We start from the raw sequence: 72,089 nt of genomic DNA, 5'->3' as shown, positions 1-72,089 counted from the left end.
TCTTAAAGTCTAGTTCAAGCCTTTCAAATTTATTAGTTAAATTTATAATCTCTAACTTAGAGGCTTCCAATTCAGCAGTTAACTCAGCAATTTTCTGTTTGGCATCAAGGTGGTGACAACATTTTATGCTAAAATCAGATTGAAGTTTAGAAAAATCTTTTTTCTGTGCCTCAATTTTATATTTGAAAGCTTTCTCATTCTTCTTAAGAGTAAAATTTTCAGATTTTATTCCTTCCATTTCTCTAAACAAGTTACTATTATGAGATTTGTATAAATATACTTTTTTAATACAAGCTTGAGAACATAACTGGGAACATACCTCGGATGAGCTGGAAGAAGTGAAGGCCATGAAAGCAAATTAAAGTTCCTTTACTTGTTCCTCAGCAACATTCTCTTCTTCAGCGACTTTAATTCTAGCAAAGTTTGCAGTTTGATTATTGATGCTGAGAGTTGTTATCTGATCATTCCAAGAGAATTGTTGAGTTGCTAAACCTCTCACCTTCACCTGCACTTGCAGCATTTTCTCCTCTTGCATTTCCCACTAGAACCATTGTCCTTTCTCTATTTCCTTCCTTAGATGGGTTAGTACACTCACGAGCAAAGTGACCCGGCTCGTGACAGTTGTAGCACCTCAGAGTATCTTTGTTAAATCCCACCTAATGATTTGCTGGCACATTCCAGTTGTTTCTGCTGTTCTCTTATTAAATTTCTTTGCGCGAAACACTGCCATGGAGATTTGCTAAGAGATGTCCATTTCCTCTACATCATCAGGATGGATTTGATCCAGCTCAGCAGCTACAAATGGTTGAACTAGATCTCCAGCGAGAAAAGCGTTGTAACAATTAATGAACCCTGCCATTAAGGCGATGTTTTCCTGAGTCTCCTTTGAAATAGAGGGAATCTGACTGGGAGATTGACTGGAAGAGGCAGCAGATGATTGGGGCTTAACAACATAAGCAAATGGGTGAGCAGGTTGAGGAAAGAACACGGGAGTTGGTTGTGGTGGTACCTGTGAGAATTGACTCTGAGCAGACTTAAACATGGAGAAATTGTTCTGAGGTTGATACTGTGGAGTGTACTGCCCTTGAGAATACTTAAACGTTGATAAGTTGTCTTGCGAGATGAGTGCATTGTTAGAAGCAGCACTATAGCCGGCTGCATTGTAGGAGTTTGCATGGTTTATGGTACGCTGCTTTTCATCCATGTCACAAGCCTTGATGATTGCCATGACTTCTGATAGAGTTAACCTGTTGAGATCCTTCGTCTTCTTAATCACTGCAACATTCATATCCCAGCTTTGAGGCAAGGAATTGACCAGTTTATTGTTTGTCTCAGCAGCGGTCAGATTAATATTAGCAGATCTCATCTCAGTCACTAGAGATATAAATCTCTATAGCTGTGTTTCCAAAGATTCTCCCAGAACGTGATTAAACATATTGAACTTTTGTCACAAAAGATCTTGACGGCTTCTCCTCATGTCCTCATTAGCCTCATACACTTCAATCAGGGCTTCCCACGATGCCTTAGCAGACTGTAATTCTCTAAAACCCAAGGCAATTTCGAGTGAAAGTGACATAGTTAAAGTAGCAAGCGCCTTTTCGTCCTCTTCAACCTTTTCAAAGTCTGCATCATCATACAGTTCAACAGGCTTCACAGCTACTTCCTCAGAGTTTTCATGTTGATAAGTGATAGCTTGAGGGCCTCTAACAATACTTCTCCAAATCTTGGCATCTTTCATTTTCACATACTTTTCAAACCTAAACTTCCACTCAACAAACTCACATAAAACAGAAAACGGGGTACACGAGTAGCAGTTCCCATTATGGAATCCAGGTCTTGATGCAGTGCAACATTTGATGAACTATTAGCTACTTGGTCCATTTTGGATAAATAATTAATAGTCTGGTCCAGTACTTAAGTCCAAATAATATATCAGTTATCCTAAAGCCCAATAAGATCAAGCCCAGATTTATAATTACAGCCGAGAACTAACGTTGGCCAAGAACTAAGAAAGTCAACCGAAAACACTCTTAGTTGACCGAGAACAGCCAAAAGTCAACAGAAACCATTAAATTCTGACCGAGAACTGTCCGAAAACACTTGAATTCTGTCGAGAACACACAAATTTCACCGAAAACGACCAGATTGTGGCCGAAAACGATGAGATCTTCCCGAGAACTTCCAAGAATCCCAAAGAGGCTTTGACCCGGTAACTTTGGTAACAGATTAAATCCCGAAATCTCTGGGATTTGAATTTAAAGCATAAATCAAATCAAATCATTCCCAAAATCTTCAATCACTTAACAACCAAAAACTACCTATTGAATCAATGATATCACCAATGTTTTAAAAACCGGTATTTTACTTGTATCGGATTTGGCTAAAAATGGTACAACCGGTTGAGCCGGGTTATACCGGAAGGTTCAACCGGTTGAATAAATTACCTTATAATTTCCTATAAATGTAACTTCAATAAAAAAATATCCCAAAAGTGAATGATTCCATAACAAAAGTTAATTCATATTAAAAAAAATAATGTAAAAACACTAAATTTTTTTAAAAAATAGTCATAAAGTTTTCACGTTTGAGTGTTAATTGTTGAGTTAAAAGTATTTTTGAAAAAATATGGTCCGCAAATATCAATAATTTCTCGGACATAAAACCGGTTTGCCGGTAAAAACCAGTATTTTAGACAAAACCGCCGGTAAGATGTTCAAGCAAATCGGCCAAAAATACCGGACTCAAAATACCAGTCTGCTATGCGAAATCCGATTTAACCGGTTCAACCGGCCAATTTGAACCGGTTTTTAAAACACTGGATATCACCTTAACCGAGCCTAGAATAGGTTAATAGGCTCTGATACCAATTGTAAGTTCTTTAGACGGATCTTTCAATGTGATATTACATAATCTCGTTGTTTTGCGGAAACTAACAAGAGATGACTTGATATTATGCAAGCAAACACACGAAGAACACAAATAAACTGCTTCAAAACACACGTGTATTACGTCTGGTGCTTAAGCACAATGGTTACACCAACTACACCGATATCTCGTTCTCTATATTATGAACGGCCCAACCAATAATAACCTAGATACATTTTATATATAGGCATTACATTCAAGCCCAAAACAACCCAAAAGCCCACCGAAATTCAAGAGATCCAAGAGATCTCGGTTTACAATATAGCCCAATAACAAGTACAAACCATACTAATAGCTAACCCAACACAACTTGCAAAGTGATGGTTGGTTTCTTTCTAGATGTATAATGTGTTTAATTTGATGTTATTGTATTTAGTTGTTGAATGTCTTTTACTTGAGAGTGATTATGTTATGCAGATCTAAATTAACATCCTAATGTGCATTTTGGGGTTTCTGGGATATTAACGGGTGGAAAGAATGAAGCGAAATAGGGCAGAAGCGAAGTCGGCGTCCTGAACATCAGTTTTGGCGTCTTCAATGTCGACAGACGTTCTAACGAGAGATCACACGACATCCACCAGACCAAGATGGATACTCTGGAAGGCCGACGTCATAGACTTCAAAAGTGGCATCCTAGATGCCGTTGGTCAAACTCTTGAACTTAAACATAGAAACAACACTTTAACATATTTTAATTGGTTGTTTCAACTCAATTTCGAAATGTTGCCTTGGATCAATTTATAAAGGGAAGAACACCCTTGTTACATCTATATATCATTCTCTTTGGAGATTCACCGCCATGCATTTGTGAAGATTATGAGTCAGGAATTAAGAACTAAAGAACACATGGAGATGAGTGGATAATGCACCATTGATCAACCCTAGGTCTAGGGTTTGGTTTGTAAGTTGCATTCAATCATTTGAGTTCTATATGCTAAACATGAATTGTTATCTTGCTTGTCTTATTTTGTAATTTGATAGTTTGTCTAAACGATTTGGTGAACAAAGAGCGCCAAAGACTTAATAGTAAATTATAGCGTAACTTTAACCAAATTAATGATTACCTAAAATTGGAAATATAATAAACAAAAATTGCAACGGTCAGTGTCTCAACTTTTAATGTGAAAAGTTTATGTTTAAATTAACAAGTTTCTATAACATTTCATTTAATTTGTGTGAAAAGTATTAACATTTAGATTTTTCTCGAGATTTTACAAGCCGATCTCTAGTTCAGGCATTTCATCTCGTTAGAATAAACAAGCCAAGCCAAACCGGCTTATTTAACTTTGATCCCAAGCTAGCTAGAGCCCACCTAATCTACTCGGCTCAGCCCTAAACATATTGAAATTATGGAAGGGAGCTACAGTTGATACTCTGCAAGCGCACGCTTGGTTGGGCCCATTACACAGGCATCCAACTGTCCCTTTGGTCCTTTTGTTTTCTGACTCTTGTCCTTTTTCAAAACCTGACCATTGATCTGGAAGCTATATGGTATGGTACTCGATCTATTCACCCACACCGTATCTTCACTTCTAGAAATAAATACATTGTGTAAATAGCGAGCTTTATGCCACTAGAATTAATAAATACAATATATGTGTAAATAGTTAGGTTTTATTTGTCACATGCTCACATATTAATAAACGCATTATGTCTGAATTAAGAATTCATATTCAATTAAACGGGTCGTGACCCGTGTTTTTGTTTAATTAAATTGATTGGCCTATCAACACGTTTAGTTAAATGGTTAACCATTTGACATGTTTAATTTAAAAGGCCAACCTGCTTAGTTAGTCATTCGAGTGGATTGCATAATTTATTTGTGGTGTATAAATCAAATGTTATTGTATTTTTATGAGGCTATTTGTAGTGAAGGGAAAAAAAATAGGGGGCGATTTTTAACATGTGACGTCCAATCAGCATATGAAAGATTTTTGTATTAGAGGTGTAGTGGTGTTGTAGCCAATACACACACACATATATATGTATTATATATCACACATACTATATATAATAATATCTTCAAACAAAGCCGACGACAAAAACACGCCCCCCACCTGGTCGCCCCTGTTATCGCCGGGGGAGGGGCGTTCCTCTTATCGCCCCCTTCTCGTCTCATTTGTCGCTCATTACACACGACCTGATATGTTTATGTTGAATTAATATAGGAAATTATTAAACAATGAGTAAATGCGTCGTACGTTTGATCTAAGCTATATATCTTTTTGTGCAAAATTAAGGCTGCATGTCCCTCCCATGTTACTTCCTAGAGTGTTCCTCCCCTCACACCGTATCAATGTCCTACTACCCTATCCTCCCGGTCACGGACGTAAGATCGTCTGAATCTGTGAATCATTCGTATCCCACACAACTATATATTATTTTCCATTTTCAATTAAAAGAATATTAAATTCGTTATTTCTCATTATCACAACCGTTCTTTCCGTTATCAATATATTTTAGCTTGAAGTTTTATACAGATAAATATGCACGGATTAGTTTTTTTTTTTACGACTTTCTTTTTTGTGTTTAGGCAACCACACTCTCCAATTTGGAGAGCCCCGGTTGCCTCACTCTAACCAAATTATGTTGTTTTAACTGCGTCCACGCTGGTTTCAGAGTTTGGCTTAGGCGTTCTCTTAGAAATTATACCGCCGGCTACCACTTGCCGGTCGTTGTGCCGTCACAAGAGCATAACTCTCTGGTTTAACACACGGTGGGACAAAATCCCGAGTGACCGGGATCTGAACTGATAACCTCGCAAGGCCTAGCTCAAATCATTAATTGTCAATATCCGCCCAAAGTAACACGGGTGATGATCGAACTTAGGTCTTATTTGGAGAACCTAAGTCTTTCTACCACCAGGCCATGAGAAAAATATATATATATGCATGGATAAGTACTGTTGCTACAAATATCATATCAAGTTATAAATCTACAAATAAATTATTTAAAACCACTTTCAATAAACTCTTAGGTAAGATAAATATATGTGAATTTCTAAATCGGCATAATTGTAATACGAATCCAGTCAAGATTAAACTTAAAAGTGCACCAACTTGGCTTGTTTAGAGATATATAACTACATTTAGTCCCGTAAGACTGGTCAAGCTCATTATTAAATGACCCTCAATGGTCGAGTGTGTGTTCATCTTGGCTCAAGGAATTGTTTTTAGTATAAATTAACGGGTTCTTGATAGATAATAGGCGCAGTCGAACCATTAATGTTTAGTTATGTGGGTCATGCTTGAATTGACTTCTTTCCCTTTTTGTTTTGTGTTTTACTCCATTAGAAAGCTATAACGATTGGTTATACTAAAATTTAAAAGACATTAGAGAAACGGACATCTATAGTTAAATGTGTTTATTTTTTTTACTGTGTTATGTGCGTTATATACCTTTTGAGTAAACTGCGATTTTCTTCCATGTGGTTTGTTCAAATCTACGGTTTTAGTCCAATAGTTTCAAATTTGCAATTTTCGTTCTTGTGGTTTTATTTTACCTGCAATTAAACCCGACCCCAGTAACCTCATTAAGACTTGTTGTTAAATCCATCAGTGTGCCATTCACGTATAGGGCAGTTTTGTCCTTTTTTTCCCCAAATACACCTCAGCCCCTCACGTAAGAGAGGCCTGCAAATTAGGACTGAGGTTTATTTGGTCAAAAAAGGGACAAAACTGCCCTCACGTGAGGGGCACACCAATGGGTTTAACGATCAGACTTAACGAGGTTAGTGGGTTCATGTTTAATTGCAAGTGAAATGAAACCACATAGACGAAAATCGCAAATTTAAAACTATTGGACTAAACCCGCAGATTTGGACGAAAACCGCAGTTTACTATATACTTTTTGTTATAAATTTGTAATTTTAGAATACTAATATGTAAAAATATAAAACAAAATTTTGGATTAACCAGATCGATCGTATTTGAATTAATCAGAGAAAGCTCTTGTGTTTGTGTTAGACACAATTTTTAGATTCATATCAACGTCATATTGTCGGGTTTAATTAAACACCCTTTTGTCAAATTTACTACCACTTTTAAGTTACTTGGCACATAGAGAACTATCGATCATCAAAATGTTTGTAACAATAAATAGATATGTTTTTAAAAGTGTCAATAATTAAGTATTTTCATAAACATATTTTGATCAAATGTCTGTTACCATGATTTTCCCTTAAAAAATGCTCGGTAAGTTTTGATGTTCTTTGATTTACCTGTAAGAATAACCCATTATATATGTACATCACCTAGCTATCAAAGTAACATGATATCACTATCTCTCTCAACCTTATCTCCCTCATCCTCTCTCTCTCTCTCTCTAAATATATGTATATGTATATGTATACATATCTTGATGAAGGTAGAAGATGTATATGCAAAGTATACAAGTCCTGGTCATGTTTTTCCACAGCTTTCTTGAACTTTTGGATGACATTGTCATATCTAGCTTCAGATTGAATCAAAAGTTCAAGAAAGTTGTGGGAGGACATGGCGGTTCTGGACTTACAAAAGTCATCAGACTAGGTTTACAGATTTATTGGATGACTGCATTTGTATCAGAAATGGAGGATACACAGTGGCTCCCGCGATGATGCGCGGATTCCTACACGACTTACTTTAGCTCTGTAAATTTGTTATTATTTAGATCTTACACATTATTGCTAACAACTGTAAGTTTCCAATCTGTTATGTGTTTTACAGCCGTTTAGGTGTGGTCTGAAAATTTTGAAACCGACCTAACCAAAAACAAAAATACAAAGTGTGTTTTATTATAATTAGAAGATATGGTAAAGTAAATTAAGTTTACATTGTAATTATTTTTCCATTCACACATTTCTTTGTCGGTTTTGCCATTGGGTATTGGTTGATTGTCGGCAAGTCCTAGCTAGCTAGCTAATCTAATCATATCTAGCCTAATTATTGTAGAGGTAATTACGTACTATAAACCCTAAATATCTTCTGACATTGTGAAATCAAAACCGATGACATGTTTGAATGGTTTCACGATTTCAATCCGAACCATGGAAGTGTGAACACCCCTACGTGTTGGAGAAAGAGAAAGAGAGAAAAGACTGTAGGTGGCTTAGGGTGTGTAGTGGTAAGGAGAAGGGGGCGACAAAGTGGAGTTTTGGGGCGATAAGGGGCTACAACACCTCCCCCGGGCTACAAATGGGCGATTTGTTTGGGGGGAGACAACTGCTTCTCGTCTGTTCTTCCCTTTCTTTTATTATTATTATTATATTCTAATGTGTCTTATATATATACATATATATATAGGGGCTACAACACCATTACACCCCAAAAACAAAAATGTATCCTTTGCTGACTAGACGTCACATGGCGCAAAATGCCTCATTTTGTAGCCCCTCCACTACACATAGCCTTTGTGAGGAGAGGTACCGGAGCTGTATGTAGTAATAACTAGGGTTTTAAATGAGGACTTTTAATTTTTTTACCAGGTCTATGTTAGATTAATTTGTTGCATTTGACTTTACTTTTAGTTACTTCATTTGCAATTAAAAAAAAATGCATTACTGATGATCACTGTCTAACTTCAAGAGCGGGTCTATTGTTGTTTAGAAAAGCAAGGATTAATTAAGTATTGACGTGGATTTTTTTACAGCTTTATTTCCTTGTACATGACGATCAATTGCAGGAGGTAAAAGTCTCTTGTATCAAGAAGTTGAAAGGGAAAATACATAGGCTAATTAAAAACAACTAATTTTTGTAAAAATATTGTGGTAACCAAAAGAATTTGAACACGTATATAGTTTTTCATTTTCCTTGGGTAAAACCGGTTCAGAGTTTTAATTGATTTGTTGTCGGCGTGGAGCTAGAAAATGTACATAACGGCTGGGGTTAACGACCCTAAATTCATATATAGTGTGCCGGTCAAAACCATGATTAGAGATCGACTGCAGATTCTCGCCTTGCAGTCAAATAGGGAAAAGGAAAACAAGCTTATTAGAGCCGGGATGAGATATTTACGCAAACAAGGAGCTGAAGATGGTGGCAGTAGTACCGTTGTGAAAATAGAGGCTTTAAAACATTGAAGTTGTATAGGGTGCAATAACCTTTTTTTTGTTTGCCTCAAAATAATTGCATCAATTTCAGGAGGCCGGTTGCAAATAGGACGGGCCTAAATAGTATCCTAATGTACTTATTTCATTAGGCCAAAATATACAGTCACCATTTACAACATTTTTTGCATCTAAAGGTTTAAGTGAAATGCAAATTAATGTGTTCAAAATCACTTGTTTGTAGGGAAGTAAGCAAAATAAGTAGATTCTGGCAATTTGCTATTGCTATATATGTATGGATGAAATTGGTAAATTGATTTGTTGAGGGATGACATTATTTCAACCTCACCCGTACTCCAAAACTATCCTCCACGTTAGTATCGTTTCATTGCATCACTTGTTTTTCATCTCAAAACCATGAAAATACATTCACTTTTCATCCTATCCATCTAAATACTATTTTTCAGTTACATAATAAAAATAAATAAACCTAATACTGATAGTAATATATATAAAATTTATAATAAGTATAATATCAATGATAAAATTATGTTATAACAATAAAATATAATAATATTGACAAAATAAAATTAATACTCCGTAATATACTAATTGTATATATGAATTTATAACGATAATAGTATACTTATTATTTGAATAAAATGACAATAATGATAATAATATAATTTATTTTTTTTTGAAAAGTGAAGTTTTAATCCTTGTTGTCTATAGGACTTGAATCCAAGACCTTCTATTCTCAAACCTAGATGTTTAAAGGTTTTGTCATTGCCAATGCACCAACACCCCATTGATAATATACTAAAGTAGTATACTAATTAAAGTAATAATTATATAGTAATATAAAGTAATAATGATAGTAGTATACTAAAGTAATAATTATACAGTAATATAAATTAAAATATAATAATAATATTGTGTTGAGATGAACGGTAAAGTTCTGTTGATCAGGATCATCGATCTGATTCCATACAAAAGGAGACGGGTGATCCCCTTGATACTAGAATTTTATCTAATCCCATCTAATCCATTCCGACTCCACTCTATGCATCCTATTAAGTAAACAATATGTACGAATCACAACTATGGTGCTGTTTAGAAATAAAGTGTAAGAATGTATGGCCAATATTCTATATTATTTTTAGGATTGTGTATGTCTTTATATTTGCTTAGAGTCGGTGTAATATATACCTCGGTACGTTTATTTTGTATCATATTATGTAAACTTGGAGAAATGAGGGACCCTATATAAAGGGTCATTTAACCCATTTTTTCAACAACCTTTTTGAATAAACCCTTTGCAAAACAATACTTTTCATACTCTAAAACTCTCTCTTCTCACCCTCTCCTCTAACTTTCGGCCTCCCCTTCACCACCACAAGATCCGAGATCTCGGTCCTTGCTATTTGTTTCCGCCAACTAGTAGAGAGGTTGATCCAAGACAATTAGTTCTTAGTTTGTTGTGTTGTTTGATCTGGTCACGAGACTTACAATTGGTATCAGAGCTTTCGAGCTCTACTAGTTATAGATCTTGGGTCACAACTTTGGATTTTGGTCTTGTGTGTGTGAAAAGACGGATTTTCAAGAAAATAAGTGGTTTTCGGGTTCATAAGTTCTTCAAGCTTCAAGAAAATAAGTTGGTTCATGTTCAAGGATTTTTAAAGTTTGTGAAAAAGTGTGTTATCATGGTGTAAAGTCTCAAAGATTTGGTGTTTGTGTTGGTTTTTTTGTAGATTCAAAATTGTTTACTACAAAATTTGTGATAAACATGCATATGTGTGTGTTTGAAAAAGGTGATGAAAAGTGAGTTGGTGACTTTCCTTGCTTAATTGGATTTGAATACAAGTAGAAAATTTGAATACGATAGAAGGACCAATTACATTCTACTTATTCGATTACTGGTGGATCAATCTCAAACTCGCATACTTTTCCTCAATTCAATTACAACCAATTCACTCGAATACATTGTATTGACTCGCATACATTTGTGCAAATAGAATCATACACCAACTCGATAACATTGCTCCAGCTTGTTTACAATCTCATTCGATTACAAGGGTTAATCGATTACAATCATCCTATTCAATTACACTATTGTCATTCGATTACAACTCCCCACTCGCATACATCAGTCACTTCGATTACTTTTATCCCAATCGATTACAATTGTTCTACTCGAACACATCATCCCCATTCGAATACAAGCCGTTGATTCGCATACATCTGCTCACTCGATTACAATCCTCATTCGCATACATCATCTCATTCGCATACATCATCTCAATCGCATACATCGTCTCATTCGCATACATCATCTCACTCAAATACATCATTCCACTCGCATACATTCATCCATTCGAATACATTCACCCAACTCGCATACAATCAGTTTCAAATACAATTTCAGTGTGACCCATTTTCATCTAAGGCAATTGTATTCTAATTCCTCCCATTCGAATACATAGGCTTATTCGAATACTCTTGTCTTTAGAATACATTACACTTAGTTTTTGAGCAGTTTTTGTTTCAAGAGTATTTAAAAAATATATATATTTCGGCGGGAAAATTTTTCTTGGATGAATTTTTTCCTGAATACTCCTCATAAGTGAGACTTCATTCTTGAAAATTTTGGCAAAAATATTTATTTTTCGATAATTTTTTGCGGGAAAATCGAAAAAAAAATTTCTTAAACGAAATGTTTATGGGATATTCCTAATGTGTTGGGTACTCTTCTCTTAAATTTTTTTGACATATTTTCTGGTCGACTGTTTACGCGTTTCAGCTGGCCGAGGGGGAGACAACGATTAATTTAAGGAGGAGTTTATTAGTGATACATGTCTTGCAATTCTAAGCTTGAAGGAAGTCTCAACATAAGGGAAGGCCAAAAGGACATGTTAAAAGAAGAATTCAATATGTTTAAATATACTCAAGGAGAATCGGTTGCCTCTCTCATCAACAGATTTGAGTCACTCGTTACTAAATTGAGAAGTGTCGGTATCATCCCTGAATTGTCTGAGATCAACATGAAGTTGTTGGATTCTCTGCCTTACGCATGGAATAGCAGTGTGATTACCATCAAGAGAACGACAAACCTGGATACCTTAACACTCTCAGAGTTGACTTCTACCATCAAGTCTTTTGAATCAATGGATGCCAACCTTCGAATAAACAATCAGTCAAAAGAAAATAGACAAGTGTTACGGTGTAAGCAGTCAAGCAAGTCCTATCATCCCCGAGTGTACTGCAGGTGGAAGTAGTCAAGCAAGCACCTCGTCAAGCTCCACTGATGGAATTCCTACACCTGCCTCACTCATCCCCGAGGTACACAAAATTTGCACACAAGATTGTATTTATAAAGTTCTTCACTATAGAAACCACAATGCTAAAATTCTATAACAAATAGATAACATTAAAGTTCAGAATGAAGATCTTAAAAAGGCTGCAAAGATTTACACTACTAGGATTAACACTCATGGTAATGATATGGCAAAACTTAGGGAAAATGTCACTATTGCTACAAATTTAGCCCAACGTCATGAAAATCATGTAATTGAACTAAACGCTAAAATTTCCAAATTAGAGATTGAGTTAACCTAAAACAAAATTGCCATAGAAAACTTTGAGTTAGCTTCTGAAAAGCTGAACAAATTAATTGGTTCACAAATGGAGTTAAGAATAAAGACAAGAATAGGCTATGATAGTTCTGTAGTTCCACCTCCTTTTAATGATAAATATACTAGCCTTCCTCACTTTAGTTTTAACTCACCACCAAAGGACGAAATGGCCTATGGTATTGGTCATGCTCCAATTTCAAAGACATTTGTTCATGCTGCTCCCAAGACTGTTGATTCAGTTGTTTTTTACAGTTAGTCCTAATGGTAGTTCTTCTTTTTCAGCAGTTTGTGTAGAATAAAGTGGGTCGGTGGAAAAGCCTGTTAAGGTGAACATAACTAGTTGTTCATCATCAAGTTGTGAGACTGAGGATAATTCAAGTAAAAGAAAAGTGTTTGAAAATGAAAATCAACCGAGTACTTCATGTATATACGTGCCACCAAATAAAAGATCATTTTCTCAAACAACTAATCAATCACAAAATCCTCAGTCATACAACTGTTTTCATAACAATTACTATGGTCATTATCAACAAAATTTTGTTGATCCATATTACACTAATGTTTTTGATGATCGGGGTCAATCATCAAATGTATTTTATAATCATGTTCCTTTCCACGGATCACCTTTCCCACCACGCCAACCATTTTATAGTTTTGATGAGTTCTATTGTGCTCCTAGGAGAAAGTGTTGTTTTGTTTGTGGTCATTCTTCTCACCTTGCAAGACATTGCAAGCACCGGTTCAAGCAACAACTTGATATTAAAAGGGCAGTCAGTCAGTCAGTCCCCAAAAGGTGCTTTTAGTAACCCAGATTCAAGGACTGATCAAGCTGATAGTGAAGCCAGTGAAATGGATGTGAGATCCAAAGTCAATAAAGTAAAACGCAAGAGAAAACCATTCTGGACAACTAAAAAGGATAAAATCAAAAAGGATCCTAAGACTGAAAAGTCTAAGGATTCACCAAAAACAGTTTTAAAATCTAGAAACAAAAGTCCAAAATCTTCAAAACCAAGGAACAAGCTTGTGCTTGGACTCCCAAGGCCTATTCTTCAAGCGATGAGTCGCCAAGAAATAAATTGTTTTCAGGAAATAAAATCAAGTTTTGTCGGTTTATAGTCGAATTTCCCGAGACAACTAAGTCTCGGGAACCCATGTCTATTTAAACACTTAGTGCATGTAGGGTTAATCACGGAGGACTATCAAGAGTATTTGGTACTTAGACAGTGGTTGCACCCGACATATGATGGGAGACGAACCCTTGCTATTTGATGCTAAACCATTCGATGGCGAATTCGAGTCTTTCATAAACGATATGGGATGACAAACTTTAGGAAAGGGAAAGTCTCATACTTTGTGCTTCAACAATGCCAACCTTGTTCAAATGGTTTAACCACAAACTTGTCGAGCGTTTCTCAACTGATGGATCCGGCATCAGTTGTTGGGGTTTCGGTTTGAATCTCTTCAACTTTGTTATATGATGTGATAATGCATGTTTAGGATAGTCCATCTGACAACAGCTTTGTTGACCTTTTTACTGAAGCCATTATTCTATTTTGATTAAAACAACCTATCTATATTTTTGTATATAAAATTGTAAATATTTTTCAAATATGTCACATTTTTAGAGGGAGAAAATGAGTTATCTTTAACTCACCAAAAAGATTTTATCCTTGCTTTAAGAAAAACAAAAACTAAGTCACTTGACTTTCCAAAAATATTTTATATTATTATTTTATTTAAGAAAATCATAAAAAGAATTAAAAGTATAATCTCTTGTTTAGAGTGATCTCCTGCTTATAGGGAGTCAGATAATATTAAAAAATCAGAAAATTTTGAGAAATTGATCCGACCTTTAAAAAATGATAAGAAATTGTCTTTAGTGATCCTAGCACATGAAAAGAGTAAATCAAAAGGTAACAAGATCATTGCTTGATGCGTATATAGGCTTGACAAATGAGTAAATATCATAGTAATATAAACTTAAATACTCGCCTATGCTAGTGGTTACACTCTTATGAAGTGGTTGCCGACTCCAATATAAGTCATATCAATTAAGGCAAAAATCCTAATAATCAGTCATACACGAGCCCGTTAGTGATTGATCACAATGAAAACTTATTTCTTGTTTTAGATTCAAATATTGAAATATCAAAAATTACTGAAAAAGTAATCAAATTCAACAACAAAAATGTTGATAATTTTATCAAACAAAAAGGGGTATATTAGAACCACGTAACATGGGGCAAACAAGTAAGTCCTAAACACTTTATATGAAGACATAAGTCAACAAGGCTAGTAAGTCCATGGTTCAACCTTTACATATTGTTTGAAAGAAAAGTTTGCAAAAAGTCTATAAAAGCTCAAAATGTTTTGATCAATCATTAAGGGGTCGGAGTCAATTCGGGTGATACTGATGAACACAAACTATGCCCGAGGTATGATGGAGTTTGTAACATGTCGGATTAACATGGGACCACATAAGTATTGTGCCTAATTAATACCTTAACGTATCACGGTGAAATCATAATACTTGTTAAGTTTAAAGTGGACCAACATATCTACAATCGACTTTAGATTCTTTGCATAATAATATTCAAATAGAAGTGTGATCTAGGACATTATAGAAAATGTGATTCCATGTTGTGATTTTTCTTGCAAAAAAAATTTATTAAACTCATTAAAAAATTATGTAAAGATTATTGTTATATAATATTAAATTCATCTTTACTCCTATCTTTTTTCATTTTTCTTGTTTTATTTTGCATTTCAACTTCAAAACATTATGTGTGTGTGTATATATATATATATATATTCGAAATATTATAATATATGAAAATTCCAAAAAGATTTTAAGTTTTATGTGTTCTTACATATTTTATTAATCTTTGTTTTATTCAAAATCATGTGTTTTGTTGTCAAGGTCGTTTATGCAAAGTTCGTTGGAAACCTGAGACTTAAATAAATCATTTACAAGTTGAGGGACTGAAATTGATATTTTATGAAAAGTCAAGATAAAATAAAATTTCAGAGTAATTCTGCAAATACTTCAAACCAATGGCATGTTTTGAAAAAGAAAATTCTTCTTTGACCCTCGAAAGGGTCTCTAAACGAATCTTATTCGCTCTAAGTTTTGTGCAGCAGTATATGGACAGGTAGATCAAGATCAAGTGTCCTGGGCTGCACAGACTGAAGTTGCCGATGCTGAAGCGTTTAAAAGAAAACGAGAACGTGACAGTTGGCGGTTGAACCCAAAAATAAACTGATCGTGTCTGAAGATCAGTCAAAGGACAAAGCAAATAAACAAGTCGGCATAAGAAAGTCAACAAAGAAAAATTAGATGTTGAGCCTCCCGCATCTGATGTTTCTAAAATTTGCCGTTGCCGATCCTTCCCAGGAAATAATATTGAAGTTCAAGTCTTCAAGATCGGAAAGTAAATAATTGTTCAAGATCCAATCTCGTTCAAGCTCTTGGATCAAGAAAAATACTAATTTTCAAGAAATAAAGACGAAGCAAGGAACTTGATGAAGGTTCCTGGACATACTCAATCCTAGAGGGAGATTGTAGGACCAATATTCTATATTAGTTTTAGGATTGTGTATGTCTTTATATTTTCTTAGAGTCAGTGTAATACATACCTCAGTACGTTTATTTTGTATCATGTTATGTAAACTTGGAGAAATGAGGGATCCTATATAAAGCGTCACTTAACTCATTTCTCCAACAACCTTTGTGAATAAACCCTTTGCAAAACAATAATTTCCATACTCTAAAACTCTTTCTTCCTCACTCTCTCCCCTAACTTTCGGCCTCCCCTTCACCACCACAAGATCCAAGATCTCGGTCCTTGCTAGTTGTTTCCGTCAACTAGTAGAGAGGTTGATCCAAGACAACTAGTTCTTAGTTTGTTGTGTTGTTTAATCCGGTCACGGGACCTACAAAGAACATTTGTTAAAGAATGCACATGCGCACAATAATTCAATTGTAACGTAGTGAATCCATCCTAGTTAGGCCTATGTAACATGAAACACGTACATAACATGTGGAATGATAAATTGATTAAAAAAATTCATGATAAGTAAAATGTGTGTGTAGGGACAAGCTAGGATGGTGTGTATGAGGCAGAGAAGAGGTAATCACGTGGGGTGAATAAAGATGGAGGTTAATGGAGAGACAAACGCATAAGATGTTATGGAAGGTACCATCCCAACATGTTACATACACATACTTTGCATGCATGGATGTAATTCGTACTTTATATTTTTTTTAATACTCGGATGCTATAATGTATTTTCATACATTTATATTCTTAAATTTACACGCTATTGTATTTTTGGCTAATCAATCAATCAATCATACCCAGTGGAGTCCCACCAATAGCAAAGCTATAAGTAGAGTCTGGGGAGGGTGGGATGTAGGCACACCGTACCTCTATCCAACAGGATAGAGAGGTGGCTTTCGGAGAGACCCTCAGCTCTTGACTACATATGTATGCGGCAATATAAAAGGAAATCAAAGTTCAAGTATAGTATAATTGATAGTAGCACGTAGTAAAAATTATAATACTATATAATATACTATATATAGTAGCACGTAGTAAGAAAATATCATAATGGTGTGTGACCAAAAATAAGGTAAATAGAGGCCCCTATGGTATTCATTTCACCCTAAAAATCCTTAACTTTAATTCTACTTCTCCAAGAATTCTTATCCCTAACCATGTCCTCTGAGAGATTTAGGTCTATCAAATCATGCCTAATCCTCTCATCCCACGTCATCTTAGGTCGTCCTCTACCCCTCATCCCCTCTATAGTAATGTTTTCTACGGATCTAACCGGGTTCGTCGCTTGTCTTTTCTTCACATGTCCAAACCATCTCAATCTCCACTCTCTTATCTTGTCTGATATGTTAGCTACTCCTAATTTCTCTCGAAACACAAAGTTTCTTATTCGGTCTAACCTTGTGTGCCCACACATCCAGCGTAGCATTCTCATCTCTGCTACCTCCATCTTCCGCACTTGTGCCTTCTTGATGGCCCAACAATCTGTTCCATATAGCATTGCAGGTCTAACTGCTACCCTATAAATTTTCCCTTTAGTTTAGTTGGGAAACTCTTGTTGAATAATATGCCTGTGGCTGCTTTCCATCTACTCCATCCTACCTGAACTCGATGGGTCACATCACTGTCTAATTCCCCATCGCTCTGAACAAATGATCCCAGATACTTAAACTTCGTTACTCGCGGAACCGGTTGCCCTTCAATGGTGATCTGGGTCCTCATTCAATGGTGATCTGATTTTTGGCTAAATGGATTCTAAATATCCATATTACAAAACATTGGCTGATAATAATTCATACTTAATTTTTAGTCGGTTCTAACTTTCATTTCTTTGTTATCGCTCTGAACAAATGATCCCAGATACTTAAACTTCGTTACCCGCGGAATCGGTTGCCCTTCAATGGTGATCTGGGTGTCCTCATTCAATGGTGATCTGATTTTTGGCTAAATGGATTCTAAATATCCATATTACAAAACATTGGCTGATAATAATTCATACTTAATTTTTAGTCGGTTCTAACTTTCATTTCTTTGCTAGGATAATCCCACTTTATAGGAGAAGTAACTATAATTGCCCCTAATGAGCAACTGACTGATTTTTATTTAAATTAGAATGACAAAAGTTGTTTTGAAATAACGTAAATAAAAGTTAGGGTAAACCGAATGACTTCATTGTTGCATTGGAATTGCTTTTTACAACGAAATTAACTTAAAAGTGTAATGTGTAAAATTATAGTATGGATAACTATCAACCAATGAGTAACAATTTGGATTAAATCCAACTTGCCTGTACTTTTTAGCACCATCAACAGGAAAATAACAAGATTCCCTGAGTGTGACTGTGAGTCCATGAACACCAATCACACTTCTTTTATTATCTACCATTGGTGATCTCAAAATACGTGATGTTCACGTCCGATTCTCATAATGCTAGCATTTTCTTGAGACATGATGTTTAGCTGGTGTTAAGACACTACCATAGAAAAGTATTAGATATAAAAAGAATATCACAAAATTAACATTTGAACTTAAGTTGATTACTAACACTGCGACAGCTTTTAGGTGCTTTTGGAGGGGCATTTTGGACATTTTGCCTTTCTAAAAAGCAATAAATATTTTAAAGAAGCAATCCCAAACACCCTCTTAGTCGGTTGCAAATTCTACTTTTAGGATGTACGTGGTGCTTAACTTAACTCCCACATTTACACAGGGTCCAAGGAGGGGCCAGACCGCTTCGCGATTTGAAGTATGCAACTTACCACACAGTTTGTGCAAAAGGTTGTTTCCTACTGAACCCATCATGTTTTCTAAATTCCACGATTGCTTTATAGTGTTCCAAATCAGCAGCTAAAGTATAATTTTAACACAAAGTTAAACCGGTTTAAATCTCTTCCTGAGTTTACAGCTATATTACGTCCTTGCAAATCGGTAGTTAATTGTGTAAAAAGGGTCAATCGGTTAAAATTCAATCACAAATTGGTTGCTAGTTTTGCAATCATCTTCAATCCGTCCATAGCTAATCGTGTTAAAATTAACTAATTGAAAATACAAATTAAACCTGCTATAATTAAGTCTATTATGTAAAAAGTATAAAAGTTGCTAAATAAGTTATTTGGTTACTTAGACTATGCGTTGCGGTCTTGCGACCAGCAACTTCACCAGGTAAGCCTACAATGCCAACTTAATGCATGCTCAGCAGCTCATGTACACAACGTATGCAATTTAATTCAGAATAATATTGTTTTCGTGACCAATGCTAAATGCGACCACCCATTGGGTTTTAAAACTATTGTTTTAAAGACTGAAACATAACATGTATCATAACAATTTTTTCATGTAACCATATGACCGCATCACTATCTCTCTCACTTTCCCTAACAAGCACATCAACATCATACGAAATTAGATATTAATTAATAACTATATTATGAAAGGGTTCGATAAGAGAACCAATCCTTAGTATCCTAGTTTTAGGCATATTCGTAATCATATTAAGGACTATAACATGATTATGAATTGTAACTAAATATTTACAATTACATCTGTACTCATACTAAGCATTTTTATCCGCAACCAAACGAACCTTGTTCAACGACTCTTTAAACGCTTGCCAAGCGACCGTATAATGTTCTAACGAAGCCATACCTTCCTCGACAACTTGTAAAGCTCGTTTATGCAAATGCTCAAACCGCTGAACCGGATTTGTAACATCAACATTATTAGACCCAAGATCCGGTACATACAGTCGTTTAAAATCTTTCCTCCAACGAGACAAGATATATTGACTCGGGATCTCATCTATACCATTATGATTAAGAACACATAACGCGTGTCGACATAAATACCCTTTAAAGTTAAAACAGCTACATATGCATCGAACCTCGGCTCCTATTTCATCATACATCACTTCTAGGTTCCTAATAATATTCCCCTCGGTTTCTTGCTCCGATACCATGTATGTAACAATTGATCCACTAGTGTTTGTTTGTGATATGTGAAAACATCGTGACATCATCTCGACTTCATATTGGAAAAGCGAGAATACTTCTTTCGTGTATAGTTTGGAAAGCTGTGATTCATATGTGCACATGGTTCTCAACTTCGGGTTTGACTCTTTTGACTCAATATCATCAAACGCTTCTTTTTGGACCTTGCTTTGAAACACCAAGTCGTGCGTTTCAAAAAAATCTTTTAAAGAAGTTTGTTGGCGAACATACCCGTGAAAGAACGGAACCATGTACTCACCAGGTTGAAACGTAAACATACCCATGAAAAATGTGTCTTTTGAGTAAGCCGGGACCCACCGTTCCCGGTCTTCAAACAAGCTGTGTAGATGATCGTTGTCTCGGATCTCGAACCGTCGGATCATATCATCCCATGCTAATTCAAAATCTTCAACTTTTATCGAATCATAAATTATGTTATTGAAAGTCATTCTAAACGCTTCAGTATCCAAATTTCTTGAATTTTGGAAAATGCTTTCGATAACGAGAGGCAAACATAAACGATGGTGGGCCCGCGGAAAGATTTCAGAAATTACACTTTGTAAAGATGTGCACTGATCTGTGATTAGGGTTTGTGGCGGGCGGCCTGCCATACAAGTCAACCATGATCTTAACAACCAGTTATAAGTTTGTTGACTTTCGTCAGCGAGTAACCCGTAACCGAGTGATATAGTTTGACCATGGTGATTGACCCCAACAAACACCACTAATGGGAGTTTATACTTGTTCTTCAAACATGTTGTATCGAGTGCCACCACATCTCCAAAATACCCGTATGAAGCCCGGGCTCGCGAATCGATCCAAAACACGTTTTTTACAAACCCGTCATCCGTAAAATCCATTATATAAAAGAAATTCGGGTTTATTAACTGAACCCGACAAAGATAATCATTCATAACCTGAATATCCTCTTTGTTTAGATTTAAACGTTTGTTTTTCATGATATCGTTATCCGGATCCCGTTCATTTGAGCTTCCATAACACGTATCTGCAACCGGAGTTCGGTAAAGCTTTATCGTTCGCACCTCCACGTCAGCATTCGGTTCTAACTTCCGTTTTGATCTGGGTTCGGTTTTCTTGTGTGATTTGGCATTTTGGGCCCGTTCGAGGTCAAACGAGTGGTTGTGATCAAGTTTAGCTTCGTCAACGCGCCATCGATTAGTTTCAACTAATTTTAAACGAATCATTGCCAAGCAACCGGTTCGTGTTTCTTTTCTTCTACTACTTGCTTCTTTTAAAGTTTTGAAACCTTCACAATTGCAACAAAGAACCGCTCCTCGCTTTTCCTTACTATTCCGTTTAGTCCATGAAGATTTTACTCTAATCGCAAACCCGAGTCCGATAGCGTATAAATTATAGTATTTGTAAGCATCTTCATAGCAATCAAATTCCATTCCCACAACTGGTGGAAAATTGTGCTTGTCTTGTTCATCATTTGCAATTTCAAGCATTTCGGTACCTATGGAAACATGACCTTTGGGTTCAAACTCAAGCATTTGGTCTTTGTTTTCAAACTCTAGAATTTGCTCGCTTTCGTTTTCGTGATCATCGGTTTCAATATCGAGAACCAGCTCACTGTCGTTTTCCATGTCGTCAGGTTCGATCCCGAATAATGACTCGGTTTCCAGTCCTTCGTTTTCAATATTAAACACCTGCTCATTGTTGATGTCATGATTGCCACCATCGTCCTCGAGAAGCTCTTCGCTTTTATCAGAATTATCTTCCATATCGAATGAGAGTTAACCTAAACAAGCAAAAGCTGATTATCTTGTTTTGAAAAACATAATATGGAGTTCCATTATAACATTTAAGGAGCATCATTCATCAGATAAACTACTTCAAGTTCTTAAATTGTAACCTAATATTATTAATAAAAACCAAACTGAAGTTTTACAGCTTTCAAAAAGCATATCCCTAGAAATTGACTAATTTTCACGTTCGAATGTAATGATTGGCCGAATACACAAACAGATGCATGAAAAGACTTAACCTAAATACCTATAGATTGCACATTTTAACAGTATGTTGGTGCATCTCGGCAACAATAGATAGTTGTTCGTAATTGAGTCTGTAACCGTTACGTTTATGTTTTGTGTCGTCTAGTGTTTGGTTTATGTAAAAACGGTTTGTTAACGGCGTGCGAATTTAACAGGCGAACTTGTTTAAGTCAAAGATCGGGTATATAAGACAAGTCGGCCTAGGTTTTGTGATTAGCCATTCCCAGCCGTCTAGCAGTAGTGTTTTAAAAACCGATTCATACCCACCGGTTGAACCGGTTAAACCGGATTTCGCACAACATGCCGGTATTTTGAGCCCGGTATTTTTGACCGCTTTGCTAGAACATCGTACCGGCGGTTTTTACGGGCAAACCGGTTTTAAGCACGAGAAATTTTTGATATTTGTGGCCCATAATTTTCCAAAATTACTTTTAACCCAACAATTAACACTCAAACGTGTAAACTTTAGGACTATTTTTTTAAACTTGAGTGCTTTTGTATTATTTTTTTAATATAGATTAACTTTTGGATTATTTTTTGTTATGAAATCATTAGTTTTGGGTTATTTTTAGAGTTGAAGTTGAATTTATAGGAAATTATAAGGTAACTATTCAAGCGGTTGAACCTCCCGGTATAACCCGGTTCAACCGGTTGCACCATTTTTTAACATAATCCGATACACGTAAAATACCGGTTTTTAAAACATTGTCTAGCACATTTAGAACAAACAAGCGTGTTCGGTTTTGTTCTAGTGTTGATTGTAACAGCGTTAATAATCAATAGAAGAAGTATTAAAGTGATGTGTTTATGTATCTGGTACTCGTTACGTTTGTCCGCAGCCTTAATTGTGCGAATCAGTATCGTGAAGATCCATCTAGGGACCTCCACAGTATAATCCTCAATTATACTTGACAAAGTCCATCCATTGAATTATCAGATTAGCAAAACATAGATTAGGCATTAGCAACTAACTAATCATAAAATGGTTACAATATGTTTTCCTGGTACAGATATTCGTAATCAAGTGAAAATGCGACAGGTGATTGTTGAATATAATAAATTAATAATATAATACAAGCGATGATGAAGTCAAAACACGAGGAATCATCAAGTAATAAAGACATCGGTGAAAGCAAAAGAAAGAAGATGTAAGTAAATAAAAGAAGCATAGCAGACCTGAATGCGGAGACCTAGGGTTCGTCGAAGAAACGGTATAGGGGCAGAATTTGGGAGAATGGGTCTGTGGAACTCGGACTCCCCGTTACTTTGAAGTTTTACCCTAACGCCTGTTCGATAGTTAAAAAATGGGGTATTCTTTTGAGTTTTGTTAGGACGCAAAGCAAAGCAAAGGAGTAGGAGGAGTTAGAAGAATTAAATTAATGTATTTTTTTAATAAGTTATTCTTTATTTAGAAAATGACATGATTACAAGGATAACTATTTTTTAACATAGTTATCCTTTTATTTCCTCTAATTTTCTTCCAACTCAAGAATACACCTAATTAAAAAAAATTTCTTTCCCTTCCCTTCCCTTTCTTATCCTTCCATCTCATTTCCTTTTCTTTCTTTAATTAAAAAACTCAAAAACAAGACGTAAAAATATTCGACCATTATATTTGGGGTCTTGGGGAAGTCGACAGGTGGTAATTATTATTATTAAAAAAAGTACATAAGTTTTAGTATGGGTTCTCCCGTTACGGTTTGGACCGTGAAACTGTTTAAACTGGTTATTGATTTGGTTTCGTTATTGGTTTTTTTATTATTATTTTTGGCTTAACGTGTTCTTGGTTTAGTTTCAAAACTTAATGGTTCGGTTTCAGTTTTCAATAAATAAAAAAAACGTTACCAATAACTTGGCTCACTATTTGACCTAAAGACCATCAAAATCGGACCGTAAACATCTGTAAGTTTTGAAAGCATTCACAAACTTTTTAGATTTCGTAAGTTTTGAAAGCATTCACAAACTTTTCAGATTTTAGTTGTTCGTTTTCAGAAATAACGAACTTTGTATCTTAAAATATAGTATGCTTATTAAGAAAAACCAATTGTTATTAAATTAGATATCAACTTTTTCTACGTTATAAAAAAGTCATAGACAGTGATGAACCGGTAAGAAAAAGACTTTTATGTTTCATGTGATTTAGCAATTCCCTAGGCTACTAGTTGAAGCTAAAATAACAACTAGCCAGTTGCCCGCGCGATGCAGCGGTGTATGCGCAAACACAACCGGTGATAGTACGTTTGTAATCTCGCAACGGTATTTGTGTAACCCGAAGGTGGTATGCATTTAACGTGGCATCGGACGTGTAACGGGTGCTAGTAAGCGCGCCACACAATGCCTATACGCGGGCAACCCGGTATGTATAAGCAATGCCGGTGATAGTACGTTTGTAATCTCGCAACGGTATCTGTGTAACCCGAAGGTGGTATGCGTTTAACGTGGCATCGTACGTGTAACCGGTGCCAGTAAGCGCGCCACACAATGCCTATACGCGAGCAACCCGGTATGTATAAGCAATGTTATCCACGTAACTGATGCTTGAACACTCGTAACCGGTGGCAACAAGCAAGAAGCAAATACGTATACAATAATCTCAGATAAACTGCTTTTTAATCCAATCCGTTTTGACGAACATATTCCGACCTGAAAACGTTTTAACCCGGAGCCCATTTTGACATGAACCCTTTCGATCTAAACTCATCCCGTCATGAACTGAAATAACCCTTTTTGTATTAACCTGTTCCAACTGTAACTTGTTCCGACAACATTAGCCAAACTTGTCTGACCCGTTGCATGTAATAACTGGTAATCACGAAACGTGTTAGTTTTTTAAAATTAATAAACTATAACAATATTATACTCAAATTAAAGATAGTAAAATGCTCATTTTTATGGTGTAACCTTTTAGAAAAAATATTAATGTGTGAAAAAATTATAGCCGTTAAAATGTCGTGGGGGTAGTTGGTTAATAATGAGGGAGAAATGTGTAACTATTTAATGAATTAACAAAATTTGATTAAAGTTGAAGGACTATTATTGTAAATTATTTTTGAATAAGCAAAGACTATATTACCCCTATATTTTTAAAATTTTATGCATTTTTACTTGTAGATTATGCAACAAAAGAGGTACCTCATAAAATTTAAGAGGTCCCTCCCTCCTATATTATATACTAGACGGGTGCCCGCGCGATGCTGTGGGAAACCAAAATCCTAGTAATCATGTAACAATTACGGATGTTCAAAGTTCGTTTGAAATCTTGAAAACGTTTAAACCAATCGCCACTTTTGATTAGCTGGTTTCTGAATGTTCAAACTATAGAAAACAGTTCGGTTTACGGTTTATACCAAAAATAGGCCATATAAAACCGGACCGGACTGTAAACTTATTATTGAAACTCAATGCGTGAAACCAAACCATTAGTAACGATTCAGTTTAAATTTTCGACGCTTTAGTTTTCGTTTTTAATGAAAAAAAATCAAACCAACGGTTTAGCTCACTATTTAACTTAGAAACCGTTAACACTGAATTGTGAACGCCTATATGTAACATGTTAATTTTTTTAATTAAAAAAACTATAGCAATACCATACCCAAATTAAAGACAATAAAATGCTCTTTTTTATGGTGTAATTTTTTAAAAAATGTATTAACGTATGAAAAAGTTACAGCCGTTGGAAAATCGTTGGTGGGAAGTTGGTTACAATTAAAATAAAAAATAATATATTGGTAAAGATGAATGTTCAAAGTTGTAATAATTTTTTAAATTTACAAAGGTTGAGTAAAGATGAGGGGGCAATGTTGTAACTTTTTTCATGTATATTTTTTAATGGACAAGTTTGTCCCTATCTTACATGTTATAGAAGGTGTATCTTAAGCTTTACAAGTTGTGAATTACTTAAAATGTAAGTGTTTTAATTTGCCCATGTTTCATGCATTATATATATATATATATAGGTAGATAAAAGAAACAAAAATATAGGCGAAATAATAAATGTATATTAAAAGATGCGTAAGCGCGCGTGATGAGTTACCTTCACAAACAGAAGTTGAAGTTGTGTAACTGTCGTATCATCCATTTGGTGGTGGTTAATGGCTCTCTCTCTTTCCTCTCCACCACTTCATTTTCCGGCCTCATCCACCGGCAGGAGATTATCACCACTCACACACGGATTTCGTAACGGATAATCCGTCCAGCCGGAGTGCCTGCGGAGGACGGAAACGTCGGCCATGTAAGCTCACTTCATTCTTGTTTTGTGATTCATTCAAAATTAGGAGATCAAATTGTTACTAATCTCTTCTTTATTGAGCTGCAGCTTAATCATGTATGCACTTTCAGATTATATCATATTGTTTTTCTTTTCTAATTTATTAGAAATCGGAGCTCAATGATGTATGCACTTTGAGATTAGGTCAAACTTATTAAGGAAAATCTTCATTTATCCTTTTTAATTATTTAGAGATTGGAGCTCAGTTCTTACTATTTTGTAGTGTTTTGAGTTACTAATGATCTATGCACATTGAGATTAGGGAAAATTTAAGCTGGAAAATAACAGATTTAGGATATTTCTGTTAGAAATTATGCATCTGTTGAGTAGTGATCCTCCGGCTAACAATCTGTCATCTGCTTACACTAATGTTTTGTATAGCGTGCATTAGGTGAATTCTATTATTATGTGAGCATTTAGTGAATTTTTTCACAATTTATGCATAATTGTATCACAATTTCATAATCTTGAATGGCTAGCTAATACAAAGCTGAAACTAGATTAACACAAGGATCAGAATCAGTAGATAACCAAAGAATTCATTTAGGTTAACATTGGATTTCTTTCTTCATAATGTGATTTCTTACAAGTTATCTATTTCTGCAAAGATGCTACAACTTCTGTTAATAGTATGTGATTATGATTGTATAGAGAATAGAAGATAAGGGAAAGGAATATGGCAAAACCATCAAATCTGGAGGCTTTAGATGGTTTGTGAGAGAAACAGGTAAACTGTTCAATATGAAAAATCCTATAATATTTCCGGTATTTTAATTTTAAATCTTACAGGTACATCTGATGCTCGGCTTGGTCCACGTGGAACTGTTGTTTTCCTCCATGGTGCTCCAACACAGTCTTTCAGTTATCGGGTTGTCATGTCTCAGGTTCTGCTTCTGATTCTTCCATTTATATGTTTGATTATTCCAACTATTGTTCAAATATAATTACGGATAACATGTTAGCATAATTGCTGTATGGATGATTAATTTGAATTGAACACGCCTATTCTCTAGTGGTTATTGATATCTTTCATATGAACATTTAGTTGGCGGATGCTGGTTTCCATTGTTTCGCGCCTGATTGGATAGGATTTGGTTTCAGTGACAAGCCACAGGCAGGATATGGCTTTGACTACACTGGTGTGTGATATTTTCGGAGGAGAATTAATATTTGAAGATAAATTCGTATTTTATGATGTGCCATAGATCTAACCAAGTTATCGTTGACAGAGCGTGAGTACCATGAACAACTGGATAAATTATTTGATGTACTGGAGATCAATTCTCCTTTCACATTAGTGGTTCAGGTTTGTACTAATTTCACACATTGGTTTATACATGGTGTGTTTATGTGAATCTGAATTTTTTGGGCTCATGCTGACTTTTGGACTTCAAATCTTTATACCCCAATTTTGTAATAACTATGGTAGACCCCATATACTGAATGGTGTCAGTTTAAAGAAATAAAGGTCTTTTTGTTAGGATAAATTTGAGGAAATATAGTTAAAAAATAGATAGAATGCAACTATTTTTATCTCGTTGTCTATTTTCTGATATTATTTTAGGAGTGATATTTTCTTTATTTTATATGAGTTACTCCTTGCCTATCTGTTAAGTAAAGTCTTTACATTCTTTTGTAGGGATTTCTTGTAGGTTCTTTTGGATTAACATGGGCCTTAAAAAATCCAAGCAGGATATCCAAACTTGTAATAATGAACACTCCTTTGACAGCTTCATCTCCTATCCCAGGACTGTTTCAACAACTCAGGTTCAACTTCTGTGACAGTTATTTTATTTTTACTTATGTAACATCAGTAAGTATATTAATAAGACTTTTTAATTTATGCATGCCCATTTCAACTTATCATACCTTTCATTCTGTTTATCTTACTTTTGACACATGAGCAAATAAAATGTGCATCATATATAAAACACTGACAATATTATTATGACTCCTGTTTATTTACAGAATTCTGCTGCTTGGTGAATTCACTTGCCAAAATGCAATAATGGCTGAGCGGTTTATTGAAGCAGGTAGCGCGTACGTATCCAATAGTGCATTTTATTTACTATGGATTTTATTTTAGTTATTTAAAATGGTTAAAATATACAAAAGACAGGGGAGAGTGCTCAATTAACTTTTAGCATATTTGAGCAAGTGAAAGTTATGTTAAAAAATGTGGAAAACACATTGATTATCAATCTTTATGAATGCTGCTTCACAAAACTAAATCAGTTTTTTTTTTATTTTTTTATAGAGCTTGACTTTTTATTCTGATGAGTTATTTAATTTTAGAGTTTCAAACTGCTATTTTCTTATGTTTACTGTTTCTTGTAACAGTTATGTCCTGAAGGTAGAAAAGGCTGATGTTTATCGGCTACCATATCTGAGAAGCAGTGGACCTGGATTCGGTTTGTAATTTGCCTTCTCCCTTTTCATCTAGTAGGAGTATCATAATGGGCAGGCCGGGCATGTCGGGTAACTCGTCAAAATAGGTTTTTGATGAATATGGGTTGACCCACAAACACTTTTGTTTCTTCGTGAATGTTATATTATTATTGGTTGGTTAAATAAGTGGTTTTAACTTTTATGCATTTGAACTCATTTGGATGATTATCAAACCATTTAACCTGTTTTCTTTATACGTTTTAGCTTGAGCAAATTTAAACCCTTAAAGATATTACTGTATTAAATAAAGTCCTTTTTTTATGTTTTAGCTTTGCTTGAAGCTGCCAAAAGAGCCAACTTTAATGGGACCGCAAGCCAGATAGCCGATGGCTTTGCATCTGGGAGGTAAACTATATTTCAAATATCCAAGTATTAATATTATTTTGTTAAAGTTTTGCCACAGAAACCCATTGTACTTCCCCAATTTTGCAGATAAGTCCTTAAATTAAAACGTGCATGATTCCGGTCCCCAAACTAGTGTTTTTGCCAGATTAACCCATCGTACTTTCCCGTCTTTTGAAGATCAATTCTTGAACAAAACCTCAGTGACTTAACTGTGCAAGACGGGGAAGTACAGTATTTTTTGTTCAGAAACTTACCTGCAAAAAATATACAAAGATTATGGTTTTTTTGTGAAAGAAACATCATGTATTTTCAAGTTATAAAGATTTAGCTTTTTTGGAGACAGGTGGGATAAACCCATATTAGTTGCTTGGGGTATATCGGACAAATATCTTCCTCAATCAATTGCAGAGGAATTTCAAAAAGGAAACCCGTCTGCAGTAACTCTGAAGTTAATTGAAGGGGCTGGTCATATGCCTCAAGAAGACTGGTAAGTTATTTAAACGCTGTTCTTTTAACCTGTTTATACTGAAATGGGTGAAGTCGGTGTATGTATACTGTCATAACAAGTTAAACGGGTCAAAAAACACCTAATGTCTTTTAGAAATGCTTGCAGCGTCCTAAATTGTTTTATTTAAAAGTTACTACATTATTAATTTTTATAATCGCTTAGTAGTCAAGGTGGCAGTCTGTGTATTTTTGAAGAAACATTGATGACGTGACAATACAAAATAAAAATAAAACTCATTTTTTCAAATTTGTGCTCAACCGTACGCATGGACTGCCACCTCTATTTCCATCATAAAATTATTCTTGTAACGCGCGTGCACACGCACCGGCATTGCTCTGATAATAGATTGAATTTGTCACAGGCCGGAGAAAGTTGTTGATGCTCTCAAATACTTCCTTTGATTATGACATGTAGATGAGGGTATGTATTTCACATAATACTTGGTGATTGTTTTGTAAGGGAATGCATATTAATAGTCACTGTATGTATAGTTTCTGCATTTATTATATATATATATATGATATCTTATATGCAAAGCAGATGATGGCAAACAATTCACTACTTTTGTATCAAGGAAAAAAGCAGCAGGTAAACTATAGGGGTTTTAATAACATCTGAAATTTACCAAACCGTCCAAACCAAAGCAATTTCTGTTTTTCATTTTCCAAAACTTGTAGTCATAATCGTGTACGTGCTGTAAATTACATTCATCAACTATCATTTTCATTTTTACATTTTAAATACAATCTAATGATTTTTAAAAAAATGTATTAAAATAACCTGATTCAAAGTGTCAAAATCTAACCCTAACACCGGCAAAATGGCCAATCTGGCTTTGTAGTTTTTTAATACTACACCAAGCAGTGAAACCTTAATTCTTCATGAAAACAACCTAGACGGCTAGACATAAACACCACTTAAAACTGGTTCCCCGTGGTACAAAAACAAGGTTACTAGTTCCTTAGCTGGCAACATACATAATGGTTACAAAAAATAGAAGTCAACACTTGCTCCCTTGCCCTTTCACATGTGTTTCCCCAACCTAAAAACAGAAGCAGTTAAAAGACTATTTTGCCCTCATCCTAGTCGGCCTACCAGTCTGCGCTTTCTTAGCAACCTCCACTTCCGCCTTCACATCATCCTCATCACCATCATCGCTATCACTTTCCTTTGACTTCTTTCTAGCAGTTGACCTTTTATTTCCCGAACTACCCTTTGACTTTTTTTTCGTTGCAGGTTTTTCCTCCTCGTCATCGTCGTCGTCATCATCATCATCATTGTCCTCATCACTTGTGTCGGTCTTGCGTTTTGCAGGAGGCTTCTTAGCTTTGCTTTGAGTCGTTTTCTTCCCTCCTTTCGGTTTTGCAACTTCTTCATCCTCACTTTCTGCTCCGTCATTGTTCTTTTTATTGCTGGACTTCTTCTGTGGTTTGGCCGCTGCTTTGACTGCTTGGTCTCCACTTAGCTTTTGTAACTCAGGTACATATGCACTTGTCTACCAAAAAAAAAATAAACTTATGCTCCAATATTCAATCAACACCTCATTAAAAAGTAAAAATGATTTGGACTAGACATACCCTGCTTCCAGCTTTGATAAAGTCGATCGCCTTTCCTGCCATAGAATGTAAAAAGTCAAACCTTAATAGCAAGAATATGTTGTTTTACATTTTAAAGATTCAGTTGAAAATTTTGGCCGACTTTTTTAAATCTAGTCATGAAAACACCAAGCAAAAATCAACAGAGTAGAAGTGGTAAGATGAGCGAGTAATAGAACGGGTGACTTATGTTGACCCGCAAACACTTTCATGTACACTCTAATTATGATTACAAAAAAAATGTTATCACAGTAGTCTTCTAAATCTTTGAATAATAATTAATCAAAAAGGTTATCTTTAAGCATAAAAAATTAACATGATGCGACGTTCAACTTGCAATTCACAATTTGCTTGACCTAGTTGACAGTTATAGACTATGCTAGGGATTAGTTCAGGTTGATCCGCAAACGCATCCGCTAAAAAAAGTCAAAACCAACTAAAACCAACTGAAACAAAACCAACAATTTGGCTTTAAGTTTTTGTAATCGAACTTTCGACGTGGTTTGGTTTTGCATATAACTAAAAACCAAAATTTCGGTTTGAGTCCAAAATGACCCCTGCACACCTACTAATGATTTATTATGATTACAAAACAACTTTTTTTTACAATACTAAGCTAGACATTTAAATAAAAACTATATTAAAAGGTTGTATGCATAAAAGATTCTCGGCCTGTACCCCTTTTAGACAAAACCCGAATCAACCCCTTCATAAATAAACGTGTTAAAATGGTCACAACTACAACAAATAACCCTCCCATAATGTGATAAAAAGAACAGTTGAAGAGCCAAACCATCAACAAAAGTCTTTCCAGGCTTCTTTTCCCTAGAATGAAAAATCCAGTTACTAGGAAACTGGCTACTATCAGCCCCAACTTCAACAGCTTGCTCAATAACCTGTAAATACAATAAGCGTTTGTCAAAATACGATCTTACCATTTATTTTTCCAGGTTTTTTGCCCCATCTAGAATGAAACAACCAATCAGCAGGAAAACGACTGCTGTCAGCATCAACTTCAACCGAATGCTCAATAACCTACAAATATTATCCTCTATACTCACTGTAAACTAGATAGATTAACTGTAGAAGTGGCAAAAAAGAATAGGTCAAACAGGTTGGGCTGACCCATTAACACTTTTTGTTCAAAACAAAATTATTGTATTGTTTCGAGGTAAAATGATTTAGGAGGATAATTAATATTTTATATTTTATTAATGTTCATTAATGAAACTTTTTTTTGTATTTTACATTAAACAAAAAGGTTGTGTACATGTTTGAGCAAAAAGAAGAAAACTGTAACCATATTCGAAGATGTAAAAGATCCCTTTTTAGTTTCTACACTATATTAGTGTAAGATTACAGTGTGTACATTTGAGCACAGTTTGACGCTAAAATAAAGATTTACCTATTGGATCCATCGAATATATAAACATAACCCAATTGGGCCACTTATAAGTAAACTGATCAAAACTGCCACCTCTTTAATCAACAAGTTAAAAATAATTGTTTACGCACCTCTTTAAGGGACTTGTGCAGTGCTGCACATCCTTCTTTGGAAATGCTGGCAGCACTCTGTAGTGGATGGATTTTTGCCTGAAAATAATTTAATTATTACATAAGTACTAAGAAGCATTATCAGATACAGAATATGTAAAGAACAAAATGAGATGTGTGACAGAAAATAAAATGAATATTACATGGAACTGTAAAACAAGGATAACAATAAAACACCAGAAGATACATTGATACCTAAGAAGCTTATCTATTTTATATCCCATGTTTGACCCATTTTAATATAAAACATAACCCAGTTAAACCAATACATAAATTAACTGACTGAAATTGCCACCTCTTAAACTAGAACGATAAATTGAAAACGAAAGAAAAAGAGGTATATTGTGTTCAAAAGAAAAGTTTAGGGAAGCAAATGAAACCTGATATAGCACTTCATCTGCAATCCAGTTGCCAACACCTGAGATAAAGCTCTGCCAAGATGAAAACATAATTAATTTTTGTAGTAAGTTTTAATAACTACATGATCATTATGACTTGTACATAGTCCCAACCTGATCGAGTAAGAGAGCCTTTATGGCAATCTTCTTCTTACTCAATGCTTTAAAGAGTTCATCTTCTGTCATTGGCTCCAATAAGGCATCTGGACCAAGTTCAGATATCGGGGCCACAATAGCTGGCTGTCATTAAATATAATCAAAAGAATTAAAATCCAATAATTGTTTACGGCCTAAAGTAAAATAAAAACCAAGTGATACATGTGTAACTAGCATCATCTTACATTTTTAAGTAAGCGGACTTTTGCAAATCGCCTTTTGTCAGTAAATGATAGCTCCAAACCGTCATCTAGCTGGTATTAGTATAAACAAAATAAGAGAGTAGATAGATAACAAATATTAACATCTTCCAAGAGTAAAACTAACATTATAATATTTCAAACAAATGAAATTAGTTGTTTAAAATAAGGTACTCATTCTTACTTCTATGAATACTTTGGAATATTTGGAAGGCCACTCATCTGTATCACTAACTGCGGACCTGTAGGCAATAAACCAGTCTAGGTATCAACTTTACAATTAAGAAAACCAAACATCATATTTGGAACATAACATCCGCCAATCTAAATGCTTCAGTTTGGTTTGACTTATAAACTTATGTTGTAACAAGCAAGCTCTAAATGTTTCTACACGATTCGACCTCAAGCTCTTTAAAGCTTAGGTAAGGTCAAGCTCGGCTCATTTACATTTTACACAATATGAGAAACCATGTGCACACAAACATAGTTAGACCTAACAGTTTCCAGAAATGTAATATAATTAAGGGGCAACTGTGTAGAATGGTAACCAAGTTTTAAAAGTGTTCCAATTAAATCACTCAGCTTTCATGTCTTATCTAAATTACAGGTTAACGTGTTTTTTAGCATTTTTCTTTTTTGTTTCAATTAGGAACACTTTTTTTTTTCTGATGCTGATGTGGACTAGTGATGTGGATTTTAGGTATTTTTTATTTTTCAATATAATTAACATGCTTCCTTTATTTTTTTTAATATAATTACGTATATTGAAAATCCCCCCCCCCCCCACCCCACACACACACATCTTCTCCTCCATTTCATTCTTGACACACAAAAATTCCGATGATGGCTCGATTTGAAGGTCTAGTGACCCAATTTGGACAAAAAACGCACGAGTGACCTAACACTACATAACTAACTATTTCAATATTTTCCCCAAACCAGTGCACTTCAATGTTACAGTACAAATAAACTCACAAAACTATGTTTAAGCAATCAAGCCCTAATTATTTCTACAAACAAAATAAATTCATTACCTTTTATACTTGGTCACAGCAACACCTTTAATATATATAGCCCCCGCCATTCCTGAAACACAGACCTCAAAATTAGCAAACATGTAAGCATCAACATTCAGGTTCAACTAGCTGAAAACCTAATTCTACACAGCCAGCCACCAATTCACACTGGCAAATTGGTGATCCATAACTAAACCGAACCAAAAGTGACTGTTAACCGAAAAGCATTTATCAGTTATTTGTAGCTTTTATACCTCCATTTCATATTTTATACCACCATACATGCCTCCATTTTATGTATTTATGCATACATACATTTCACATGTATCTGAAAGTAAAATTTTTAGCCCAAGTTTAATTTTGGTTATTAACCGAAAAGCGAACCAAAAAATATAACTTAATAAACCGATTGGGTAATTCGGTTGAGGCTAATAACCACTAAATTACACATATACCAATGCTTGTGTGGAAGTCATGTAATGTCAAAAAAACAAGTAGTTTCTAGGGTTTGTAAAATTGGGCGTACTGACCGAACTGGAAAGAGGGAAACGGAGGAGAGTCGAGCTGAATCCACATATTCTTTCCCTTACGGTGAGCCGCCACGATTGTTTTCCCGGTCAGTGAGGCCTCGAAGTCGCCACGTGAGACACCGTCGATGACCTTCGTGTCGTCTGCCACAACGCATCGCTTGATCCTCTTTCCGATGCAGTTTTCCGCAATGGCTCTGCGAGCAGCCTCCACCTCTGGAAGCTCAGGCATTATTATTGTTTTGTTGATGTTAATGGAGTGCTGGTTAGGTTCGCGCGCTTTTCTTTTGGTTTATGTGAGCGTTGCTTGCAGGTTTCACATAAATGCATACGCTCCGAATAATAATGTGTCTGTCTCGTCGAATAATATGATGCCACGTCAGAAATTGCTCACATCTGGCCCAGAACAGCTAACGGCCCAGCCCAATAACTTAAAAAACTCGTGGCAGCTCACTCAATTTAAAAAAACTTTTATGTAAACAATATATTATTGTTTGTTTATGTAAAATCATTACTAAATTGTGTATACAAACGAATAAAGGTGCACAAAAGAATCGGTTTTATACCCGGAAACCCTACCCGGTTCTCCCATTTCTTTCAAAAATCGGTTCCACCATGTATTAGTATTAATTGACCTGCAATTTGTACCTGGTTTAAAAATACCCGATTCCTACCCAGTTCGGGTTTTCAAAATACATTATTTGTCCACGTCTACATACGAACTTGCTCAAGCTTATTATGAGTCGAGCTTGAGCTTAAATATCAGCTCATTTAACGTTATGTTTTCTTATTATTATATAACGTTTCAGAGTGGTGGATCCATAAAATTAACGAGACGGGCTGAAAACAAGTTGGATGAAAATAATAATTACATTAAACCTATAGTGAGTAATTATTTATTAGTTCGAATTCTAAACATGGATGCAAAACAAACAAACATGGATCGAACGGTAGTAGTTCATTACATAAAATAAAACAAAGAAACAGAAACAAAAATACTGAGTGGAGATTTATTTAGAGGGAGAGATCAGCCAAATCAAAAGTTCTTTCAACTGCTTTGGTCCATGAGGCCCACTTCTTGTCCCTCAGCTCCTGATTTAAAACCGGATGAAAAGTTGTATCTTTTTTCATTCTCTCCGCGTTCTCAAATATTGTCGCTTCACTCCAAACTCCAACCGCTAAACCCGCTGCATACGCTGCACCCAGCGCTGTCGTTTCTATGTCCGCTGGTCTCACCACCGGGTTACCCAACAAGTCAGCCTGCAAATCACTTCATTCAGTAGTTTACAAATATAATTAAATGACCAAATATTAAAACCATACCTGAATCTGCATAAGCAAATTATTACAAGTAGCCCCACCATCAACCCTAAGCAAAAACTCCCCCTTATCATTCTTCTTCTCACCCTTCTCACCCGCATCTTTATGCATCGAAGCCAACACGTCTTTCACCTGAAAACACATACTCTCAAGAACTGCACGTGCAATATGCGACTTATTCGTAAACCGCGTCATCCCAACCAACACCCCGCGGGCATCATCCCGCCAATACGGTGCAAACAACCCGTTAAACGCCGGCACAAAATACACCCCACCCGTCGAGTCAACTTTTCCCGCCAAATCCTCAATCTCACTAGCTGACTTGATAATCCCCAAGCTGTCCCTAAGCCACTGAACCGCTGCACCCGCGATCGCAATCGACCCCTCGAGCGCATAGTTTGTCGGCGCGTCTTTCCCAAGCTTGTAAGCCAGAGTGGTCAACAGCCCGTGCTTTGAGTTGATCACTTGTTCACCGGTATTTAGCAGAATAAACGCACCCGTTCCGAACGTGCTTTTGGCTTCGCCCGTTCTACACGATTGGCCCAACATGGCTGCGTGTTGATCGCCTAAACAACCAGAAATCGGGACGCCGGGAATCAACCAGCCTTTGGCAATGTGACCGATAACCTCGGAATTGCTGACAATTTTTGGGAGGATGTTTTTTGGGATTTTTAAGGCTTGTAGTGTCGAGTTGTCCCAGTTGAGTGTTTTGAGGTTCATGAGCATGGTTCGTGAGGCGTTTGAGACGTCGGTGACGTGTACGCCGCCGTTAACACCGCCGGTTAAGTTCCAGATTAGCCATGAGTCGATGGTACCAAAAAGAGCATCCCCTTTGTTTACAGCTTGTTTTACAGCATCAACATTTTCAAGAAGCCAAAGGAGCTTGAGTGCACTAAAATATGTGCTTATTGGTAACCCACATGATTCTAAGAAGTGGTTTTTTCCTCCTGATAATTCTTTCTCTAGTTTCCTGCAAAATAATAAGTTATAGATAGATTAGTGATTATTTTTGTGATGAATGCATATCAATAATCCTTTTCTTGTGTTGGACAAGTAATGTTTAGGGGTTAAAATATATCTCCTAAACTGGTCATGTTTAGCAAGTTAGAAGTTAATACTTAGGGGTGTGCATGAAAATGAAAAAACAAACCGAAATAGCTGAATCCAAACAAACGATCCAAACTGAATTCCTGGGTTTGCATTTTTTTGTAATGGATTTTAAGTAATTTATCGTTATTAATAAATAATGTAAATCAAATATTTTCGCCTATATGTATCAATTAATTATTAGTTAACAAAAATACTTAAGCTCAAATTAATTATTTTTTGCCACTTCTCTCATGCCAAAAATTTAAGCCCAAATGGTTAAAGCCAAAACAGGAAGAAAAATAACCTTCTTTTTTTTTCATGCATATCATTTCTGAAGCAATTAATTTTAAACTATACCAAGGTCATATTGGATAGATTTGTTTTTTGAACGACAACTGAGACTCCACAAGGCTTAAAATCGGCATAGAATTACCCACCTTACCCAAGTTCGAATCCTAGAACAGTAGTGTTTTTAACTAGTTATCTTTAGTTGATAAAAAAAGAGTTGCAAAATGATAAACTATGTAATATATTTATATATAAGTAAACATTCCAAAATCTAAAGAATAAAAGAGAAATAATAAAGTTAAGGGTTGGGCCGGTAACATAAATACACATTGGTTTTTAAGTCAAGAAATTAATCAATTATTATAACCGGGCCCAATTTTTCGACGAAAACAAAGTTATTTATTATAATCACAGGAACTTGTCCTAGTCCTGACACACAAAAGAGAAAAAGTTAATACCTTTTTAGCCCTAAGCCTTTTTTTAAACGGTCAATGAAAACAAATAACGTGAAAGTTGAACCAACAACAACAATCTTTTGTATTATTTAAGCCAGAGACTGCAAGATGCTAAGTTCGAATCCGATCTCAGCCAGGTTTTACAGTCACCTTTTATCATTGGGTTAACCCGACTTTATTCATTGATGGTTAAAAAGGAAAAATAAAATCCATTTCCAAAAGTGAACCAAATTCTTAAAGCGAATCGCAATCAAAACAAGACGTTACCAAATAATAAGAGATGATTAAAATGAACCTGCAAATAGATGTGGTTCTGACATCCATCCAAACAATGGCGTTATGAAGAGCAACCCCCGTGGACTTACTCCAAACGACGGTGGTTTCTCTCTGATTGGTTATCCCGATGGCCTTCAAACCCTTATCAATATTATGGCCGTCAGCTGTGGCCTTATCAACCGCCTTCGATATGCACACCTTCACACTCTCGATGATCTCCATCGGATCATGCTCCACCCACCTGCAATCAATCAATCATCAAACAAATTCAATCAATTAACGAACAACCGGGTCAAATTCAAATTACCCTGCTTTAGGGCAGAACTGGGTGAATTCGACTTGATGGGATCCGACTGATTTGGCGGTTTTGTCATAGATGATGAACCGGGTGCTGGTGGTGCCTTGATCGATCGATCCAATGAATGATGCCATGATGGAGAATGAATGAATATATTATATTTTGGATGGAGTGTGTTTGAAAGGTGTTTGTGAATTTATAACTTGTTTTGTTGAGACTTTTTGGGATTTTATTTTAAAAAAAAGTATTTTATCTTTAATGGTGGTATTTAAAAAGTCATCGTTGACTGCCTTGTAGATAAGATGTTGAACTTAAAAGTGGGTCATCCGTGAAGGAAATTATGTAATATGGAGTAATATTTTTGCAAAAGGTTAGATAAATGTTGTGAAATTTAATACTCCAATGTTATGGTTTATATAGTTAAATGTTTATAAATGATAATGATTGAAGAATCAAACAACTTGAATAGAAGGGTATATGGATATTTAAAATGTAGAACGCAAAATTAGGAAACAATCAAACATTCGATATCTGATTATCTGTTTCTATTGTATTTATGACTTGATTAGATTAGATAAGATTATATGGAGCGTAACCAATATCAAATAATATATGGATATGGATATTTAAAATTTAGAAATTAGGAAACAATCAAACATTCAATATTTATTTCTATTTGTATTTATGATTTGATTAAATTATATTATAGGAAGCGTAACTAAGTGATAACAATTAGGGAAAGAGATAAAAACGGTTGAAAAATAATCGTACACTTATTTTTCTAGAAAAAAAAGAAAAAAACTTATTTAAACGAATACTTATAAGTGTTTGTGTGGTTCTCTAATTAAAATTTGTTACGTGTTAAATATTCCTTAAACGCCTTTATAACTAATGACTTCATGCTTATAAACTTTATTAGATCATGTGTGAGGCTCCACAAGAGGATGTGTTGTGCGGTCACGGTGATGGTTATCGGTGCGAACATCACCACACGCACGAAGGAAGGCGTGAGGGCAAGACAGCTGAACATCTAATGGGTGTAAGGCGATGACTTTAGCTTTTCTTTATTTCTGTAAATTATTAAAAACAATTATTTATCTCTACCTCACATCACCTCACAATCACATTTCATCTTATCATGACACACTAAAGTTGATCTAAAATGTGAAATCCACATTGCCTGCGTGACAAACTTACATCTTACATTTAACACCTCTCAATTTCCATAACACATAGTCTTAGAGTCTTTTCATATTATGGGCTTAGGTGTCAATAAGAATTATGCTACCTTAAAATTATCAACGATATTTTCGTCTTAAAAGATAAGGGAGTTCATACAATCATAACCAATCAATGATTATAAGATTCCAATTATTAGTTGTTATCTTTCAAATATAATTTGGTGGTGCTTGGAGTTTACTAGCTTAGAGTGTTAAACTGTTAGCCGTTAGGGACGTTGATTGGCTTTCAATAAGCTAACTCAACTCGAATCTCCATAACAACCCTAATACATCGAGTTCTTCATTTGGGTAAGCGATTCGGTTTCATGAAACCGAAGACCAAGAGAAGAGAGAGCGGGATTGACCAATCAGACATTTCTTTAGTTTGTATTTCGTATTTTGTGGATTTTTTCCTCCATCAATCCATGTACACCCTTAATAAATCTTCTTACACTCTTTAAGTTTGAGATGACACTCTTTAGTTCATTTTTCTTCATAAATCTCCATCACTCTTATACAATTTAACAATAGCTCTAAGTTAGAACAAAATTTTCATTTGATGTATTGTATAATAGTATTCAAAGTTCAAACTATGCTCTTCATGCCGTACAAAATAATTTCATTTGATACGCTTGTTTGTTAGGCTATGGGGTAGACATTCATGTCCATTAACTCCACATAGACGTCACATTACTTACTTTACCCATTTTAACTTTATCTCACCAAAAGGAAATGGTCTAACCCCATTTACCCCCCCCCCCCCGGGTCAACTTGTTAACCGTTATCAAGTCAGCTTTAATGGCATGAATGTTAATGTATATCCTAAGGCCTTTATTTAAGAAACATTTTTTTAGGATCCAAAGTCTTAAATACGTTAACAGGATCCAATTACAATAGAGACACATATAAGCAAGCAACAAGCTGTGCCGCCACCCCTTTTGAATGGCAAGAACGATCTTATCGAAAACAAATTTATCGTTCTTCGACGTCGTTGAGTTACTGTGCCCAACCCGCTAAACTCTTTTTAGAAACGTCGCAGCATCAGGGGCAAAAGACCAAAATGTATCGAAAGCAAAAGGAATGAAGGCGTCTTGATTCTCAACGCACACCTTCTTGTGCTTAGCAAATTTTCCTGCTTCTGCCTTTAGCACAACATGTCTAGCAACAAACCCGGTGTCCTTAAGCCCGACAAGAGGGGACACCCCAGTAAGGTCCACACAAGCATGCCCCCCATCAAAATACAAGAATGTCCGTTGGTCGGAGAGTAGACCTTCCTTCATGCGGATCCGAAAAGAAAATTCACAGCAGCCTAATTTTTGGCCGAGGTTCCCACCCGTTTTAACACATCATAAAGGACATCCCTGACTAAATCATGTCTATATGTAATCCCCGGAAGTTCTTTGCAATTAACAACATGTTCACCAAAATTATCTAAACAAATTTTACGGCATACCGGGCAGGCTCATCAACTGGGAACAGGGGTCATTAAACAATATTTAAGAATGGCCGGGTACTCCACTGCTGACATGTGCTGGCCTAACCCTTCTATGGGGGTGACAATCAAAAAGTCTTGAGCATGAGGAGCCTGAAGACATTCTAATACCGCTCTCTGACGAGAGGACATGCCAAACATTTCTCACAAACTTTGGATGGTATTACTATAAAAGGCACTTGCCAAAGCATTTTGGGCTTGGGGGGGGGGGGGGGCGATGTTCTTATTAGTGAACCAGCCAAGATCAAGATCGGGAATAGAGTTATGCTAACAATCCAACGCATGCCCAAAATCGGAATCTAACCCATCAACACCACAATCACGCAAAATGTGGTCATGTAACTTCCAAGATTGTGCTCTCGAGGCTAAGAAAGCATAGGTGGAAACATCCTCAGCTGAACATAACCCTAAATCACCAAAACGGATATGAAGAGAGGATGGTCTCCATTGAAAATTCCCAATAAAACGGACCCCCACATACCACAATATCCTCAATCGGCGCTCGAAGCCCTTTGTCAAACACATAAACAACCTCCTTAACAAACATAGGCTGACATGTTCGTAGTTCGAACAACAACTTAGCCACCTACATACATGAGCGAAGCAAGAGAAGCTCACAATGAGGGTCATGCAGGTGAGTAAGACATCTCGTTAGGTCCACTACTTCCACTACTCTTGAAGCTCTGGTAATGGCCAAACTACTGATAAAATCAGCGTCACAGATAACCGCACCTCCAGGGAGTTTTACCCCTGACTCCGGTCTCCCGATCCCGATAAGAAATATACCTACTTTTGCCTTTACCCCATTGCACGACGCCCAAAATACTTCGGTCTTTTAAATATTAAGCTAAAACCCTAAACTTGGCCCATTGGATCTAATAATATCCAAGACTTTAGCCACTTCAGTTGTGTCTCATATAATTGTGTCATCATATAAGTACCATGCATGAGGTGGTGTAAAGCTAATGCAAAGAGAATGGGTCTTAAAGGATCGCCTTATTGAACCCCGGTAGTTGACTGGATACAATTATTCGCTACATACAACATATCTAGTTGACCGTAAAGAAAATTAACCCATAGGGAAATAGATGGGCATCTGGCATGAACCTCACGTAGGAGTGTGGTCCTATCCACCATGTTGAAGGCGTTAGAAAAATCTACTATAAGCAACCAACGACCCATCAGAGTGAAACATGTTAAGAAATCTATTCGCGCTATGAAGCACCGCCTCCGCTCCATTCAGGATCCCCCCCTCCAATTGAAAATCACCAAGGTATTTTGCTATCTCTTTCCCAACACTCCTCATAGCCACTTTGGAATCAAGCCTTCTCCAAATCGCGCCAACGACAATAGGCCTAACCCCATTGTCGGGCTTAAGCAGTGGCGTTAGGGGGGCAGAAGCCACAAACTCCGCCAAAGAAACAAGGCATCTCCCCCTAACCACAAGTTAACCACCATAGTGAATGCTTTAAGAAACCTCACAGCAATCACGGATCCTACCCCAACATAGGGCATCCAAAATAATATGTTGGGCGCTCAGCCCATCTTTCCCACAAGAAGTCCCTTTAGGAAAAGATTTAATACAACCTAGAAAACTATCAACGTCAACAACCAAATGGGGCTCCGAGAGTAAGGCCCCACGCAAGGAGGGCGGGGGCAATATGGGATGCTTATAAAGCAACGGTTTCATAGAAGCGTCACCAAGAGGAGCAACATCGGAAGAGCACAAAACTTTAACCGCAGCAGTGAAGTGTCCGTCGTCAACTTTTCGAATGCACTGCTTAGCATTGAGGCCCTTCCTCGAATGATCACCCCCAATGAAGGCCTCATCGGATCTTGAGCCTATATCCGTCGGTTGGTTAAAGAGCGGTTGGATAAGATCAATACATCCGTTTCCATCACCCCAAGTTTCCAGGGCCTGCCGAATATAATGGCATTGTAAGGATTTTCTATTCCCCGACCTACACTCCTGTTGGTTGGAAGGCTTGAAAACTTGTAATGTGCAACTGTAACATCCCAAAAATTCCTAAGAATAATATTTAATATATTATTAAATTATGGTGTAACAGTTTACTCGGATTAATAAAGAAATAATAAAGAATTAATAAAATAATAAAGATGGAAGGTTAAATAGGCTAATTAAATGTAATAAGTATGGACCAAAAAGGAAATATGGGCCTTAGGTCCATGGGCTTAAGGGAGTATAAATACCCCCTTAAACCCTAATCCTTTCCATTTCCATCCATCTTATCTTTCAAGAATCTCTACACACTCTAAAAACACACACATAGCCTCCATACACGGCCGCAATAGGAAGAAGAAGTCCAAGACCAAAACCAAGCCAAATATTGATAGATCCTTGATATACAAGCTAGATACAAGATAAAAGTTCATAACCAAGCTAACTGTGACCTAACGAACACATAAATGTATGCTCTTGATCTTTAAAGTTTATGTTTTTATGAACAGTTAGCCATGAAACTTAAACGTAGAGTAGATCGGGTATAAATGAATCTTAAAGTAGCAAACTTGATGTTAAAAATGGACTTAACGAACTTATGGTTAAGAACGGCTCATTTAAGAAACCCTAGATCTAGTTTCTAACCATAAAGGCTCAAAATTTATGATCTTTCGGGTCAAGTTTGGCCAAAAGTGTGAACGGGAACGATTATGGGTTAATACCGAGCCATAGTAGGGTGTTAGGGTCACGAGTTTTGATGATAACGGGGTTAAAAGATCAAACCGCGGCCTCAACCCTACAGCCCGTTCGATCACTTTTGACTCGCTTACAATGGACCGATCGCAATGACAGTCGTTTACAATAGAATTTCGATCACAAGGACGCATACGATTACAATACTAAATTCGATCACTTTGACTTAGTCGATTACATTGTGTAAATCTGCTTACAGTGGCCATATCGAATACAATAGAGCAAGTCGATTTCATGTTAGTTGAGAATACACGTATAGACCCGATTACAAGCTCCAATCGATTACAATGTGGGTCGCTTACAATGCCCAGTCGTTTACATGATCCTATCGATCACAATATATGTTCGCTTACAATGACGTATCGCTTACAATCTGACATTCGATTACTTTTGGCATATCGATTACTTTACTTCTGATTCGCATACATGATCTTATTCGATTACAATATGGACTCAAATGCATACATACAAAACGATTACATGTATATACTCGCATAAATACTTACAATTGATTACAACCTGTTCTCGGCAGATTTCCTTTGTTTTCTACAAAAATAACCTGTTCTCGGCAGATTTTCGCTCTTTTCGGCCAACTTTATCATCAAACTAGAGTTTTCGGCTTATAAACCAAGGGTTCCCTGCTGCATTGATCGTTTTCGGTTAGATTCTGTGGTTCTCGGTCAACACACTACGTTCTCGGTCAACGTCCTTTTGTTTTCGGTGGTTCTCGGTCAAAGAAACTGGTTCTCGGTCAACACAATACGTTCTCAGTCAGCTCTAGTTCTCGGCCAACACAATCTGTGAATACAGTGGGCCTGATCAATCTGATTTGGGCTTTTGTGTATTGGCCGTTTTGAATTGTTTGGATCTAAATTACACTTGGACCAGTCTAATTAAAATGGATCAACTATGTAATATTAATGGGTCATCTAATGCTTCACTTCATCAGGAATTGGACTCTATCATGGGGACCGCTACTCGCGTGCCCCGTGTGCTGACTCACGAGGGGTTTAGCGAGGGGAAGTTTCGTTTCTAAAAGTATGTTAAAATGAAAGATGCCAAAATATGGAGAAGCATAGTCAGGGGTCCCCAAGACATTACTTACCAGAAGGAAAACTCTATTGAGATTGCCGTGAAGCCTGTTGCTATGTATGATGATGAGGATGTTGTTAAAATGGAAGAGGATGAAAAGGCTCTCTCAACCTTGACCATGGCACTCTCACCTGAGATTGCCCTGGGCTTTAGAGAATTACAATCTGCTAAAGAACTGTGGGAAGCCCTGATTGAGGTGTTTGAAGGAAACGAAGATATGAAGAGAAGTCGTCAAGATCTACTACGACAAAAATTCAACATGTTTAATCACGTTCTGAGAGATTTGTTAGAAACTCATCTTCAGAGGTTCATAGCTCATGTGACTGAAACGCGATCTGCTGGCATCAACTTAATAGCTGCTGAAACAAACAACAAGTTGGTGAATTCATTACCTCAAAGTTGGGACATGAATGTTGTTGGCATTAAGAAGACTAAAGACCTCAACAAGTTAACACTGTCTGAGGTTATGGCCATCATCAAAGCATGTGACATGGACGACAAGCAGCGTGCTATAAACCATGCAAACTCCTATTGTGCAGCTGGTTACAATGTTGTTTCAAACAATGCACTCATATCCCAGGATAGCTTCTCCATGTTCAAGACTACTCAGGGACATCAGAAATTTCAACCTCAACCCAATTTCTCGATGTTTAAGTCCACTCAGGGTCAGGGTCAATATTCCCATGTCTCACCACAAGCTGCACCAGTCTTCTTTGCTAAACCTGGTCAATCCTCCACTACTATTTCTCAGTCATCCGGTGTTTCTCCCTGTCAGAATCCAGTCAGACGCCCGTTATTTCAAAAGAAACTCAAGAGAACATCACTTTAATGGCGGGATTCATGAACTGTTACAATGCTTTCCTTGCTGAAGATTTGGTTCAACTCGTAGAAGCTGCCGAACTTGATCAAATTCATCCTGATGATGTAGAGGAAATGGATAACTCTAGGCAAATCGCCATAGCAGTGTTTCGGGCCAAGAAATTTACTAAGAGAACTGGAAGAAATAATTGGAACATGCCAAATAATCAAAAGGTGGGTTTTAACAAAGACACTCTGAGGTGCTATAACTGTCACGAGTCGGGTCACTTTGCTCGTGAGTGCACCAATCCAGCCAAAGAAGGAAACATGGAAATGACATTGGTTCCCGTGGGTAATGCTAGAGTAGAAGCTGGAGGTGGCTCGGGTGATGGTGAAAGGGGTATGGTTGCTCAACAGTTCTCATGGACTGATTAGATGGCGGCTCTCAGCATAACAATCAAACTGCCAACTTCGCTCGTGTGGAAGAGATTGAAGAAGAAAATGCTGCTGAGGAACAAGTCAAGGAACTCCAATTTGCATTTATGGCATCCACTTTTCCCAGCTTGTCTGAGGTAAGTTCTTCTCTATGTTCTCAAGCTTGTATTGATAAGTTAGATCTTTACAAATCCCATAACAGTAACATGCTTAGAGAAATGAAAATGATAAAATCTGAAAATCACTAGCTTAAGAAAACTGAAAAGGCTTAGTTAGATAAAATAGAAGCACAGAAAAAGGACTTTTCCAAACTAAAATTTGATTTTAGTTTTAAAAATGTTGTCACCCTCTAGATGCCAAACGAAAAATTGTTTAATTGACCGCTGAACTGGAAGCCTCTATGTTAGAAGTACTTAATCTAACTGAAAAATTTAAAAGGGTTGAATTTGACTTTAGAAAGTTTGATGGTTCCAGTAATGTAGTTAATTCAATGATTGAAAATCAGCTATGGTGGAAAGAGAATGAGGGTGAGGGTATAGGATATAGTCTGATACCCCCACCATATAATGACAACTATACAGGTCTTCCTCTTACCAAAAAGCAGGAAGAGAAGGTTAAAGATATGAATGGTAAACAAGTTAACAGTGAAAAGAACAATTCAGTAGAAATAATTGCGTCCACTTAAAAAATGAATGACTCTGATGTGTTTGCTTCATGTGAAGATAAAGTAATCGTTGAGGAATGGACTGATGAGGATGATGTCACCAGTGTTTCAATTAATAAAGATTTTAATTCTGATGTTTCTTTAAAATTACCTGTTTTAAATTTTGTTATTCCGACTGTTTGTGTGGGCTCTGGTTTTAAGAGCAAGGATTCTAGTGTGGTTGATTATGTTAAGACTTTGAATTCTAATAATTGATGTTCCTAATAAACTTAGAAATTCAAAAAATTACAACAAGTATTCACCGCCTTAGTTTGTCAAAGAGGGATGCTCTAATGACAAACAATGTGGTGAACATCATGCTAAGCAAGCTGGTCCACACAATCGGTCCAGACAAGGAGTTGCCCAAAACAATTTCTATGTTAAACGTCAAACTTGTTTTGATTGTGGCACTCCCGGTCATATTGCCAGAAATTGTCCACATCGTCCATATGTTCCTTATTATGGATTTTATCAGAGGAATATGCCTTATATGCCTCACAATACCTACAGGCAAAATTTCAGGTACTATCAGGCTAATCCCTCTGACGATGATTGGATTTTATCATCGTCCATATGTTCCTTATTATGGATTTTATCAGAGGAATATGCCTTATATGCCTCACAATACCTACAGGCAAAATTTCAGGTACTATCAGGCTAATCCCTCTGACGATGATTGGAACAGAAACAAATCTGCCAGGTTTAGTCCTCATCAGACCAAACCCAACATATTTCGTAAAGAGGGTAGAAAAGGTGCTTCGGTCTACAGAATGAACACGAGTTCTAAACCAAAACAAGTAAGAAGGGCAAAGTCGTCTGCCTCTAACCCTCAAAAACCGGAGATCAAGTTATCCATTCGTACACATAATGCCAAATCTTACAAAGGTAGATATAAATGGTTGCCTAAATCTCCAGCAAAAGAGTCCTTAAATTCAATTTTAGATGATCAAAGGACATGTCATGGCAACCTGTGACAATCTTAGATGAGTCAGGGTCACCCAGTGTAACTATGGACTGGGTACCAAAGTCTAACTGATCTTGCACATCGTGTAGGAACAGTTATGGAGGAATATCATCAGACCTTGGTATGTTGATAGTGGCTGTTCCAGGCACATGACAGGAGACATTTCCAGCTACATGACATTCAAATCTTTAATGGTGGGTATGTGTCCTTTGCTGGAGGAGAAAAAGGTAAGATTACACAAAAAGGTATTGTAAGTAACGGTGTTCCAAAATTCGAAAATGTTAATTTTGTTCCAGAATTGAAGCTTTTAAATCATTTTACTAAGAAAGAGTGTTTGATTTTGAAACCTGGTATCATTATACCAGAAGATTGGATTCTTGTTCGATCACAAAGAAAATATAATGCTTATGTGATCGACATGAAAAAAAATGTTCCTGATGAAATAACCTGTTTGTTTTCAAAAGTGCCTGAACATAATGCCATGCTTTGGCATCGGCGTCTTGGTCATGCTAATATGAATAACTTGAATCGTCTTGCTAAAAATGATTTGGTGCATGGTTTACCCGTTAAAGATTTTGTTACTATTGAAAAATGCGTGGCTTGTGCTCTGGGTAAACATCATCGAAAATCTCATAAGTCAAAATTGATTAATACCATTTCATCAGTTTTTCAATTGCTTCATATGGATCTTTTCGGTCCGGTTCATGTTCTGAGTCTTTCTCGCAGCTCTTATTGTCTTTTTATTACTGATGACTACTCACGTTTTACTTAGGTGTTTTTCTTGTCAAATAAGAGCAAAACGGAAAAACTGATCAAGAGATTCATGGTACTTATGGAGAATCAGCTTAACTGAAGCTGAAAGGCATTCGTTGCGACAATGGTATGGAATTCAAGAATGCCTCGTTGAATCATTTTTGCTCAGAAAGAGGGGTGTTTCGTCAGTACAGCTCAGCTCGCACACCGCAACAAAATGGTGTGGCTGAAAGGAGAAACATGACTCTTATCGAGGCGACAAGGACCATGTTGTGTGACTCTAAATTGCCATTATTTTTCTGGGCTGAAGCTATCAATATGACATGCTACGTTCAGAATCGGGTGATAATCAACAAGTCTCAAATGAAAACTCCTTATGAGATTATCTATGGTCATAAGCCCACTGTTGCACATTTCAGAGCATTCGGTTGCCCGTGTACTCTACTGAATCTTGAGTCAACTCCGAAATTTGGGGCCAAAGCTGATGACTGTTACTTCGTCGGTTATGCTGGTCGTACTGCCTACAGAGTATACAATAAGTCAACCAAGCATATTCTGGAGTCATATGATGTTCGTTGTTTGGAAAATAACGAGACCGATGCTCGTGTCGGTCCTGACTGGTTATTCGATTACAATGAACTTTTCAAACCATTCCACGTGCTTCCGGTCACCAACTCCGATATCTTAGGTGATGCCACCGTAGACACTGAGAAAGAAGATCAACATGCTGTGTCTCATATATCTCCAGTTATGGATGATGATCTGACAGAACCACTCGATGTCACTCCGTCCATGCCTGTCAATCAACCAGAAAAGGTTACTGCAACAATGTCTTCACCAACTACATTAGAAAATACTTCAACGGTTGGGGGGGGGGGGAGTTCTATTTCTCAAATATTTGGGAGCACTCTATTTCCCGATGCCATTCCAAATGAATATGTCGCCAGCATCTCGTACTCACACAGTACATCGACTTCTGGATGGAATAACCCTCTTACTGAAATTGATGAGAATCCATTAAACCTATCTCCTACCGGTGTTGTTCCTGAGCAACCAATTCCAACAAGAGCTCATCGGAATCATCCAATAGAGAACGTCATAGGTCCTCTTGAAACAGGCGTGTCCACTAGAAGTTAGATTGGACACATAAACAGTTGCCTATTCTCTTGTTTTATCTCTCAGATTTAGCCAAAGTCGGTGGAAATGGCTCTTCAAGAACCAAATTGGGTAGATTCCATGCACAAAGAGTTAAATCAGTTTGATAAATTGAAAGTCTGGAGATTGGTTGAATTACCGGAAGGAAAGAAAGCGCTTGATACGAGATGGGTTTTCCGAAATAAGCAAGATGACTCGGGAGTTACCGTTAAAAACAAGGCACGGTTGGTAGTTCGTGGTTTTCGTCAGATTGAAGGGTTAGATTACACTGAAGTCTATGCTCCCATGGCTAGAGTTGAGGCCATCAGGATTTTTCTGGCTTACACGTCATACATTGGTTTCACAGTATATCAGATGGATGTTAAGACCGTGTTTCTGTACGACGAGGTTAAAGAAGAGATTTACGTGGATAAGCCACCGGGTTTTATAGACTCCAAGAATCCCCATCACGTTTACAAGTTAGAAAAAGCGTTGTATGGGCTTCATCAGGCTCCTCGGGCGTGGTACGCTACGCTGACAGCTCATCTTCTTGGTCATGGTTATAAACGGGGAACCATTGATCAAACTCTGTTCCTCAAGGCTGTCGGGAAAGATTTGATTCTAGTTCAGGTTTATGTGGATGACATTATCTTTGGATCCACTAGTGCTGAGTTGTGTACAAAATTTGAAGAAGTAATGAAGAAAAGATTTGAGATGAGCTCGTTGGGAGAAATGACAACGTTTCTGGGGTTGCAGGTTCGTCAGAGCTCGACTAGAATTTTGCTACATCAAGGGAAATACGTCAAAGATATGCTTGCAAAATTCGAGTTTCAGGATTCCAAGAGTGCTACCACTCCTATGGCGGAAAGACCACTCCTGACATCTGATCCTGAAGGGAGTCCCGTAGATCAAGCATACTATCGATCGATGATTGGCTCCCTGATGTATCTCACTGTCAGTCATCTGGACATCATGTTCGCTGTCTTCCAGTGTGCTCGCTTCTAGGCTAACCCTAAACTCTCTCATTTAATTGCTGTTAAACGTATTTTTAGATATCTGAAGGGACAACCGAAGTTAGGTCTGTGGTATCCCAAAAACTCAGATTTTGATCTATATGCTTTTGCTGATAGCAATTATGGTGGAGATGACATTGACAGGAAATGCACATCTGCTGGCTGCCAGTTTTTGGGCGATCGTCTTATCTCATGGCAATGCAAGAAACAACAAACAATATCCACATCAACTGCTGAGGCTGAATATGTTGCTGCATCAGCTTGCCGCTCACAGGTTATCTGGATGCAAAACCAACTGCTGGATTACTGTTTGGAATTTCTTGACACCCCTATCTTTTGTGATAATGATGCTGCCATTGCAATTGTTAAGGATCTGGTTCAACAATCTAAAACCAAGCACATTGATATTAAAATTCATTTTATTCGCGACTGTTACGACCGAAAATTGGTTCATCTAGAACAAGTTCACCCTGATAATAATGTGGTGGACTTATTTACAAAACCGGTCGGAACATGCAAATATAATGTGCTTGTGAGTCTTTTTGAGAATAAATTTGTATATATTTTTAAATTTGCACAAATTTAGGGGGAGAAAATAAAAAAAAATTCAAAAAGAGTGTGTGTGTGTTTATTTAAAAAAAAATAAAAAAACTTTTGATTGTGTTGGTCAAGATTCACTCTCGCTTAAAATTATGTCGGTTGCTCAAGTTTGAAGGACATATACTTGTATACGTTTGGTCCGGTAATCTACTCGTAGGTTCACAGGATAGCCATTTACCTAAAGACTGAATGCATCTGGGGCGATTGTGATGTGTTTTGTGTTTTGAATTCTTTCACTTCAAATTATGTTGGTAATCCTAAGTTGGAGGGACATGTATTTTCATATGTGTTTGGTCCTGTTAATCACTTGTGGTTATACGTGATAGCCATTGTTAATCACTTGTGGTTATACGGGATAGCCATTTACCTGAAAGCTAAAGAGTGACCGGGGTGACTGAGCTCTTAACATGCGTGTCTTCTATAACTCTCTGGGAAATGATATGACCATTCAGTTAACAACTTTTTGAAGCCTCTAAATAATTTTAAATGAAAATTGATCCAACCTTTGGAAAAGGATAGAAAAATTAATTTTGTATGCCTAATGGGTAAAGTTATTAAGTTTAAAAGGCTCTAGAACACTCATTGATTTGTATGGTAGCTTTCCATGATGCGTAAAAGTAGAAGTGATATAAACTAAATTTGCTGAACAACCGTGGAGAGTCATTTTGAAGAAATTTACATGTATCCATATACATCTCTCCGAATGATAGGCAGAAAAGCAATTACCCAGTCATACACGAGCCCGTTAGTGTCTTGATCACCAAAAATATTAAGCTATCTTACTGTAGTGATCCAGATTCGGGACTTACAGGTGTTGGTTACTATTATTATAAAATAAATAAATAAAAAATGCGTTGAGTAGTTAAGTACGTATATAATATGTGCTGTTATCTTTTAGTAAGCCTAAAGCTCAAAGTTTTATCGCTTCCCAAAAATTTTTGATCAAGCACTAGTGGGTTGGAGTCAAATTGGGGTGATCTGGGTAAAGCCAAATACGCTTTGAGAAGAGATAGGAGACATCGCAAGTCCATAAGCGATGTCCATCTAAGCTTTGTGCCTAACCTAACCTAATCAATATCTCCGACGCTGTTGGTACATGATGTCAGTAGTTCAGTATCTAGTGTCTGTAATCGTGTTATTTGGATTTGTATTGATGTTTAAGCGAACTTGTCTCACAAGTTCGCCTGATATAGGCGAACTTGTGGAACAAGCGAAGTTAGTGACAACTTCGCCTAAACATGTTAGGCGAAGTTGTCGTATGATATATAGGTTAGCCTACGGGTTATTTAAAAATCAAGTTTTCAGTACGTGTAACCGGTGATTGTATATCACGTGTTATTAGTTGCAATACAACGTGTTTTTTGAGTATTGTAACGTGTGTTTGCTTGTGTTTAACGTATATCGATTCTACACTCGTATCGTCTTACGTAAGGATTCCGCACCTACGTAGAACGAGATATTTCCGTGTAGATCCAGCTGGGAACCTACAATTGGTATCAGAGCTTTTGCTCGTGATTGTGTGGTTCGGGATTATCACACGGGTGTATAAATCGTTCCGTTCGACTATTCGCGGGACGAGTTTACGTTGGAATACCGAGTTTTTGTGTACTACTCACCTTACTCCACCAAAAACAACCCATTACACCTTAGCATACCTTGCAAAACGTCAAAATCAAACCTGCAAAAACGTTGTGTTAATCAGGCGAAGTTGCCACCACTGTTTGTAGGGTTTAGGCGAAGATATAATTTTAAGCGAAGTTATTAACAACTTTGCCTACCTCACAAGTTCGCTTAACTTAAGCGAAGTTATCTGCAACTTCGCCTAATCAGGCGAAGTTGAGAAGAAGCGAAGTTAAGAATTCAAGCGAAGTTAAGACTTAAGCGAAGTTAAGTTTAACTTCGCCTATTGGTACTGTTCTGAATAATTGAACATTGTTTGTTTGTTTCTTTGAGTGTTCGTTCGTATTTCCTCCAAAGATGACTTCTTTAAATATTACGGAACTGGTGAAAATGGAGGTGGAAGCAGGTTCAGCTACTAAGACACCGAAAATGCTTAAGGGTACCGATTTCGTGGCTTGGAAAGATCGGTTTGAGCAGTATGTTAAATATCAAGATGCTAAGATGTGGGTGTGCATTCAAGATGGATACATTCCACCAACGGCTTTGTATGAGGGTCGTGAACAAATTAAGAAATACAATAAGATGGAAGAGGAAGAAAAGAAGATGTATGAGGCTGAAAGCAAAGCTCATGCTGCGATAACAATGGCTCTTCCACAAGAGATTCTTCACACCTTCAGGAAATCTAAAACCGCCAGAGAGCTATGGGAAGCGCTTGAAAACCGATATGAAGGTAATGTGGGGATACGTGCATCCAAAATTAAGCTACTCAAAACCCAATTCTCGGTGTTCAAGCATTTGAAGAATGAGTCACTTGATGATATCATCACAAGGTATTACCACTTAATGACCGAACGCAGGAACTATTCAATTGACTATAAAGAAGAAGAGATCGTGGAAAAACTTCTTGATGCTCTCCCACCGAAATGGGAGATGTACACTGTCTTGATGAGAGAAGATAAAGAGTTTGCCAACATTGACTTGGAAACAGCAGTCAATAAACTACGAACTTTTGAACTTAACATGGTTCGAAAAGAGACATCAACTGATCAGGTTCAGGATCCGGGAATGTATGGTGCGAAAGTTAATTCAAGTTCAAGTTCGAAGTCAGAATCATCTGCTTACTACTCAAAGGGAGACTCGAGCTCTAACTCAACTCATGATGGTCATGTAACTCTCAACATGGATGGTGATGTGTGTTTCGTAGCTGGTGGAACAAATGCTTCTAAACCTCAAGCAACAAAGGGTAGTTTTTCCTCAAGTTTTCCGAACAACAACTACTCTCAGATGCCCATGAGTGTTAAATCTGCTGAACAGCAGTTTGCTCTCTATGCATCTTTCATTGCTTCTTACGAAAATTACATTAAAGGTAAAATCGTTGACCCTGCAACTTTAGACGAAAACTATGATCAGATCGATGCTGATGATCTGGAGGAGATGGATCTGCAGTGGCATATGGCGATGATAGTAAGAAGAGTCAAAAGGTTTATGAAGAAAACTGGTAGAAAGTTTGTTGGCGAAAGACCAGGGTTTGATAAGTCAAAGGTTCGGTGTTATAACTGTCAACAGAATGGACACTTTGCTAAAGAATGCACAAATGAACGAGTAGAACGTAGTCAGAACAGGCCAACACAACCGAATGGGGGAAGTAACGAGAATAGGGCGATGATATCCAGACAGAACGGGGAACACAATTGGAATCTGCAAGTTGAGGAAGTGTTCGAACAGGCCAACTTGGTTAACATCGAAACTGAAGGAAAAAACAGAGAGACAAGAGAAGATCAAGCTTATATGGCAGAGGTGAATGATCAGCTCTCTGAGGTAATTTCTAAACTCCCTTGTACGAAATGTGAAAATCTGTCTGAACAATTGAAAACAATAACTGATCAGTTTGTTAGTTTGGATGCTCAATTTAAAACAGTAAAAGAAGATCATTATTACACTAAAACTAGAGAAAACAGTTACACGGTAAAATTAAAAGCTAGTGAGAAAGATATCAGAAGTCTTAAAGCCAGTCTAGCTGAAAAAATACAAGTAATTGATCTTAGCTATGAAGTGTTAGAAGAGAAAACCAAACTAATTGCTGAAAGGGATAAACAGATAGCTGATTACCAGGTGAAAGTGGTGGAACTAAACAGAAAGCTTGAGCAATTTAGAAATTCCTCCGCAATACTTGATCACCTCGTAAGTGATCAACGTTCCCCAGTTAAAAGGGGAGGAATTGGATATTCTGAAGTTCCACCACCTTATAATCATAACTATACTTATGATCCTAGTAATCAGAAATCTGTTGATGTTGAAATTGGTCAGACAGTTCCTGTTAAAGTTACGATTAAAGATCCAGAAGTTAGTAAAAGCGAAACGAGTAAGCCTGTTTCGAATGTTAAGATTTCTGTTCCTAGTTCTGTCTCATCAAATTCGGACAAGACATCCGAGTCTAGTGAGACAAAAGAAGAGGCAGTGTTACTAAAACGTGGAGAGGAACATAAACCAACTAAAAAGAATTCTCCACTAAACCCCGTATGTCCCACTATATGTTACACAAACGGGAAGTAATGCAACCTCAACATCTAAAACAACTGTTGAGACGAAAGTTGAACACAGGAGTTGTTTCAGATGCAATAAAATAGGACACCTGATTGCTGATTGCCCTCTGAATCAGAGATTCAGAGGTATGAGGCCTTCGAAAACTGAGAATAGAGCTAACAGTAATTACTATAATGGTAAGAATGCAAACTCATCAAAGTTCAGATATTGGACTAATCCAGGTTTTCAAAGAAATCGATCTCAGTTTTTCCCTGTTAACAACCAAATCATTAGTTATAATTCATTTAATTCACGAAGGTTTGGATGGCCTCATAGTCAATCTACAAGAAGGTATCCTTTTAGGACTTACAGAAATCATTCTAATACTAACTTTGGACAGCCAAAGTACGGGATGCCTTTTAACAGATTTAATCGACCCAAGACCAATAGGTCTTGGGTCCCCAGATTTTAATCCTTTACTTTAATCGTGCAGGAACAGTTGAACAGGGCTGCAAACAATCTATGGGTTGTGGATAGCGGCTGTTCCCGGCACATGACGGGTAATAAGAATTTGTTACACTAATGGAAACCTGTTCAGGGAGGTAGAGTAAGTTTTGCTGGAGAGAGTGGTGGTAGAATTACTGGAATGGGGACGGTGACAAATGGTAAAATGAAGCTAGAAAAGGTGAATTTCGTTGAAGAGCTGAAGCATAATTTGCTGAGTGTGTCTCAGATCTGTGACAAAGATTACACTGTGCACTTTACCAAAAATGAAGCGATTGTACTGTATCCTGGTTTCAAGATACCAGAGGCATGGGTAGTAATGAAGGCTCCAAGGGAAAAGAATACATATGTTATGGACATGAGGTCGACTGAGATGGCAACAGAAGAATCATGTTTTCTGTCAAAAGCAACTGAATCGGAGTCCGAGTTATGGCATCGTAGAATGGGGCATATACATCTTCGAAAAATGAACTACATTGTCAAGAATGGGCTAGTGCTGGGTGTTCCCTTGAAAAATTTCAACTTTGAAGACTAATGTCTATCGTGCAAGAAGGGAAAGCAACACAAGAAATCTCATCACACCAAGAAGGTTAATTCAATAGTCAGTACCCTAGACCTACTTCACATGGATCTCTTCGGTCCCGTGAATGTAAAAAGCCTAGGTGGAACATCATACTGCTTGGTGATAACTGATGATTTCTCTCGATATTCTTGGGTATATTTCCTGAAGACAAAGGATGAAACGGTTTAGTTGGTAATTAACTTGATTACCAAGGTTGAGAATATTATGGGGAGAAAGGTTAAATACATCAGGAGTGACAATGGGACAGAGTTCAAAAACTATCAGATGGAGATATTCTGCTTACAGAAAGGGATAGACCACCAGTACAGCGCTCCGTATACTCCGCAACAAAATGGGGTGGCTGAGAGGAAGAACAGAACGCTAATTGAAGGAGCCAGAACCATGCTGGCTGATTCTAAACTTCCTGTGGTGTTCTGGGCTGAAGCTGTTGCAACAGCCTGTTATATCCTTAATCGAGTTTTAACTGTTAAAAGATTGAATAAAACATGTTATGAACTTATGCATGGTAGAAAGCCTAACTTGAATGGTCTCGAACCATTCGGGTCCCCGTGTTCGATATTAAAGACGAACTCAAAATTTGGTGAGATAGCCGACGAAGGTATTTTAGTCGGATATGTTGTTGGGACACCCAACAGACGAGTCTTTAATCTATCGACCAGCAAGGTTGAGGTGGTATGTAACACTGACATCACAAGTTACAAATCACCAAAACCAAGCACGGGACCCGCTGGGGCTTTCGACAATGATAAGCTTTTTAAATCTTTTAATTTGCCTTACTTGGATTGTGCAGAAGTTGATGAGAGAATAGCTACGAAGATTCTTTATGATGAGGAAGAAAGTGTTGTGCAACGACCGCTGTACGATGAATGTCAACCTTCCTCGTCAAATGCTGTTGATACCCCTGCTACCTCTACAGAAGAGGAATTCTTCAATCCTTTTCACTCTCAACAACAATCACCCATTGATGAACTATCTTCGAACCTGGAAGACAATCTGCAAGTCAGTTCGGTTCCGACTATGAGTGTTCACAAAAATCACCCTTTGGAGAATGTGATAGGTGATCTGTCCGACGGTGTAGAAACAAGACGAAGCTTGAATGAGCACACTTGTGTTTACACAAGCATTAAAGATACAGGCATCATTAACGAATGCTTGTACAACTGCTTCATCAGCCAGATTGAACCAAAGAACTATCAAATGGCTCTCAAGGACAGCTCGTGGGTCGAAGCCATGCAAGAAGTGTTAGCCCAGTTCAAGAAGATGGAGGTATGGAATTTGGTTGCAAAACCTAAGAATGTGCATGCGATTGGCACCAAATGGGTTTTCAAATGTAAGAGAGATGAGAAAGGAATAATCATAAGGAACAAGGCAAGGCTGGTTGTAAAAGGTTTTAATCAGCAAGAGGGGATCGACTACAATGAAGTGTTTGCGCCCGTGGCAAGATTGGAAGCGATTCGTTTGTTTTTGGCATTTGCGGCACACAAGGAGATGAAGGTGTTCCAGTTAGATGTGAAAAGTGCGTTTCTTAACGGTAAAGTCGATGAGGTTGTGTACGTTGAGCAACCTCTGGGTTTTCCTGACCCAGACTTTCCTGATCACGTGTACAAGCTAAGTAAAGCGCTATATGGGCTACATAAGGCCCCTCGTGCCTGGTATGCAACTCTATCCGATTACTTGCTTGAGAATGGGTTTGAAAGGGGAAATATCGATAGCACATCGTTCGTTAAGAGAAAAGGAAGAGACTTTCTTCTGGTTCAAGTCTACGTGGACGACATCATCTTTGCTGCATCAAAAGTAGCCATGTGTCAGGAGTTTGAAGCCGTCATGAAAAAGAGGTTTGAAATGAGTGCTATGGGTGAACTAACTTTCTTTTTAGGATTGCAGGTTGATCAGAAGAAAGATGGGATGTTCATTCATCAGACTAAATATGTCCAAGACGTTCTCAAACGCTTCAAGATGGAGGACAGCACTCCATTTGATACTCCAGTTTGCGTCAACCACAAACTGGGTGCTGACTCAGACAGTGATACAGAAGTGGACCCCACCCAATATCGGGCAATAATAGGTTCTTTAATGTATTTAACTGCATCTAGACCTGATATTATGTTTGCAGTTTGTCTTTGTGCTCGTTTTCAGGCAAACCCAAAGGAATCTCACATGAAAGATGTGAAGAGGATATTGCGTTATCTCAAAGGCAAGCCTAAGCTAGGGTTGTGGTACACGAAAGGGGGAGACTTGGAGTTAGTCGCCTACACGGATTCTGATTATGGAGGATGCAATCAGAATCGGAAGTCGACAACAGGTGGATGTCAGTTTCTTGGAGGCAGATTAGTGTCATGGCAGTGCAAGAAGCAGACCTCAGTCGCCATTTCTACCTGTGAAGCAGAATACATGGCAACATCGAACTGCTGCTCCCAGGTTCTTTGGATACAACAGCAATTGCGCGATTACGGTCTGAATTTCACTCATACTCCTATTTGCATAGATAACACTGCTGCTATCTCAGTAACTAACAATCCCGTAAAGCATAGCAAAACTAAACACATTGACATCCGTCATCATTTTATACGGGATTGTGCTGAGAAGAAATTGATAGTGCTCGAAAAGGTTGATTCGTTAGCTAATTTCGCTGATTTGTTTACTAAAGCGTTTGACAAAACTCGTTTTCAAAACCTTGTTGAGCTAAATGGGATGATCAATCCCGAGTAACCGTGTTTTTCGTTTTTACTTACAAAAAAAAACGTCACTATCGCTTAGAATTATGTCGGTTGCTTCAGTTTAAAGGACATATCTTCAAATATGTTTGGTCCTCATTTCTACCTGTAGAGTATGAGGATAGCCATTAACCAGATGACTGAAAGTGACAGGGGCGGTTTATGATGTGTTTTTATCCTTTCGTTGAAAATTAGTCGTTCATACTTAGTTAGAAGGACACATACTCGTATGTGGTCGGTCCAGCTGATCAATTGGATCTTCAGGATAGCCGTTTACCTGAAGACTTCGACTTGATCGGGGCGATAGAAGTTAAATTTTTTTTTAATAGGGAGATGAAATAATTTTTCAAGTCTACTACTTCGTAAGAAGTGAATATACAAGGTTTAAAAGAAAATTGATCCAACCTTGGAAAGTGATGGACAAACTGATTCTGTGTGCTTAACTAGTGAAGTTATTAGGCCTAAAAGACTTTAGAACAGTCATTGTATGTCATGGTAGCTTTTTATGGTGCGTAAAAGTAGAAGTGATACTAACTAAATCTCCTCGATCTTACATGGAAACTCCTTAAGAGTTGTGCATGTCTCCATATATATCTTTCCGAATGATAGGCAGAAAAGCGATTACCCAGTCATACACGAGCCCGTGAGTGTTCTGATTCCCGAGAAGATGGTGTGTCAAAAAACTGTAGTGATCCAGATTCGGGACTTGCAGTAGTTTATTTGAAGCTGTGTAAATCTTATTATTTAAAAAAAAAAAATTATTTAAGCCTTCTAAAGCTTATAATGTAATACTTATCAATCATGAGGCAAGAAAGAGAACGGGAAGAAGAGTCTAAAGATCGAAGAGTACTTACTATTTAATCAGACACTACGGGTCGAGGTCAACTCGGGGTGACTTGGGGAAAGCCAAATAAGCTTTGAGAATAGATAGGAGGCATCACAATCTCTGATGTGTTGCCCATTTAAGTTTTGAGCTTAATTGAACCTAACCCGTATCACAGAAGCGATGAAAACCATACTAAGTTATTTACCTACTTACAACCTGTCTCTTTATGTCATAATACAGCTGAACATGGATCTATGTGACAGTCACTTAATTAGTATGATTCCTGTTTGGATCTTTTCTAAAACATGTTGGTCCCCCGTCAAGACTGAAATTTGATCCCGTGTACTTTATTTCTAAAATTTATTCTACTTATGTCGTTTTATGATTTTATACCTGGTTACTTGGTAGTTGATCGTAACAATTTACTCTTTAAAGGAAGTTTTAAAAGTTAATTGCAAAATGTTCAAAGTATGAGGGCTTGTTGTGTAACTTTTAATATAAGCGAAGTTGTGAAATTATAGGCGAACTTATTAAACAGGCGAAGTTAAGGGGTAAGCGAAGTTAACCCTAACTTCGCCTGTATAATATTGAAGGTATATAAAGAAGTCTTATAGTCAAACTCTTTTTACTTTTACTTTTCATAAACCAGCGAACTTATCAACTGTTAATCCTCGGCGAAGTTATCTCGTGAATCAAACCTTCATATTAATCAATTTCAATCCGTCTTAAGGTGTGTAGTGTTGTCCTAACTTATAATCTATGTCAATGGCGTTAATCAAAGATTGTTTTGATCCGATTCGTGACCCCGTTCATTCAAACCCTCAACACCCGCTTTTCAAACTTATTTTCACGTGGTCGTAATCAACTTGATCGTCGTGATCTCCTCAAAAACATGTTTTGTAGAGTCCACAATCATCAAATTATCCAATTTCACCTCGTTTGGCCGTCTATACTGTTGCCGCTTCAGATTCAGGCGAAGTTACAGTTTAGGCGAAGTTAACCTTAACTTCGCCTAAGGGTTAACTTCGCCTGATATTTAATTGTTTAACAGTATATGAGGCGAAGTTGTGGTTAGGCGAAGTTATCATTAACTTCGCCTGGCACTTTTAACTTATTTTTAATTTACATTTATCAGGCGAAGTTATTACCAACTTCGCCCCACCCCTAACTTTGCCTATACAGAATAAATCATAACTTCGCTCATGGTAACAGGCGAACTTGTGATTTGACTTGACGATTCTCTAACTTAGACTGTTTTTGTTGCAGAAATGGGAGCTGTAGCTGGAGCTGGTGGTGCAGGTGGTGATGAAGGTGGAGACAACAACCGACAGTTTTTCCCGGGGCATAATATGTACATTACTCTGGACCCGGATGCGAGCGGTGTTGATGATTTCCGCAAGATCATCACGTTTCTTATCCGCTCGCGTATCTTCCACGCTATTACTACAACACTGCCTATCTCTTTGCCAAACATCGAAGATTTCTGGCAGACAGTTGAATATGATTGTCGAGTCGAGCCCCCAGTTATGCGTGCAACGGTTAACAATCAGGTAGTGCAGTTCTCGTCTGAGCAGATCAGGGTGGCTTTGCAGTTTGGGGATGAAACGAGAAATGACCCTACCAACTTCATGGCTCCATTCAGAGATGGTGCTTTTCTGAGAATGGGCTATTCTGGTCCTTTGGGGGATACTCAGAGACGCAAGGGGTTCTTGCTGGACCAATGGCGCTTTCTCATGCACATGATAATCGTGTGTATGTCGGGGAGAAAGGATGGTACAGATGGAATGGGTGCAACGATGCAGTCGGCGATGACAGCACTGACTTACAATAAGCGTTATAGCTTTAGTCAGATGGTGTTCTACGAGATAGACCGTCAAAGACGAGCGGTGGCGCGTGAGAGATTCTTAATGTACCCAAGATTTCTTCAAATGATCTTGAATCACGTGGCTCCCTCGTTACCTCAGCGCCGTCCGATTCGGTATGTGGAAAGTGTCAGCAAGCGAATCTTTGCCCAGTGTAGATCATCAAGTGCCAGAAGTAAGCCAGAACTCCGTCATACTCCGCTATTTGGGTACTTGATCAACCCGGGGTATGTTGCAGCTCGTGGGGACGAGTTTCGGGATCCTGCACCACAACAGGCTGAAGCACCTCAACCACCACCTATGGTTCAGCAAGCTTTACCTGCTGCTCCTGTTGTGGCACTGGAGGAAAATGTAGACCTTGAAGATGCGTTTGGCGGTCAAGGATTTTTTGATATGGAGCGTGTTGATCCTGAGGAAGATGTACAAGTCTCGGTTGCACGGGTTACTAGTGTGGATGTGGCTATGGCAGCTACGACGGAGGCTGATTCTGATTCTTCGAATGATGATGTGGCTGAGGCTAGACAAATTTTGATCTCTCAAGAAAGAATTCATGGGAAGAGAAAGAGAGACACCGATGACAGTGATTCGGATTTTGAAGAAGATTTACATCGGTTGGTTCGAAGATCGAGAAGGGAAAGTGCAGGTGCAGGTTCGGGAGCTGGTGAGAGCTCAAGGGTGGTTCGTTTTACTCCACCCGCACTGTCTGGTATGACTATGGTCCCTTCATCACTGCCAATTACAGGGTTAAGTGCCGCGGATGTTCCCGTGGTGACTACCTCATCTTCCTTCGGCATCCCACCCACTACATTCCAGCTCTCGGCTCCGGAGATTGTGTCCTTGCCACCTCCATCTCTTACTCCATCGGAGGTCGTAGCAAGGTTTGTTGAGTCGACAGTTGTTGCCACTGCAGGGTTGTCGGTTACGATACCACCTGCGGTTACGTTTCCACCTGTTTCTGAGGTGCCGGTTACATTGGGAATCCCTCCTCCGTACGCTCAAGACATATCACATATGAGGTTTGATTTCGATGCAACCTTATTCGACTCGGAAAGAATAGCAGCGCTTGAAAGGGTCGTGGCAGAACAATCAAGAGTAAATCTTATCCAGACTCATGCTATTCAGCGCCTCGTTGCGGATAATCAAATTCAGTCGTCCCTCCTGATCGAGCATGGTAAAATATTTGATGCCTTGAAACAGTTCTTGGCATCTCAGGGGGAGACGAGCTGTATGGGTGACGAGCTGAGGACAAAAAAGAGCAACGATCGAGACGATGATCCCAATGCATCGAAAGGTGCAGGTGGTGAGTTGCCAAGAACTGAACAAGCTCTTGGGACTTCCACATCTCAGGGGGAGTCAACGAGTGCAGCTGGCGGTTCAGGGGGTGATGATGTGGTGGTTGTGGATGCTGAGGAGGTGTTAGATGATGACGTTATGTGTGATGATGATGTGTTACCAATGGAAGAGATTGAGAAGATAGGGGCTGAGATCGTGATTGACGATGAAGCTGAAGAAGGAGAGATTGTGGAGGAGAATGTTGAACATGAAATTCTGGCAGTTGAAAAGTCAGATCTGGGTCAAGATATGGGATGTGATGAGACAGAATGGGAGGAGCAGCCAAGATGGAAAGAAGGCTACGCTCAGTGGTTCATAAAGACTAAGAAACCGGCGGTCCCTACTATGTTCAAGAAAAGTTACAACATCAAGGGTTATGCTGAATCGAAAAAGGGGATTATATGCTGGTTATATGATGAGCAGTTGAGGCTTTTTGTGATTAAACGGTATGATGGGGTTCAGTATTTCAAGAGGTTGTTGAGATCGTTGAATACGTTGCCTGAATGTGAAGTGAAGGACTTAGCCAGGTTGGGGTTGATAAACAGGAGTGACGATAATATGGCTAGGATTATTGGGAAGATAGTTTGGAAAGAAAGCATAAAAGAGAAAAAGTTCGAGTTATTAAAGCCGCAGAAGGGAAAGCTAGTTGAAGATAAAGACAGAGGTATGAGAGCTGATGGCAAGCCTTGGATGATAATGAAGTATAAGCCGATCCGGTGTCTAAAAGAAGTGCCGATGAAACAAATGCCCAAGGATGTGCTCAAAGATCTGAAATGGTGGTACGTTGATAGTGAAACAGCTGAAGCAGTGATGGAGGATGAAGATGAACAAGAGCTGATGAGAGTGTATGATCCAATGCACTTAGTGAATTTGTCTCAAGCTGATCTGCAGGTGCTGAATGAGAAAAAGATATTTTACATTCCTGCTTGGAAAGAAGAAGCAAAGAAATATCAAAGAGTAGTTTCAGTTTGTGTACGAGAAGGCGTTCATGCTTGAAGATGGAAGATACAAGATTTTTGAGATTACAAGACACGTGATTGAAGATAGAGATATGAAGCTACTGCCAAGGGGGAGTCTGTTGGTACATGATGTCAGTAGTTCAGTATCTAGTGTCTGTAATCGTGTTATTTGGATTTGTATTGATGTTTAAGCGAACTTGTCTCACAAGTTCTCCTGATATAGGCGAACTTGTGGAACAAGCGAAGTTAGTGACAACTTCGCCTTAACATGTTAGGCGAAGTTGTCGTATGATATATAGGTTAGCCTACGGGTTATTTAAAAATCAAGTTTTCAGTACGTGTAACCGGTGATTGTATATCACGTGTTATTAGTTGCAATACAACGTGTTTTTTGAGTATTGTAACGTGTGTTTGCTTGTGTTTAACGTATATCGATTCTACACTCGTATCGTCTAACGTAGGGATTCCGCACCTACGTAGAACGAGATATTTCCGTGTAGATCCGGCTGGGAACCTACAGACGCAATGAGAATCATGCTAAGTGTTTATACCTGCTATCAACCTGTCTCTTTATGTCATAATAACGTTGAACATGTGTAGGTTCCTAGCCGGATCTACACGGGAGTATCTCGTAGCACGAGGGTGCGGAATCCCCTACGTATACGATACGAGTGCTAATACAACGAACACGTAAATCAAACGCAAACACACGTATATAAAGGAATACTTGTTGAACGATGATATTGATAAACCCAAATCACCAACACACGTAACACCAAGGTCACAAGTATAGCCGTCAAAAGTTATTTCAAGTGAGCCGAAGTTAGGGTATTAATAATATGACAACTTCGCCTAACATGCTAGGCGAAGTTGTCCTAACTTCGCCACCTAAGTTCGCTAGACATAAAAGCAAACTAACACGTTCAACATAATACGAACAATATAACGATCACAGACACAATTAACACGAGATATATGAACTACTGGCATCATGCACCAACAGACTCCCCATTGACAATAGCTTCATATCTCTATCATCTTTCACTTGTCTTGTAACCCAAAAAGCATGCACCTTCCGTCTTCAAGCATGAACTCCTTGTCTCACACAGACAGAGACTACCCTCTGGTACTTCTTTGCTTCGTCTTTCAACGCGGGTATATAGAAAATCTTCTTATCATTAAGTACCTGCAAATCAGCTTGAGACAAGTTAACCAAGTGCATTGGATCATACACTCTCAGGATCTCCTGTTCGTCTTCATCTTCCATCACAGCTTCAGCGGTTTGACAATCAACATACCACCACTTGAGATCCTTCAATTCATCCTTGGGCATTAGCTTCATCGGAACCTCTTTCAAGCACCGAATTGGCTTGTATTTCATCACCATCCAGGGCTTATCATCAGCCTGCATTCCACGTTCCTTATCTTCAACCAACTTCCCTTTCTGAGGCTTCAACAACTCAAACCTTTTCTCTTTAACACTCTCCTTCCACACAATCTTTCCAACCCATCTTGCAAAGTCGTCATCACTTCTATTTATCAATCTTAATCGAGCCAAATCTCTCACTTCACACTCAGGCAACGTATTGAACGACTTCAATCTCTTAGAAAAATATTGAATCCCATCATATCACTTTATCACAAACAACTTCAACCGTTCATCATATAACCAGCAAATGATACCTTTCTTCGACTCAGCATAACCTTTGATATTGTAGCTTTTCTTGAACATTGTGGGTACCATTGGCTTCTTTGTCTTGAAGAACCACTGAGCATAACCTTCTTTCCATCGTGGCTGATCTTCCCATTCAGAATCACCCATCACATATTCATCTTGAACCAACTTCTCTTGATCAACACTTGGAATATCATGCTCAACACTATCATCAACTATCTCTTCTTCCTCTAGTCCACTGTCAATCTCTATCTGTTCCCCAATTTTCTCAATCTCACTAACCGTCAACACATCATCAACTAACTCATCCTCATCATTACCCAACTCATCCTCCTCATCTACAACCACCACTGTGTCACCACCTGTACTGCCTGACGGATCCGTAGACTTCCCCAGAGATGTGGAAGTCCCAAGATTTTGTTCAGTTCTTGGAAACTCACCACCTGCATCTTTCGATGCATTGGGATCATCGTCTCTGTCTTGTTTCTTCTTTGTCCTCAGCTCATCACCCTTGCAACTAGTCTCCCCCCTGAGATGCTAAGAACTCTTTAAGAGCATCAAAGAGTTTACCGTGTTCAATGAGAAGTGATGATTGAATCTGATTCTCAGCCACAAGCCGCTGAATAGCTTGTGTCTGAATGAGGTTTATCCTTGAATGCTCAGCAACAACTCGTTCAAGTGCTGCAATCTTCTCAGAATCGGATAGGGTGGCATCAAAGTCAAACCGCATGTGAGATATATCCTGAGCATACGGCGGTGGAATACCCAAACTAGCTGGAATGTCAGATGTAGATTGATAAGTAACTGGGGGTGGCATAGAGACAGATAACCCAGCAGTCGCTACCAGCGTGGACTCAACAAATCTAGCAACCACCTCTGATGGAGTAAGAGTAGGAGGTGGTAAAGAAACAATCTCTGGTGTTGACAACTGAACCATAGATGGAGCAATAACAAATGATGACGATACGGGCACCAAAGGTACACTCGAGGTCACTGGCAATGTAACTATCGAAGAAGCAGGTAACATAGACATACCGAATAACAATGATGGAGCAAAATGGACGACACTTGAACTTTCTCCAGCTCTGGACCTCTTTGATCTACGAGCAATGCGATACAGCTCATCCTTATAATCTGACTCACTATCATCAGAATCCTTCTTTCGTTACCCTTGGATTCTTTCTTGAGCATAAAGAACACGATGTGCTTCCACAGCGTCATCGGTGGAAGAATCAGATAAAGTTTCTTCTGAATCCTCCACGGAGGCAATAGACGGTCCCATGGATGGACCAACTGTGGAAGCAGGCATAACAGTAACCTCACACACCGAGGCTTGAACTTCAGCTGCAGGATCAACTCTTTCCATATCAAAGAAACCTTGCCCTCCAAAGGCAACATCAAGATTAACTTGTTCTTCGGGAGCTGCAAGAGGGTCAACAAGAGGTGCTTGTTGTACCACGGGTGGTGGTTGAACCACATGAGGTGGTTGAGGGATATCAGTCTGTTGCGGTACTAGATCTTTAAATTCATCTTCTGGAGGAGCAACATAATCAGGAGTCACTAAATACCCAAACAAAGCAGTGTGCCTTGGACGACGTTCAGGCTTGCTACGAGCATTAGAGGACCTACACTATGCAAAGATTCTCTTGCTTATACTTTCAACATAGGAGATAGGACGACGTTGTGGCAGATTTGGAGCAACATGATTGAGAATCATCTGTAAGAATCGTGGGTACATCAAAAACCGTTCCCGTGCCACTACACGTCGCTGACGATCGATCTCATAAAATACCATCTGGCTGAAACTGTAAGGTTTGTTATAAGTCAGTGCAACCATTGCAGATTGCATTGTTGCACCCATACCATCCGTACCAGCCTTGCGGCCAGACATGCACACAATCATCACATGCATCAAAAACCTCCACTGATCCAATAAAAACCCCTTACACCTCTGAGAGTCCTCCAACGGACCTGAATACCCCATACGAAGAAACACACCATTTCTGAATGTAGCCAAAAACTCAATAGGGTCCTGAGTCATTTCAGCCCCAAACTTTAAAGCTTCCCTGATCTGATCAGCCGAGAACTGTACCACTTGGTTGTTGACAGTAGCGCGCATCACTGGAGGTTCAACCCGACAATCATATTCAACTGTTCTCCAGAAGTCTTCAATATTCGGTAGAGAAATTAGCAGAGTAGTTGTAATGGCATGAAAGATACGTGAGCGAATAAGAAACGAAATGATCTCACGAAAGTCATCAGCTCCTCGACCATCCGGATCCAAAGTGACATACATATTGTGACCCGGAAAGAATTGTCTCTCATCATCTCCGCCTTCGTCACCACCAGTGCCACCAGCACCTGCCACAACAGCCATATCTCGATTGCAAACGAAAAAAGTATTTAAAGGAGGCTTGATTCAAGTGATAAGTTCGCCGAGGGTTTAGTGTATAAAAGTTTGACCAGATTTGACCACCGTTGCTTCTTATATAGTTTCAGAAAACCCCATGGCGAAGTTAAATCAACTTCGCCCTTTAGTCAACTTCGCCCTTCAGTAAACTTCGCCCATAGTCAACTTCGCCCTTCAGTTAAGTTCGCCCATAGCGAAGTTAAATAAAATTAAAAATAAACGATCAAAAACAAGTAACCAAGTGTTTAATGATGTCAAACCATAAGACAAAATACATAACAAAAGTTAAATAAAAGGACGGGATCAAATTTCAGTCTTGCAGAAACCCAATGTGTTTTTAGAAAAGATCCAAACAAGAATCATACTAATTAAGAGGCTGTCAACAGATCCATGTTCAGCGGTATTATGACATAGAGAAACAGGTTGTAGGCAGGTATAAAACTTAGTATGGTTTTCATTTCTTCTGTGATACGGATTAAGTTCAATTAAGCTCAAAATTTAGATGGACATCACATGAGAGATTGTGATGCCTCCTATCTATTCTCAAGGCGTATTTGGCTTTCCCAAGATCACCCCGATTTGACTTTGACCCGTAGTGTCTGATCAAACAATGTTCACGTGTTGACCTTCCGATTCGACTTTCCGATCTTTCTTAGACTTTGAATATTCTTACTTTTTAGTCAGTCTATGCCTCTTTCTTGATACTTGACAAACGATAAACTTCGTAGGCTGAACAAATACTAATAAGATTTTTTTTAATAAACAAGAATACAACTGCAAGTCCCGAATTTGGATCACTGCAGATACATAACACTATCTTCGTGGGGATCAAGACACTTACGGGCTCGTGTATGGCTGGGTAATCACTTTTCTGCCTATCATTCGGAGAGATATATATGGAGACATGCACATTTCAAAATGAATCTCCACAGTAAATCGAGTAGTTTAGTTTGTATCACTGTCACTTTTACGCACCATAGAAAGCTACCATTACATACAATGACTGTTATAGAGTCTTTTAGGCCTAATTACTTCACCGGTTAGGCACACAAAATCAGTTTATCTATCACTTTTCAAGGTTGGATCAATTTTCATTTGTAACACCAATATAGAAACTTCATGCGAAGTTATAGACTGAAAAAATTATATCATTTTTCCCTAAAAAAATTTTAAATTAAGACACCCCGATCAAGGCAAAGTCTTTAGGTAAACGGCTATCCTGAAGATCCGGTGGATCAGCCGTACCAACCACATACGAATATGTGTCCCTCTAACTAAGTATGAATGACTAATTTTTAGCGAAGGAATAAAAACACATCATAAACTGCCCCGGTCGCTTTCAGTTATCTGGTTAATGGCTATCCTTATAGTCTACAAGTAGATGTAAGGACCAAACATATTCATGGAATATGTTCGTCAAACTTGAGCAACCGACATAGTTTTAAGCGATAGTGATGTTTTTTTTAAAGAAAAACAAGGTTACTCGGGATTGATCATCCCATTTAGCTCAACAAGGTTTTGAAAACGGGATCGGTCAAACGCTTTTGTAAAAAGATGGGCAAAATTATCCAGTGAATCAACCTTTTCAAGCACAATTAATTTCTTCTCAGCACAATCCCGTATAATTGATGACGAATGTCAATATGTTTAGTTTTCTATGTTTAACGGGATTGTTAGTTACTGAGATTGTAGCAGTGTTATCAATGCAAATAGGAGTTTGAGTGAAATTCAGACCACAATCGCGCATTTGTTGTTGTATCCATAAAACCTGGGAGCAGCAGTTCGATGCTGCCATGTATTCTGCTTCGCAGGTGGATATGGCTACAGATGTCTGCTTCTTGCACTGCCAAGACACCAATATTCCTCCAAGAAACTGACATCCACCGGTGGTTGACTTTTGTTCTGATTACATCCTGCATAGTCAGAGTCGGTGTATGCTACCAGATCCAGTTCGCCTCCTTTAGAGTACCAGAGACCCAACTTAGGCTTTCTTTTCAGGTACCACAAGATCCTTTTCACTCCCTTCATGTGCGATTCCTTCGGGTTGGCCTGAAAATGAGCACAAAGATAAACTGCAAACATAATGTCAGGTCTAGAAGCAGTTAGATACATTAAAGAACCTATAAATGCCCGATACTGAGTGGGATACACATCTTCATCACTGTCGGAATCAGCACCCAGTTTGTTGTTGACGCAGATTGGAGTGTCAAACGGGGTACTATCGTCCATCTTAAAGCGCTTAAGCACATCGTGAACATATTTAGTTTGATGAATGAACATACCATTCTTCTTCTGATATACCTGTAATCCCAAGAAGAAAGTTAATTCACCCATGGCGCTCATCTCAAACCTTTTCTTCATGACTGTTTCAAACTCTTGACACATAGAAACTCGTGAGGCCGCAAAGATAATGTCGTCTACATAGACCTGGACGAGAAGAAAGTCACCCCCATTTCTCTTTACAAACAAAGTACTGTCGATCTTCCCTCTCTCAAACCCATTCTCTAGCAAGTAATCTGACAGAGTTGCATACCAGGCACATGGTGCCTGATGTAGGCCATATAATGGTTTGCTGAGCTTGCACACATGATCAGGAAATTCTGGGTCAGGGAAACCCGGAGGTTGTTCGACATATACCACTTCATCGACTTTTCCACTAAGAAACGCACTTTTAACATCCAGCTGAAACACTTTCATCTCTTTATGTGCAGCAAATGCCAGAAACAGTCGAATTGCCTCCAATCTTGCCACTGGAGCAAACACTTCGTTGTAATCGATTCCTTCATGTTGATTAAACCCTTTGACTACCACTCTTGCCTTGTTGCGAATGATTACTCCCTTCTCATAGCTCTTACACTTGAATACCCACTTTGCACCGATAGCATTCACATCTTGTGGTTTTTCAACTAACTGCCATACTTCCATTTTTTCAAACTGTGCCATTTCTTCCTGCATGGCTTCAACCCACGAGCTATCCTTCAGTGCCATTTAATACTTCTTTGGTTCTATCTGACTGATGAAGCAGGCGTACAAGCATTCATTTATAATACCAGTGTCTTTAATGCTTGCATACACACATGTGTTTTCATCCAAACTTCTTCTAGTACGCACACCATCAGAAGGATTACCGATCACATTTTCTAAAGGATGATTCTTGTGAATTTTGGTAGTTTGTACCGGACCAACTTCCAGATCATTCTCAAGATTTGAAGAGAGTTCCTCAGAGTGTGAAATGGATTGTAGAATTCATCTTCATTCGAGACAGCTGGAGTTTCAACCGCACT

The 72,089-nt window shown here is 37.8% G+C and overlaps 3 protein-coding genes and 1 pseudogene across 5 annotated transcripts; 1 reads left to right on the top strand and 3 right to left on the bottom strand.

Moving 5' to 3' along the window:
• Positions 1-19,622: 19,622 nt before the first annotated feature.
• On the bottom strand, positions 19,623-23,392 carry LOC143562737 (protein FAR1-RELATED SEQUENCE 8 pseudogene; annotated as a pseudogene). The gene is made up of 2 exons (XR_013140540.1): positions 23,317-23,392; positions 19,623-21,887 (listed from the first exon to the last, which is right to left on the bottom strand). The product of XR_013140540.1 is annotated as a protein FAR1-RELATED SEQUENCE 8 pseudogene (transcript).
• Positions 23,393-26,837: 3,445 nt separating this feature from the next.
• On the top strand, positions 26,838-30,262 carry LOC143562736 (uncharacterized). Its single transcript, XM_077050464.1, has 10 exons — positions 26,838-27,134; positions 27,197-27,291; positions 27,453-27,546; positions 27,637-27,713; positions 28,047-28,174; positions 28,376-28,447; positions 28,748-28,818; positions 29,125-29,200; positions 29,544-29,687; positions 30,070-30,262. The coding sequence occupies exons 2-10, from the start codon at positions 27,283-27,285 to the stop codon at positions 30,107-30,109; spliced, it is 711 nt and encodes a 236-aa protein (XP_076906579.1). The 5' UTR covers positions 26,838-27,134; positions 27,197-27,282; the 3' UTR covers positions 30,110-30,262.
• Positions 30,263-30,506: 244 nt separating this feature from the next.
• LOC143562735 (formamidopyrimidine-DNA glycosylase-like) lies at positions 30,507-35,411 on the bottom strand. 2 transcript variants are annotated; one of them, XM_077050462.1, is made up of 10 exons: positions 35,158-35,411; positions 34,646-34,697; positions 33,796-33,853; positions 33,597-33,665; positions 33,370-33,495; positions 33,238-33,288; positions 32,819-32,896; positions 32,239-32,338; positions 31,286-31,320; positions 30,507-31,203 (listed from the first exon to the last, which is right to left on the bottom strand). In XM_077050462.1, the coding sequence occupies exons 1-10, from the start codon at positions 35,384-35,386 to the stop codon at positions 30,775-30,777; spliced, it is 1,227 nt and encodes a 408-aa protein (XP_076906577.1). In that variant the 5' UTR covers positions 35,387-35,411; the 3' UTR covers positions 30,507-30,774. The 2 variants fall into 2 exon arrangements, with proteins under 2 accessions (XP_076906577.1, XP_076906576.1); XM_077050461.1 differs by lacking the exon at positions 32,239-32,338 and adding an exon at positions 32,097-32,199 and having other exon boundaries at positions 30,509-31,203.
• A 570-nt stretch (positions 35,412-35,981) lies between these two features.
• On the bottom strand, positions 35,982-39,014 carry LOC143562734 (glycerol kinase-like). Its single transcript, XM_077050460.1, has 4 exons — positions 38,890-39,014; positions 38,602-38,823; positions 36,478-37,444; positions 35,982-36,414 (listed from the first exon to the last, which is right to left on the bottom strand). Exons 1-4 carry the CDS (start codon positions 39,012-39,014, stop codon positions 36,169-36,171), a joined length of 1,560 nt encoding a protein of 519 aa, XP_076906575.1. The 3' UTR covers positions 35,982-36,168.
• Between the last annotated feature and the right edge of the window lie 33,075 nt (positions 39,015-72,089).

This window comes from Bidens hawaiensis, unplaced genomic scaffold, assembly GCF_021521415.1.
Source record: "Bidens hawaiensis isolate Kalapana, Puna unplaced genomic scaffold, B.hawaiensis_p1.1 tig00021055_1, whole genome shotgun sequence".
Taxonomy (NCBI): Eukaryota; Viridiplantae; Streptophyta; class Magnoliopsida; order Asterales; family Asteraceae; genus Bidens; species Bidens hawaiensis.
The sequence above is the reverse complement of the archived record's forward strand: the minus strand, read 5'-3'. Positions and strand labels throughout refer to the sequence as shown.

What these genes read in the sequence shown, in the direction of transcription:
- LOC143562735 (XM_077050461.1), bottom strand. Translation starts at nt 35,386, where the DNA reads ATGCCTGAGCTTCCAGAGGTGGAGGCTGCTCGCAGAGCCATTGCGGAA. An exon ending in GCTGTGACCAAGTATAAAAG is followed by an intron (nt 33,854 to 34,645) that starts GTAATGAATTTA and finishes TATTGCCTACAG; the next exon opens with GTCCGCAGTTAGTGATACAG. An exon ending in TTATCAAAGCTGGAAGCAGG is followed by an intron (nt 31,204 to 31,285) that starts GTATGTCTAGTC and finishes TTTTTTTGGTAG; the next exon opens with ACAAGTGCATATGTACCTGA.
- LOC143562736 (XM_077050464.1), top strand. An exon ending in CTTTCACATTAGTGGTTCAG is followed by an intron (nt 27,714 to 28,046) that starts GTTTGTACTAAT and finishes ATTCTTTTGTAG; the next exon opens with GGATTTCTTGTAGGTTCTTT. An exon ending in CATATGCCTCAAGAAGACTG is followed by an intron (nt 29,688 to 30,069) that starts GTAAGTTATTTA and finishes AATTTGTCACAG; the next exon opens with GCCGGAGAAAGTTGTTGATG.
- LOC143562734 (XM_077050460.1), bottom strand. Translation starts at nt 39,014, where the DNA reads ATGGCATCATTCATTGGATCGATCGATCAAGGCACCACCAGCACCCGG. An exon ending in AGAACCACATCTATTTGCAG is followed by an intron (nt 37,445 to 38,601) that starts GTTCATTTTAAT and finishes ATTATTTTGCAG; the next exon opens with GAAACTAGAGAAAGAATTAT. An exon ending in ATTTGCTTATGCAGATTCAG is followed by an intron (nt 36,415 to 36,477) that starts GTATGGTTTTAA and finishes AGTGATTTGCAG; the next exon opens with GCTGACTTGTTGGGTAACCC.